The sequence below is a fragment of the Papaver somniferum genome, chromosome 11, assembly GCF_003573695.1.
Source record: "Papaver somniferum cultivar HN1 chromosome 11, ASM357369v1, whole genome shotgun sequence".
Classification (NCBI taxonomy): Eukaryota; Viridiplantae; Streptophyta; class Magnoliopsida; order Ranunculales; family Papaveraceae; genus Papaver; species Papaver somniferum.
In genome coordinates, this window is record NC_039368.1 from 9,512,874 (window position 1) to 9,584,962 (window position 72,089).

General features: G+C 36.0%; 3 protein-coding genes and 1 pseudogene across 3 annotated transcripts; 1 reads left to right on the plus strand and 3 right to left on the minus strand.

Moving 5' to 3' along the window:
• Positions 1 to 7,421: 7,421 nt before the first annotated feature.
• LOC113323364 lies at positions 7,422 to 10,343 on the plus strand (annotated as a pseudogene).
• A 757-nt stretch (positions 10,344 to 11,100) lies between these two features.
• LOC113323208 (elongation factor 1-alpha) lies at positions 11,101 to 13,926 on the minus strand. The gene is made up of 3 exons (XM_026571485.1): positions 13,784 to 13,926; positions 12,400 to 12,881; positions 11,101 to 12,297 (listed from the first exon to the last, which is right to left on the minus strand). Exons 2-3 carry the CDS (start codon positions 12,859 to 12,861, stop codon positions 11,416 to 11,418), a joined length of 1,344 nt encoding a protein of 447 aa, XP_026427270.1. The 5' UTR covers positions 12,862 to 12,881; positions 13,784 to 13,926; the 3' UTR covers positions 11,101 to 11,415.
• Positions 13,927 to 20,479: 6,553 nt separating this feature from the next.
• Positions 20,480 to 22,465, minus strand: LOC113323210. Its single transcript, XM_026571487.1, has 10 exons — positions 22,335 to 22,465; positions 22,177 to 22,239; positions 22,030 to 22,092; positions 21,738 to 21,921; positions 21,591 to 21,643; positions 21,463 to 21,502; positions 21,214 to 21,372; positions 20,970 to 21,126; positions 20,775 to 20,854; positions 20,480 to 20,673 (listed from the first exon to the last, which is right to left on the minus strand). The coding sequence occupies exons 1-10, from the start codon at positions 22,451 to 22,453 to the stop codon at positions 20,608 to 20,610; spliced, it is 984 nt and encodes a 327-aa protein (XP_026427272.1). The 5' UTR covers positions 22,454 to 22,465; the 3' UTR covers positions 20,480 to 20,607.
• A 33,855-nt stretch (positions 22,466 to 56,320) lies between these two features.
• LOC113323209 (elongation factor 1-alpha) lies at positions 56,321 to 58,990 on the minus strand. The gene is made up of 3 exons (XM_026571486.1): positions 58,901 to 58,990; positions 57,586 to 58,067; positions 56,321 to 57,483 (listed from the first exon to the last, which is right to left on the minus strand). Exons 2-3 carry the CDS (start codon positions 58,045 to 58,047, stop codon positions 56,602 to 56,604), a joined length of 1,344 nt encoding a protein of 447 aa, XP_026427271.1. The 5' UTR covers positions 58,048 to 58,067; positions 58,901 to 58,990; the 3' UTR covers positions 56,321 to 56,601.
• Between the last annotated feature and the right edge of the window lie 13,099 nt (positions 58,991 to 72,089).

Genomic DNA, 72,089 nt, shown 5'->3' on the forward strand with positions numbered 1-72,089 from the left:
TAGACTAGAAATCAAGACTTATAGTTTTGGAAACTAAATTTGACAACAATCTTGAAATAGCAACGCTTGCGAGTTTGACCGAGCAGTGCTCTAACATCATCAATAAGTCTCATGTCGTACTTTCCTTAGGATTATGCAAGCTCCAGTAACTTGCATATCGATGTAGCTTACTTTCAAGGCCATGTCCAATGCGCATTGTTACATTCCTAAGTCGAACGCCTTGATAGGAAGTATGAGCATCCAGGGAATGAAATGAAACTTGCCTCATCAAATTTGGCCACAATTATCTCTTGCGTCGAACTTCCGAGCCAGATGATATGAGAGTCCAGAATGCCGAAATCACATCTAAATTAGATGATATGAAAGACAAAGTGTTGGACCGGAAATCCTGCAACTCATTGAAGCTTCCTACGTATCATTCCCTACTCTGAAGGGATCAAGCACATACCTTAGTTCATCCTCGAAGGGACAGAAGCTTAATCCAACTTGTTTGCAAGGCCGTGGCCAAGCAATAATGGTAATAGCCTAGTCTGTGTAAGCCGTTCCATCAAAATGAATCCAAGTGATGCACATTTGTCCCATGGCATGGAATAATGATTCCCATTATTAATATACTCCATTGGTAAGGCTACGCAGCTATAGATGAGGCATAAGCATTATTCATACTCTTTCGGCTAAGTTGTAAAGCTTACTTGGTGCATGGTCCACATATGCACCTTCGACCAACTACCCCTCCTTATATATGTTTTAAAGACATTTTTACAACTTATATTAGGGGAGAAAAATGAATTCACCAAGTCCCAAGGCCGTGATGGATACACATTACTACCTTGTCCAACTGCAATGTACGACCGTGATGGATGTACATTCAGTTCTGACTCACAAGCCAGTTCCAGTGTCCGGCCATGATAGCTGAACATTTTCTGATCCAGGTTCACTGAAGAGTCGTGATGGATGTATTTCTGGTTTTGACCCATAGGCCACTCCAATGTCCAGCCGTGACGGCTGCACTGGCAAGGCCAGCCTGCTCTGGCCTGATGCAACATAGTGATGTGATATTTTCCCTAGGCCAATAACATGTAGTGTGTTATGTTAGCACTAACTTTTCTCAAGACCATCTACCCAACTGGACAAATGCATCCTTTGATGCGAGATTGGCCTTTGACCAATATAGCTTACAGCTTACACTCTCGTGGTGCCATATTGTCCTTGACCAATATTCCCACGTAATATGCCATTTTTGACAGCTTATTGGCCTAGGCCAATGTTCCTTTTACTATGCAACAGAAGATTTGGATGAAGCTTCATCTCAGGTCATTGCGCATCTTTAAGCATGTGCCATGATAGAAACACGGGGTGTTACAATATTCACCCCTTTAAAGAATTTCTTCCCCGAAATTCAAAACAAAAACTATTGTGGACAAGCCTTTCAGTTTGGATTCTTGAGAAAAAGTCTCATACCAGATGCTCAGAAATCACGCAACATTTCTTCAGTTCGTTATGGAACGTCAATTAGGACCTTTTGAGCAGACGTCCCATGCCGCATACTCAGGAATTCAAAAAGAGTTCATAACGTTACCAAGAATCTCAATTGGCCAGTTGCAAAAAGGATATCTCAAGAAGGTATCTTAAGTGGGCGTCCCATACCACACACTCATGAGTCCCTAAAGTTCACAAGGTTGGTGCCAACAACATGTAGTATTGTGTGGAACAGGATCCAATTACCCACCATCCCTAACGATCATCCAGGTTTCCACTCGTAAGTGGGATGCTAGCCGGCCCGACAATGCACATAGTTGGCCAGTTTCCAACGTGTAGGATGATCAGTCCAATTGTCTACCTACCGTTCTGAACGGTCTTCCGTATATCCACTCGTAAGTGGGGTACCACTTAGGCCAGGCAAACTCACAGTACTTAAACAAGCTCAACTCGATTCGCAAAGTAACTAGCATAGCAGTTACAACTCTTTCCGCGCAAAAGTTGCCTTACTCTCCAACTTTAAGTTTTTCATTCAAGTAAAATACTCCCTAATGAGTCCACTCCGCACAGTCCCTAGAGTTATCTCGAAACTTGCTCTAATACCAAATGTGACGGACCGTAAAAATACGCCTAGCGCACCCAGACCATAACTTCCAAGATGCGCCATGATGATGATGCTTATCGGACATTAAAGCTACGAAAATGCACGTACATTTTCCCTTGCAAGCATGCTCGTGGAGCATGATGCAACTAAGGGTTTAAATCCTTGAAGGCTATGGTCGATGCACCTTAGATGATCACTGGATTCCGAGTCTTGTCCAGGCATAAGGAATTCCTTGGACTTACGCATAGGCCAATACCCCATTTTCACTTAGCTTAGGTATTGCTGAAAGCATGCACTTGTCTCGCTCGTGCCAAGGTGATAGACACATTTTTGTGTCTGAATTGTCCTCAGTGTCTCTATTGCTAGTGCTTGATTTTGTACTTATTATGGTGTTTTATGTTTGTGTAGGTGTTTTTGGAGAAATACACTTGTGTGGAAAAAGTTGCTCAAAAGGTGCTATTTGGACCCCCGCAGGACATTTGCTATACGGACCCCAGATTTGGCTAAGGGGCACCCAAGGTTATGCATATCCCAAATTCATCCTCAGCACCCAATTTCATTCTCAGCACCCACCTTCTAAGGGCACTCCTACTCTGGATAAGGGGCACCCATCTTCATCGTTTAAACTTTGCAAAATGGAGGGAACATATTTTCGTTTGCTGTGTATTTTCTGTTGGATTTTCGGAGGGATTACAGTGAGATTCAATCACTGATTTTAATTGGGATGATCTTGATAGGCCCAAACAATGTTGGTATGGGTGTTCGAATGAATTTATTTGGGTTGGATAATCCATTGGAATGCAAACAGTTAAAGCTAGTTTTCTCGGGTTTTTTGGGAAAGATTGGGCAGAGATTTACTTGGATATTTTCACGGATTCGGATTTGTATGGACCAGTTGAGTCACAACAGGATTGGTATGTGTTTTTGAATCGTAAAACTTGGGTTGTATGCGTGTCAAGTTGGATAACAGAAAGAGGAGATATTCACGGGATTACTTGGGAAGTTACGTGCAGAATTGTTCCCTGCAGTGAGTTTAAATCTGTCCGAGATGAGCAGCAGAGTGTTGGAGTGTGCCAGTTGCAAGATAACACAGGAGAACGCCGGAAGAAAATAAAAAGGGAAAGAAGTATTAAGTATCTGCACAGAATTGAAGAGAGGATTATATGGAGTTAACACGGAAGTTTTGATGATGGTGAGGTATAAAAAGGTCTCTGGGATGTCGGAGAGTTTTAGAGATTATAGAGCATCACAGAGTCGAAAAAAATCAAGTTCCAGAAATATTTTTCTGCTGCTGTTCATCTGAAGAACGCGAAGAACAGACTTTCCAAGACAGTCGTTTTTCAAACAGTGGAAACGACACACGAGCGTGGGTCGAGAATCAGCGACAGTACTGTTCTATCGTTCTTTTCAGTTTGTAACACTTATAACTGTTGCAAACCCGACTATCATTGTTTCTCCCATTTCATCATTTGTACACCACCTTTGAGCAATAAAAAATGATTTTTGAGCGTGTTTTCCTAATGATGAGCTAAACCCAATCCTTGGGGCGACAGAGGAAGCCATTCTCTCAAGAGTTATGTGGTAATATTTATTTTATAAATTTATGCAATATTTTTATATGATTATTTTCATTGATAAAAAAATAAATTAAATGATTCTTATTAATCAAATATGTTTTCTCTTGATGATGCATGCTTAGTTTTAGACTCTTGATGCGTTATACTTGCGACTAGCATATTTTGGGAATCTGATTTTGGAAATATTTTAGAATCGAATCAATTGTTTAAATTGAATGATATAAATTAATTTAGAACCACATAAGTATTGATGAATGGTGAAATCCTAGATCCAACTTCTCCATAATTTTCACAACATATCAACATTTATTTGCTTTATTTTCTTTGCTTTAAAATTAAGTCTAAAATCTATTTCTTTCACAAGTCTCAACGAACTTTTTACTATAACTCAATTTGAAATCAAATCACAAGGGTTCATCAATCAGGCTCATGATGTATTTTCCTTAGTCTTATACAAGCTCCGTCAACTTGCATATCGATGTAGCTTACTTTCGAGGCCATGCCAAATGCGCCATTGATACATGCCTAAGTCGAACGCCTTGATAGGAAGAATGATCATCTAAGGAATGGAATGAAACTTGCCTCATCAAGTTTGGTCACAATCATCTTTTGCATCGAACTGTCGAGCCAGATGATATAAAAGGCCAGTATGCCGTAATCATCTCTAAATTAGATGATATGAGCGACAAAGTGTTGGGTAGGAAATGCTGCAACTCATTGCGGTTTCCTATGTACCCTTCCCTACTATAAAAGGATCAAGAACAGACCGTAATTCATCCTCGAAGGGACAGAAACTTAAGCAAACTCGTCTGCAACATCGTGGCCAAGCAATAATGGTAATAGCCTAGTCTGTGTAAGCCGTTTCATCAAAATGCATCCAAATGATGCATATTTGTCCTACGACATGGAATAATGATTCCCATGCTTGATATGCTCCATTGGCAAGGCTTTGCAGATACAAATGAGGCCTAAGCATCATTCATACTCTTTCGGCTAAGCTATAAAGCTTACTTGGTGCATAGTCTACATATGCACCTTCAACCAACTACCCCTCCCTATATATGTTTTATAGATATTTTAACAACTTAGATTAGGGGAGCAAAATGACTTCACCAAGGCTGTGATAGCTGCACATTACTACCCTGACCAACTGTAATATATGGTCGTGATGGTTATACGTTCATTTCTGTCACACAGGCCAATTCCAATGTCCGGACATGATGGATGAACATTTCCTGAGCCAGGTCCACTAAAGAGCGGTGATGGCTGTATTTCCGGGTTTGGCCCATATGCCACTCCAATGTCCATCCATGATGGCTGCACATTGACAAGGCCCGCCTGCTCTGGCCTGATGCGACATAGTGATGTGATATTGGCCCTAGGACAATGACATGGTAGTGTGCTATATTAGCATTAACTTTTCTCAAGTCCATCTACCTAATTGGCTTAATGCATCCTTTGATGCGAGATTGGCCTTTGGTCTATACAGCTTATACTTTCTTGGTGCCATACTGGCCTTGACCAATATGCCTATGTGATATGCCATTTTTGGCAGCGTATTGGCCTAGGAAAATGTTTCTTTTACTACGCAACGAAAACTTTGGATAAAGCTTCATCTCAGGCCATGGCGCATCTTTGATCATGCACCATGCTAAAAACACGGGGTTCTATATTAACGCTTTTAACATTTGTTTATCCCACCATCAAAAACAAACGAATAGATGGTAAAGATTATTACCATATCAAAACTATATTTTGAAAAATAAAATGATCCTGTTACATCTGATAATAGACAAATTAAGACTTGTAAAACTTAAATAATAAGATCCTCCATTTAATCTTTAGTATTTAAAAAATACTAAAGATTTTTACATAACCAACCTGTTTAGTTTCAACTCACCATCACCGTACGAGTTGTTAAAGTGAGGTTGTGGGCAAATATCATTTCCGAAGTGATTTTTCGACTTAATTAAAGTGTAAAGTCCGAAATTTTTTTTTTTTTGAAAAATAAGACTTATATTACTAAGCCACCATTAATCTGCTAATTCAGGCTCTTCAGAGAATAATTCTTGACGAGTTGCTCGTCCAATGACTGAATTTGTTGGATTAACCATGGCCGAACAAGATACAGAGACAGTGTCATTTGAGTTACATACTTCATATGCTTTGAAAGTGTTGAAATCAATTGCAGGAAATAAAAAACTAGGAGCTTTATCAGTCTAAAAAGTTGTGTTACTTGATCGTCGCCCTTCTTTTGCCAACAAGTCTGCCACCTTGTTTGCTTTTTTATCTACATATTGAAAACCTTTAAAATAAACTAATTGACCTGCTACAAGTTTAACTTCTTCCAAGATTGCTATGCATTGCCAGTTGACAACATTTGTCCTTCCTCGTAAATACTCTATTGTTGCCTGATTATCCCCTTCTATCGCCAAATTTTGAACATTGTGTTTGTTGGCCAATTGTACTGCCTTGAGCAGAGCTACAACTTCTGTCTCTTGAGCTGAGAAGGTCCTGCACCATCCACATTTTGTTGCCTCAAAGGTGCTTGTTGAGTTTCGAATAACAAAACCAAAACTAGCATTAGTGATCTCAGATACCCAAGAGGCATCAAAGTTTAATTTCAAAGTATTCACAACTGGTAATTTCCAATAAATATTCCTAGTCTGAACAGAACTGTGCATTCTACAATTGGTTTCCCTTTTTTCAGGATGCCAATAAGCAAAATGTCTGGCTATAGCTATGGCTAATTGTTCAGGTGTTCTTGTTTTATTTTAAAAAACCCTTAGACAACGTTCTTTCCATATGAACCAGCACTTGGTTGTTGCTAAATCCATAGATACAGAATTTAAGTTTCATGTCTGCCATTCATTATAGTGTTCTAAAAAGGATTTAGCATGAAGTTGGTTTAGAGATACTCCCTCTGAAGCCATTGGTTGCAAGCTCCAAACTGTCTTTGCATGTGCACATTCAAAAAAAAGATGATAAGTAGATTATTCTATATGCTAGCAGAAAACACATTTTTTGTCTTCATCTTTGGCCGCTTTTAATTTTTGTTTTGTTGGTAAAGCATCTTGCAAACATTTCCGTATGAAAAGTTTTATCCGTTGAGACGTATCCATGCTCCATAACCCTTTCCACAATTTTTTCGATGACTAAAATACTAGATGGCTAGGATTTATTAGTTTTGCATATAAGGACTTGACAGAGAATTCACCATTCTTTGTTAAGGTCCATCTTAGTTTTTCCTTTTTGAGTTGACCATTCCTGATAGTGTACAGGTTTATGTTAACTATTTCCTGAACTAAGGCATTATCAAAAGTAGATTGTAATAATTGCAAGTTTCAATTTTTAGTGTCTACAAGTGTTATGTTGATTAATCAATTCAGACACAAGTGTAAAGCCCGAAGATAGAATACAATTTTAGGCCGATTTTTAGAGGCAACAAAATCAATTTTAATAAATGTTTGGCTATTTTAAAAAAAAGTGTTTCTGCTTCTCTAGAAGTAGAAATCGATCCCCAAAGACAAATAAAGAAAAAATATTGTTTCATAAAGAGTAGACTTTTTCGTTTCTAGAAGTTATTCTGATATTTGGTTCCCTACCTAATTTTTAGTTTTTTGCTTTTAAAAATCGAAAACTGACTTCCCAAAATATATCCAAACACCGTTTAGCAAATTGTTTTTACTTCGGACGGGACAAAATTGTTTTGCTTGTAATATCCAAACTAAAATGGACATACGAGCACCTTCATTTATAAATCCAGCACCCCAAACACCATTTGGACCAGTAAGTCCGGCTAAAATCTCCTAGGAGTCACTTTTTTGTCATACTTCTTCGCCTTGTCTTCCTCTGCTGGTTTCTTCACTAAGAGACTCATTTTTCCCTTTTACAATAACAAAAATCATCGCTATTTGAAACTGGGTTTAGCTCAATTGGTTTGAAACTAGGGTTTTAACATTTCGAGTTACAAAATGGTTGGAACATCAATAGGAATAGATTTGGGTACAACATATTCATGTGTAGCGATGTGGCAACATGATCATGTTGAGATTATTGCTAATGATCAAGGAAATCGTACCACTCCTTCATATGTTGCTTTCAAGGCTGAGGAACGGATGATTGGTGAAGCTGCTAAGAATCAAGTTGCTGCTAATCCATCCAACACAGTCTTCGGTAAAACCCTTTTCAAAAATTTTAATTCTGAAGCCTTGTTGTTGGACAGTTTTTGGTAAACCCTTTTCAACATTATGTCTAATTTCATGTCTTAGTCGTAGCTTATTGTACATCATTACTTGTCTAGTATCCTGCAATGCTATTGTTCTTTGATTTTGGTTATACGCCTCACTTGTTATATATTGTGGTTAGCTGCAAAATTTCCGTAATATTTGATATCTAAAATTCATGGTCGCATTTGGTAAAGTAGGCAAGAGAATGAAGAGATACTTGTTTGTTTCTTTGATATTGGAGTCCAATATGATTGCTAGATTTTGACTTGCCCATGCTCCAAGGATAGTCTTCAGCCGTTGTGTAACGCTGGCCTTAGATCACAATGGTTGCACTCTAGACATAGCATTACCAGATTATCATTATCTGCAAACATTCTTCCAGATTGCCATTGTGTGGTTTTTAGGATATCTTGTACTGATATCTCATTATCTGATGAAGTCCTTTTGTTTTATGCAAATGACAATTACTAAGTTATCGCCCTAATAATGAGCATCTCTTAATCATTTATGAGTCTGTCTTCTGTATTGCAGATGCGAAACGTTTGATTGGTAGGAAAATGAGTGATCGCTTCGTTCAGAGTGATATCAAGCTATGGCCGTTCAAAGTTGTTGCTGGCAAAAACGAGAAACCTATGGTTCAAGTCAGTTACAAGGGCAAGGATTTACAATTCTCAGCTGAGGAAATTTCATCCATGGTTCTCATTAAGATGCGAGAAACTGCCGAAGCTTATATTGGTTCAAGTGTTAAGGATGCTGTTATCACCGTCCCTGCTTACTTAATAATTCTCAGCGTCATGCTACTAGGGATGCTGGTACCATTGCGGGACTTAATGTATTGCGAATCATCGGTGAACCAACGGCAGCTGCGATTGCTTATGGTCTTCATACGAAAGCGACTAGTAATGGTTTGAAGAATGTTCTTATCTTTGATCTTGGTGGTGGTACTTTTGATGTTTCGTTACTCACCATTAACAAGGGTAACTTTGAAGTGAAGGCCACAGCTGGAAATACCCATCTTGGAGGAGAGGATTTTGATAACAGGATGCTGAGTCACTTTGTTCAAGAGTTCAAGAAGAAGCACAAGAAGGACATTACTGGAAACCGAAGAGCTCTAAGGAAACTCAGAACAGCATGTGAGAGGGCAAAGAGGAACCTCTCGTTTTCTACCCAAACAGACATTGAGATCGATGCTTTGTATAGAGGAGTCGATTTTCATGTATCCATCACTCGTGCTAAATTCGAGGAGTTGAACATGGATTTGTTCACAAAGTGTATGGAACCTGTAGAGAAGTGTTTGAAGGATGCTAAGATGGATAAGACCAGCATTCACGAAGTTGTCCTGGTTGGTGGATCCACTAGAATTCCGAAGGTTCAGTCTCTATTGCAGGATTTCTTTGATGGGAAGGAACTCTGCAAGAGCATTAACCCTGATGAGGCCGTGGCTTATGGTGCTGCAGTGCAAGCTGCTATTTTGAGTGGTGAGGGTAATGAGAAGGTGCAGGACTTGGTGTTTTTGGATGTAACCCCTCTTTCTCTTGGTACTGATAACCTTGGAGATGTTGTAGAAATATTGATCCCCAGGAACACAACCATTCCCACCAAAAGGGAAAAGGAATTTACTACTTGCGACAATGGACAAACTAGAGTGTCGGTTCAGGTGTATGAGGGTGAGAGAACTCGATGCAGTGACAATAACTTGCTAGGTGAATTCGAGTTGGAAGGTATTCCTCCAGCACCTCGTGGTGTTCCTATGCTGAGTGTATGCTTTGATTTGGATGCAGATGGTATATTGAATGTGTCTGCCGTGGATAAGTCAACAGGGAACAAAAATATGATCACTATCACCAATAACATGGGGAGTTTATCGAAGGCTGAGATTGACAGGTTGGTCCGAGAGGCTCTAAAATACAAGTCAGAAGATGCAGAACACAAAAAGAAGGTGGAGTCAAGGAACTCCCTTGAGAATTACGCATACGACACGAGGAACACCATTAATAAGATCAGTGGAGAGCTAGCTTCACATGATAAGCAGAAGATTTCAGATGCAGTCAACAATGTCATTCGGTGGTTAGATAGCCATGAACTAACTGACGCTGACGATACCACAAAAAAGATGAAGGAGTTAAAGCTTGTATGCGATCCTATCATGTACGAGAAAAGTGGTGAAAATTGAAGAAATTCTCTAAAGTGGGATTGCAGCAGTACTTTTAGTTCAACCAAGTTCTTGCCTTGGCAATCTCAAAGTCAGCTCATTTGGTGTGATCAGGTTGTTAGCTTTATGTCTGACATATACTTATATAAGTAGGCTATAAGTTTTTCTATTTTAATATACTTTTTGAGTACGATCAAACCTTTTGCCTGTCCACCAGGTGGTGCTTAATGCCAAGTCTAGCGCATATCATATCATATGCACATGCTACGTGCACTTTTGTCAATCTTAATGTAAAAACTGCAATGGGGAAGTCTGTAATTTTAAGTTTCTCAGCTTCCATTTGTCTGACAAAAAGGAAGATTATCTTTTTTTTACTCGTCTCTCTGTTGTTTTCTGGCTATTTTGTTGAAGTATTTGAAATTTCATTGATGTTGTGAAAACGTTCATGAATCTAAAGAGGAATCCATTCTGAGCAAGCAAAAAAAAGAAGCAAGGATTGGATCCTGTTAATGCGTATAACCAGTGGCATGTGCGTGAAGGATTGGATCCTGTTAAGGCTACAATTTTGATGTTCGAAATGGAAACGCATGGAGTATAGTTACGTAGCAATCGCTGCCATTGTTCGAAATGGATAAGGATTTTTCTGAAAGCTAAGATGTTTGGAGCTGTTTTCAACATTCTCATAGATTTGGAATTATTACTAGCCAGATAACTTTTCCTGGTCCTGAAGCCTTCCATATCACAGATCTGTGATATGTGATCACAAATAGCTTTCAAGAGGTAGATATAACATAACAACTCGCATATTACAGTTCTACTTCCTCGATTTTTTAGCAAGGGACAACACAATATGCAGTGCAAACTTTCATGGGAATCCATACATGGATAGAAGACTCCAATCCGACCTACCACAAGTTCTTCCAGCAATGAGACTAATATCCCAATGAGACTAGTCATCACCACAAAAAGCTAAACTAAAAAGAGCTCGGGTACAGAGCTTCAGAAAAGAGGCAGTAACAAAAGATACGAGTAAAAGACATTTAATAAAGAAAAAAACAAGACATTAACTAGAACACTGTTTTCATTTAACTGGGAAAGAGAGATGCAAATAAAAAGTTGTTAACAGCAACTTACAAACCAAAATCCATAACAAGTTTTCAATTAACTGAACAGCCCAAACTCATGTTGCCACCGCCTATCAAGCACCCAGGTTTGCATCTGGATGCTCAACAAAACAAAGGCAACAAAAGATATAAAACTGCAATGATAGCTAACCAAAGCAAACCAGAAACAAAAATGACTACTACTGAAGTAAACAAGACAAAACCATTCTGCAGACCCTCTTAGCACCATCCCTGTACTCACTGGAGTACTTTACTTCTTCTTGACAGCAGACTTGGTAACCTTGGCTCCGGTTGGGTCCTTCTTCTCAACCCCCTTGATGACACCAACAGCAACTGTCTGCCTCATGTCCCTAACAGCAAAACGTCCAAGAGGTGGATACTGAGCGAAGGTCTCTACAACCATGGGCTTGGTTGGAATCATCTTAATAATACCAGCATCACCATTCTTCAAGAACTTGGGCTCCTTCTCAAGCTCCTTTCCAGATCGCCTATCGATCTTGGTTTGGATCTCAGCAAACTTAACAGCAATGTGAGATGTGTGACAGTCAAGAACTGGAGCATAACCATTACCAATCTGACCAGGATGGTTCATGATGATGACCTGGGAGGTGAAGTTGGCAGCTTCCCTGGCTGGGTCATCCTTGGAGTTGGAGGCGACGAAACCACGCTTGAGATCCTTCACTGCAACATTCTTGACATTGAACCCAACATTGTCTCCTGGAAGAGCTTCTAGAAGGGCTTCGTGGTGCATCTCCACAGACTTAACTTCAGTGGTCAAACCGGTGGGTCCAAAGGTAACAACCATACCAGGCTTGATGACTCCAGTTTCAACACGTCCAACTGGCACAGTTCCAATACCTCCAATCTTGTAAACATCTTGAAGGGGAAGACGAAGGGGCTTGTCTGAGGGTCTCTTTGGCTCAGAGATGTTGTCAAGAGCCTCAAGGAGAGTTGGTCCCTTGTACCAGTCAAGGTTGGTGGACCTTTCAATCATGTTGTCTCCCTCGAATCCAGAGATAGGAACAAAGGCAATTTTTTCTGGGTTGTATCCAACCTTCTTCAAGTAAGATGAGACCTCCTTGACAATTTCATCGTACCTAGCCTTTGAGTACTTGGGGGTGGTGGCATCCATCTACAAACACGAAACACAAATTATAGTTAGCCACAGGAAAGATACACAGCATTAGAATGTTTAAATTTCATAGTCAGGAAATGAACTGTGAGAAAGGCATACCTTGTTACAACAACAGATCATCTGCTTGACACCAAGGGTGAAAGCAAGAAGAGCATGCTCACGAGTCTGACCATCCTTTGAGATACCAGCCTCAAAACCTCCAGTGGTGGAATCGATAATGAGGACAGCACAATCAGCCTGAGAAGTACCAGTAATCATGTTTTTGATAAAGTCACGATGTCCAGGAGCATCAATAACTGTGCAGTAGTACTTGGTGGTCTCAAACTTCCACAGTGCAATATCAATGGTAATACCACGCTCACGTTCAGCCTTAAGCTTGTCAAGAACCCATGCGTACTTGAATGACCTCTTGTTCATCTCAGCAGCCTCCTTCTCGAATCTTTCAATAACACGCTTGTCAATACCTCCAAGCTTGTAGATCAAGTGACCAGTGGTGGTCGATTTACCAGAGTCGACATGTCCAATGACGACAATGTTGATGTGAACCTTCTCTTTACCCATATTGAATTCTTAGAAAATAACTGCATATCAACAAACCAAACAAATTAAGTAAACAATTTGACTTGGATGAATATAGAAAATCATATTCACTAAAAAATCCACTGTAGAAAAACACAAATTAAACAAACATTTGAATTCAACCAGAACAACACAGCTTCTAACTCAGATTTGCAGAACATCATTCAAATACTACAACCTAAACGTATTACTAAGCTCAGATTAGTCACTGTTAATATGAACCTTTCAACAACATATGAGATCACACAAAAGTAAAATCAATCCGAATCTCTTTATACAAAAGCAAAAGCAATCCGCATCAGGGTATACAAAAGCAAAGCAAAAGCAATTCGAATCACGCTATAAGAAAAGCATACTAGATCATGTGATCAACCTTATCCAATCTGCATATCATAAGTGATGGCCTAAAAAAATTACACGGCAAGAGAAGAAGAGAAAAACTACAGATCTGAAATTACACGAAAAAAAAATTCAATAAAATCGAAATAAGTTACCTAAACATGATACTAATTATACAAAACGAAAATAAAATCATACAAAACAAATAGAAAATATTCCAAACATGATATTGAACAGATCTACGACTATTTGTAACAGAATCTAACCTAGTAAGACTAAGATCATCATACAAAACAATCAATGGATTCACCTATTCAAGTAATAGATCAACTAAACATGATATCATACAAAACAATCAATGGATTCACCTATTCAAGTAATAGATCAACTAAACATGATATCATACAAAACAATCGGTGAAGAATTCCTAAACATGAAGATGATCTACAAGCATAGAAGAAAAGATGATGAAACGATGAGATACTACAAACATGAAGATGATCTACAAGCATAGAAGAACAGATGATGATAATCGAAAGAAGAGAAAGGGAAGAAAAAAATTTACCAGAACGGCGATAAGAAAAGCTCCGCAGCACAGAGCTTCTTCAGAAAAGTAGTAGAGACTGCAAATTGTGAGGCCTCTTTCTTTATAAACCCTATAACGCGATTAGGGTTTCATTCTCTATCGTTGGATGATGTTCCGAAAATTAATGTTCCACCGTTGATTTTATTCGCTTATGTGGACCGCCACCTACTACTGACGAAATGACATTATTAACCTCTTAAAATAATGAAATTGCCGACATTGTTTGTTTCATTTGATTCTGGAATGTTCTATCGTGTGCGGACGTGGTTTATTATTGTTTTGGATATTTTCACCCACTTGAATGACCGTTTGTTTTACACCCACTTAATTCTGACTCGCGATCTGAGTTGTCCGAGCCATCTGAATTGTCCTAGGCATATGATGGTAAATGATGTTTTCTGGATGGAGAAGTGCCATCTGAGCTGCATCCCCAACTTGCACAACTATCAACTATTGAAAATGCACCATGCATGCATGTAAATGTAATTTCCAATGTTGGTAGTATGTTTATTTTGTTGGTCCTATGATGAGGGATTCTTGAAGGAAACTTCTAAAATGGTAATTATGCTGCATTATTGATCAATAAGTTAATAAATTCAACACTACTGAGTTTTAGTGAGACATCCATCAGATGATTACAGAGATGGAAAATGTTGTGATAAGAGAGGAAGTAGTGATAGTTGGAGGTGGTGTTGCAGGTTTAGCAACAGCCTCGGTTGGAGTTGGAAGTTTATGCTGGGTGCAATAATCAAAAACAAAAAAAAATCAAATAAGCAAAAAGTTATTGATACTTAGCTCCTTTATTGTGGAAATGATTGCTTTGACGAAATGAACAAGCTCCCCATATCTCCGCAACAGTAACAGGGCAAAATTTTGGAAAAACAGAGTGAGTCGTGTGTTCAACACGCTGTCCTTAAGACATTAGTGCCCGGCTACACTCAAGAGTGATGCTATAGCCCTCACAGGACGGATATCTTCAGGATAAAACACCTTAATACACCTACTACTAGCATATGTAGTAGATGCTCAACTTGAGCTTGGCAACTCCGAAAAAAACATTAAGGAAAATCGCGAATGCTAAAGAAAGCAATACAAAATATTTCCTTTGGGGGTCTCTCTAAAATATAGAGAAACCCCTTTCCCATGTTTTCCCTTAGGGGTCCCTCTAAAATATAGAGCAACCCCTTTACCATATAGGGGTCCCTCTAGAATATAGAGCAACCCCTTTTTTTTCATGTTTTTACAAAAGAAGTGAATTTGTTTATATAATTGACAAACTCAAGTTAAGAAGAGCTCCTCCCCTATGTGGGACTAAAAATCTTATATAATCTCTTAAAAACAACTAAAAAGTGGAAACTCCACTATGTGGGACTAATAAGTTTTCATTCACAAAAGAAACACTAAATTAAAATCTTTAAAAAGTATTTTTATTAATTGTTTTTCCAACAATCCCCCATATGAATGAAAACTCAATAAAACGTGAAAAACACAGATAGATCTTGGTAAATCAACAACTCAATCTCACGACCCGAACTGACTGAACAGACAGACAGATCGTGCATGTTGAATTCATACTAGCCATTTCAACGTCCTCTCCTTCACACAGTAGTGTGTTGATCCCAGGGTCATACTATGGATTGCATAAATCATAATAGTATAGAGAGCTTTCATCTTTAGTTTCTCACAAGTGAGACTAAAGGTTTCTTTCACCAAAGTGAAAAATCATGAACTAGTGAACCCTTAGTGACCCTTAGGTCCTAAGAACTAGTAATACCAAGACCATAAAAACAACATAAAACTCATTTTCTCAAAATGAATTAAAAATAGATAACAACGAAAAACAGGAAATACCACTATAGGCAGAGGTGTCCATGAGGTCTTGAACCTTTGCTTAGTGAGAGATTACCGGAACTACTTGCTAGACAGTGAACGCGATGTCTTGAACTGCTAGCGTTTGGTGTAATCCGCGATAATGACCACGCATGATATCTCCAAGGTTGCTGTCAAGCTCGTGTCGTTGTGTCCGTTTTGGCCCTGGACTTATCCTGTTTCTCAGAATGCTCTAGAGAATCAACTCATATTCTCATAGGAAGCGACCCACTTCCCCATTCAGATAGGTGAATTCCATCAAGAGTGTTTACTTCTACACCCCACTTCAATCTTAAATTGAAACTATAGAACTCATTAAGACTTATTAAAAAGTCATCCTCCACATGTAGTCACACTATCACGTCTACACCATATGGAAGGGACATAGAATGAAAATCTCTGATAGTGTTTACCTTTACCCACCACAAATTAGTTTCTCATTCGAAACCTTGATCATGGGATCTCCAGTCAGCAAGGTTGAGTATCCTTCATGGTAAGTTTAATATATGAGCTTAAGCCCCAACCCCCTCGATGCATTTTTGACTATCTCCTTGTACAAACCTTTCGTCAAAGGTTGCGCGAAATTCTCCTTGGACTTTAGCCAATCAATGGAAATAACGCCGATTGAGATTAGTTATTACTTAGCTTTAACTATTATAGCTTGGCTAACACAATGTATAGATATAGCTGGCACAGTCCTATGCCAGAGAGGAGTGTCTTCTAAAAAGCATCTTAGGCACTCGGCCCTCTCTCGTGCTTTATCTAACGCAATACTCTCAGATTCCATAATGAATTGAGCAATATATGTTTGTCTGAAAAACTTCCAGAAACAAACCCTCTTGCTAGAGTGAAAACATATCCATTGGTAGACTTAGACTCCTCTGAGTAAACTATCCAATTTTCATCACAAAGTCCCTCAAGGACAACAAGATACCTTTCATAAATAAAACAAAAGGTAATAGAGTATTTTAGGTACCATAATACTCTATTAAGCGCATTACAATGCTCTTGTTCTGGACTACAAGTATATATACTTACTCACAATATAGGCAATGTCTAGACTCTTACAGTTCATTAAATTCATCAGACATCCTATAACTCTTGAGTATCCAAGTTAATATATTCCATTACTCTTATTTTTCTCGAATCTACAAGAAGAATCGTACGGAGTAAGGCATGCTTACAATCAGACTGATTGTATCTCATAAGCACAAATTCAACACAATGAGAATGACTAAGACTATAAATGTTAGATTATCTTCTAATCCTCATCCTTATGATTACATCAATAAGGTCTAAGTCTTTCAAGTCAACGTTATCATTGAGCGTATGTTTTAGTGGAATTAATTATATCTACGTTTATATCAAGTATAAGCATATCATCAATATACAAGCATACAATCACATAGGAATCCTTAACAAGTTACTTGCAAATATACTTGTCAGATTCATTACCTTAAATGCACTACTCATTATCACATGATCAAATTATCATGTCACTGTTTACGTGCTTATTTGAAAACAATACAAAGATTTGTTCAACTTGCAATCTTTGTCTTCACAACCTTTCACTACAAAGTCCTCAGGTTGGTCTATGTAAATTTCTTTATCTAATTCACGGCTTTATAAAATTTGTATTAACATCCATCTGATGTATCTCTAAGTTGTTTATGACAGTAATAAAAATTAGCATCTCAACGGAAGTAATTCTTGTCACATGCGAATTAGAATCAAGGAAATGTACACCTATTTTTAGTTTATATCCTTTAGATATCAACCTAGCCTCATAATTTTTCCACAGTTCCATCTATCTTACGTTTCCTCTTAAAGACTCATTTACATCTTATGGTTTTACTTCCCGGAGGTAAACTAGCATGATCCCAAGTCTGCTTCAGACGAACTTTGTCCATTTCACTAAATGAAGCTTCTTAGCAGAGTGGGGTTTCGGTAAATGTTATGGACAAAGCTATATTTTTGGGTCCTCTATTTTAGGTTTAGGGATGGCAACCTTAGCCAAACACCCCACACTTTGAAGTATGCATAATAAGGTTGTCTACCTTTCCACAATTCATATGGAGTTTTATCTGATCCTTTAAAAGGTACTCTGTTCAGGATATAGCAGGCTGAGAGGACAGCTTCCCCCCACAAATTCGAAGGTAATCCTGAACTAATTAACATGGCATTCATCATCTCCTTAAGGGTACGGTTCTTACGTTCAACTACACCACTCGATTGAGGTGAATAAGGAGGGGTAACTTCGTGTATTATGTCATGTTTTACACAGAAATCTCCTTTCGGAATTTTATACTCACCACCACGGTCAGACCTAATGATTTTAATGGTAGTATTCATTTGGTTTTCAACTTCAATTTTATACATCTTAAAGGTTCTAAGGCATCATCCTTACCTCTAAGCAAATATATATGACAATACCTAGTACAGTCGTCTATAAAAGTAATAAACCATTTCTTACCACCTCTAGTTTGAACCAGATTCATGTCAACTAGGTCGGAGTGAATTAATTCTAAGGGTTTAAAATTTCTATGAACATTTTGCTAAAAGGTTTTTTATCATATTTTGATTATACGCGAATTTAACTTTTGTGTTCAATATCCAAATTAAATTTGGGTACGTAGCCTATGCTATCCAGTTTATGCATTGACTTATAATTTACATGTCAAAGTCACACAAAAGAAAGCACAAGAATCAACTATGTTCATTTTATCAGATTTTCCTTTAAGTTTATAAAGACCCTAAGTCTTATAACCGTCGCCTAAAAAATCATTGCCCTTAGTTACAACAAGTTTTTTAAATTCACTTAAGGTCTTCAATCTTTTACCATCTACAACATAAAAAGATACAAGATTCTTGCATATGCCCGGAACATGAAAACTTCATTCAATGTGAGAATATTACAGATATGAGCTTCTGCTCGATCTTTTCCTTTTATGCAACCTCTGTTGCAGATGAGTTACTCATATAGAGTTTCTCGACATCCCCTATCCTCTAATAGGAGGTGAACAGGTCTCTGTTTCAGCAAACATGCTTAGTGGCTCCAAAGTCCACCCATCAATATCTCTCACATTGGTTATTAAAATAACTTCCGACATCAAGCCACTGAACTCGTTCTAGTTTGTTTCAACTAAATTAGCATTAATTTACTACTTATTAAGGTTTTTACGTTGTCTACAATTTATTGCCATATGGCTAGGAATTTACAAACATAAAAATCACCTTTAATTAAAGCAATGCTAGATTCAGGTTTACGAAACATACCTTTATTATGAAGACCACGCTTAGTGTTGCGTTCGATGTTCTCACCTTTGCCATCTTTGGAAGATTTGTTTCCAACCACATGCGGCTGTTAGCCATATCCCTCGGAGATGACACCTTTATTCACAAATCACAATTCCAAATCAGAAAGTAAAATATGAGTTTTGAAGATAACATCTAGAGATACAAACTTCGTTTGAATCAGCGTTTCAAAAAACTCATGGTTACCCCACAAAAATTAATTTAGTTAACAACAAATTTCTGCTTGTCAGAATTTTTCAAAAACGTTTTTCTGTTTTGTAAAATATCAAAAAAATATTTTTACAACTCCAAAAATTCTGAAATTTTACGCGGGTAATTATTAGGATGTCTACTACGTTGTGTCAAAAGGGGTCATCGAAATTCATTCTATGTTGAGAGATAAATTTGAAACTCTACAACTAACCAAAAATTCGTTTTTTGTTTTTCACTCCACAATTAACATTCATGATTCACAAGACCAACCATTTTCGATTATTACAAATAACTAATGTCTTAAGATTGTTGGGTGCAATAATCAAAAACAAAGAAAAAACAAATAAGCAAAAAGTTATTGATACTTAGCTCCTTTATTGTGGAAGTGGTTGCTTTGACGAAATGAACAAGCTCCCCATATCTCCGCAACAGCAACAAGGCAAAACTTTGGAAAACAGAGTGAGTCGCGTGTTCAACACGCTGTCCTTAAGACATTAGCGCCCAGGATAAAACACCTTAATACACCTACTACTAGCATATGTAGTAGATGCTCAACTTGAGCTTGGCAACTCCGAAAAAAACATTAAGGAAAATCGCGAATGCTAAAGAAAGCAATACAAAATATTTTCCTTGGGGGTCTCTCTAAAATATAGAGAATCCCCTTTGGAAATCTCTCTAAAATATAGAGAAACCCTTTTCCCATGTTTTCCCTTAGGGGTCCCTCTAAAATATAGAGCAACCCCTTTACCATATAGGGGTCCCTCTAGAATATAGAGCAACCCCTTTTTTTTCCATGCTTTTACAAAAGAAGTGAATTTGTTTATATAATTGACAAAGTCAAGTTAAGAAGAGTTCCTCCCCTATGTGGGACTAAAAATCGTATATAGTCTCTTAAAAACAACTAAAGAGTGGAAACTCCACTATGTGGGACTAATAAGTTTTCATTCACAAAAGAAACACTAAATTAAAATCTTTAAAAAGTAAATTTTTATTAATCGTTTTTCCAACAATATCCCATATGAATGAAAACTCAATAAAACGTGAAAAACACAGATAGATCTTGGTAAATCAACAACACATGCAGTACAAGCAGTCGAGCACAAGCGAAGAGAGCTGCAAACTCTGACATTTGCTTGGTTAACTTATCTAAAACTCAAACAGCTCATTCTCCGGATCAGTTTAGTTTGTGTTAAAAATTTAATTACCATGTCTATGTCTCAAACAACAGATAAGAATCAATGTTGAGTAACAACTAAAACAATCTCAAAAGCTTTCCTTTATTTGAATCTTAGTCACACTTGTTTATACGAATTTTACAATGAATGGTACTGTGCGGACGTAATTTTTTCTTATGCTAGCTCTCATTGAATACTATTGTCAGAGCTTTACATTTAGGACAGAACCTTTGTAAGTTTTAAAGAATGAGACTAGAGATTTAAGCTGCACAAGTATAGGTTCTGTTCTTCCAGCTGAGGAGTCACCTCTGCAAGTATCTGAAAGGGGACAATTTTTCATGTCAGGACCAGATTGTTATTGATCAAAAGTAACTATCAGAGACTGAATGAAAAAGAGATTTGAGACAAAGTATTATTACCTCAAATCCTATCTTTCTGTATAGTGCCAATGCTGGTTCGTTATCCCGAACGACTTGTAAGAATATCTTCTTTACACCTCCTGACACACACCAAATCCAAGATTATTGGTTGCATACTTGCAGTAGTTTTCCTCCTTGCAATTTGGATGCCTGGAAGAGAACTTAAGCAGTCAAAGGGGGGAGGGATAGTTTTACCTTTTTCTTTTGCAGCTTCAATTGCAAACTTCAGCATGCTGCTTCCAACGCCTTGCTGACGTGCACTTTCAGCAACAGTTACGTTCGTTATTATGCCACATTTCTCTGATCCTCCTTTTTTGAAGTTGCTATACAAATTCCCGAGCTTCACAAGTTCCTGGAAAATCAAGGGATTCAAATCTTAGGTGATTCTCAACATCAAATTGCAAACTTAAATTAGACAAATTATCCAATTATAATGCACCTCAGGATAAGTCTCCCCCTCTAACAGATACTTGACACGAAGATCCAGAGTTCCAATAACGCTTTGAAGCATATTCTCGCCTTCCTTTCTTACAGCAATAACGCACATGAACGGTTCTAAATAACTCCTCGCATATCGCCCCATCATCACATTAAACTCCTGCATAGACAGACAGTAAGCAAATAAGCAGCACCATTCTCATGTGATGCATGTACTAATTTTCAGTCAGTAGTGTAAGTTCAGTTTTACCAAATCCGCGTTTTGCTCCTTTTCGTAGCTACGAACAGCACTGTTAACGACAGAAAGTATCAAGAAAACAATCTAAAATTTACTGTTCGGATGAAATGAAATTTAGTTGTCAGATACGGAATACAAACTCGTTAAGCGATCGATATTCGTAAAGTCCTTCTGCTTTCAACTCTGCTGATGCCTAGTCAAAAAAACAACCCAAATTAAACCCACCTTCAAAATCTAATTAGAAAAAACAAATTAAAGCAGAATTTCAAAATTACTTAAAAATTTACCTTAAACTCTTCTTCAAGTTCGGCTTCTCTAACCACATACTCTCCATTATGTGACAAAATCGTCGATGCACCACATACTCTAATTCTGACAAACTCTTCTTGAATTATTGGTTCTTCTTCTTCATTGTCAGATGAAAATTCTTCATTGTCTCTTGGCAATGCAAACAGCATTGGACGAAATTTCCTATATCATATAAACAATTAAACAACTAAGAGCACAGAACAATCTAAAACAAGATTCATCAAGAACCCTAAGAATGAATTCTGAATAGAATTATGATAATGAACTCACATTGTTGCAGGAGAAACAAGAACTGATTTACTAGCAGAATGCAAGAACTTGGGATTGAATTCCCTGTATGAAATGAACAAAACCCAACTAAGAATTCATGAAAAAAGAAGAACCCAGAGATTAAGAATAGAAGATGATGAAACTCACATTGTTGCAGGAGAAACAAAAACAGATTTTGTAGAACAATGCAAGAACTTGGGATTGAATTCCCTGTATGTATCAAATTAACAAAACCCAACTAAGAATTCATGAAAAAAGAAGAACCTTGAGAGATTAAGAAAAGATGAAGATGACGGAGTACTTACGTTTTTGCAGGAAAAGAAACAAGAAGAGGTGGCTTGTGTGGAATTCTTCTTCCATGGCAAGAAGAATGGAAATGCAAGAAATTGGGTCGTGTTGTTTGATGATTCATTGACAGCAACATTTTGTTTTCTTATTCTTCAATGGAGTGATTGTTTTTGTTTTGGGTCTGTGAAACTGAATGAATGGATTTTTGATTCGTTCATCTGGCTTTTATAGGCGCAGAAAGAAGAAGATCAAGGAAAAACAAGAAACAAGAATCAAGAAAAGCTGTAAATTTTCGGCAAATCTACCGCCTCTATTATGACCATTGGATCATTCTATAATCTGTTATGATCAAGAACTTTGTACTTTTGACACGTGTGTTCTCATTTTATTCCTCGCGCTGGGGAGAACCAAATTGACTTCCAGACACGAATTGGGTGGTTCGGCTAATGACTTGCCAAACCAAAAGAAAATTGACTCGTCTAAGGGAGTGTTTGGCTAGTACAAGATTGGTTTCCTTGACCCCTAAGAGCAACGGCTATGGAGTGAGTGTTCTCATTCAATATGAATGAGTATCACTGGATTTGCTCAAATTAGGTGTTATTATGGAGTGAGAATGGTCACTCATTCATCAATAATCACTCATACACTCATTGGGGCGAAAGAGTGTGCGAAAGTGGAGACTAGGCGGCTGATTGTCAGCCATTTGGAAAAAAATTACATTGAGCGGCTAAACATATGCCTCTCAACCCTATTTTTAGAGTATTATTTTTTTTAAACTCTTGGATGTGGGACCCACATCAGGTTTTATTATTAAAAAAAGAAAAAAAACTACGGAAGGCATAAGTTCAGCCGTTTTGGAGAAAAAATTTCTCTTCAAGCAGATAAACATCAGCCCCTTAGTCTGTTAATTTTGAGTCCCACGATCACAAAACACTCTTTCACTCAGTCACTCGCTCAATTTGAAAGGGAATGAATGTTAAAAACATTCATTCTGCAGCCCCTGCTCCAAGGAGCAAAGATGTCCTACAATCATGTTGCCAAACTAGGCATTGGCATGTTATTGGGAAAACCAAATTCTTTGCGGGGAGAAGTATTAGCTAACTTTTGTTCCTACTTGGCATTTTGTTCATTTGTCTAGTGGTAACGTAGTCGAATAGGGATTTGCTAAGACTGGTTCCTATGCACCGTAGCATTTGTACCAACTAGCTACGTCAGAGCCATTACCGGAAAAGAAATCATAGAAATAATTTTTTGTCGCAGGCAATAGAGATTTTGTCGGCTTTATATCGACAACGATTCTTTCTCTTTCTCTCATAAAAGTACATGATTTTAAAACATATTTTTCACACCAAAACCATCAAAAATTTGAGTAAAAAATTTCACAATTCTTTTAGATACCAAATCTCATGTCCCTAACAGAATGAAGACATCATCCTTCCACTTGAGGTATGCTGATACTGACTTGACTTGTTTCCATTCCCATCGTTGCTTTCTAGTCGTTTAAGATTGAAAACATAACATGCGAGGTTATATTTATAAGTGTTATTGGTCATTTTATTATGATCAAAGTGTCAAGGAATAATATTTGATTATGGAGTATAACATTTTTTTTTGAACTTCGTAAATGTGACACCAACATAATCTATGTAACTCGTTACTTGATTGTATATCGGATATAGGTGTAGTTTCATCCTAGGAAACTATATGTTTAAAGGAAGTATATATACGAAATTTTTTTCGTAATCGAAAGGAAATCAATAGGCGTTTTGGTCCGATTTTCATAGAAGATCTATTGGATGACCAATTCGAACCTAGGTAATAACTTTGGTAGAAATAATTTTGACTTATATTGAGAGCTATGGTAGAACCGATCTTTACCTATTTTGGAATATGCGGCAGAACCGATCTTGACTTATGTTGACAGTCTTGGTAGAACCGATCATTACTTATTTTGGGATATGCGGTAGAACCAATCCTAGCTATACTTGGGAGTCATGGTAGAACCGATCCTTACCTATATTTGGATACTTGGTATAACCGATCCTATTTATTGTTGGGAGTCATGGTAGAACCGATCCCTACCTATATTTGGAGACTTGGTAAAACCGATCTTAACCTATGACATGTGACATGGTAGAACCGGTCCCAAGAGAAAACCGATTCTTCATATTCACATATTACTTTACGGTTTTGTGGGAGTTTAGAATTAGGGTTTACTAAATATGAAAATCTAGATGTCGACATAGTTTGGACATGAACACAAATCTTATCTTTTATTGTTCAAAGATATTCCTTGATACTCAAGGTGATACCAATCCAAAATATTGAGAATGTTTTAATTAAGATTTTCAATTATATGCTTTTGATTTTCCAGCAAACCAAAACATATCTTTTGGAAAGTTATATTAGTTAAGTGATAAACTAATATTAGATATTTTCTAATGAGAAATTTCGGAATTACACGTTGGATATTAGTTGGAAATAAAAAAACCGAAATTAGGTAGTTATTGCATATGTTGAGGATATTTTTGGTTCTAGAATTTCCTTGTTGTCCAAACAACTTTGGTCTATAAATAGTTGAGTTTGCATTTCTTTCAGAATATCCTAAGAGCCAGACGAACTTCATTCGTGTTGTTTCTGGTGGAGCCGTCTATCCGGAGAGGAAAGTACCCTAATTAGGCGAAATCTCTTACGAACGCTAGTTTAAAGATTTATGGTGGGAAACTAGATAATTGAATTGTTATTTTAGTTTTCGATTATTTATTTGATTGAATAATGATTGTTGAAAATTTGATTGCTCCTAGTTTGGTTATTTTTGAGAGCTTTCTCTTCTGACATAAGGGTCACTCAAACTAGATCAAAGTTTTAACAGGATCTTTAGAAATATTTTTAGATCTGAAGACATCTTGTGATCATCCATTGTTAACAAACTATGTTATGTGCGTAATCGATCACTAGTGGATTCAGTTTTGTGTTGTGCAAGTACATAAGAAGGAAATTGAAGATTTGAAGAACAAGAAAAAAATTCTAATCGGTTTTCGTATCTCGTGATTTATGCACACATCTTGACCGTACGGGATCAGACTTAGATTATATTTATCTGATCATATAATCGTTTAGATCGGCAACTATCATTTGGTGGTGTTCTTCACTATCCATATCTGATAGTTGTGAATTCGAAGCTAAGTTGTTGATTTGGATTGATCTTACCAGACAAAGGAGTTTACTTGTTTAAACAGAAGAGCCTTTGTCATAACTCAATGAATCTTTTTCTAAAAGATTGCTGGAGTAGTTATCAAACAAATTAATTTGTTCCTTTACTGTTTGGAAGACGATCAAAAGGAGTTGATTGCTTAAGACTTTACATCGGTAAACAACTCAAGATAGTGATTTTCTGTCTTGGGATTCATTTGCATGATCGATAAGTCGTAGACGCATGGATACCGAGGGAACTAAGTAACTAAGGGAGGATTAATTGGTCTCAACTATATGAAGTCGACTTTGTACTTTGTGTAGCATATTATTCTGAGACTATTCAAAGCTGGACTAGGTCCCAGGATTTTTCTGCATTTGCGGTTTCCTCATTAACAAAATATTGTTGTGTCATTTATTTTTACTTTCCAAAATTATAATTGTTTTATTATACTAATTAATAGTGAATTACACTTGTACGTTAATCCTAATCACTAGTATCGATCCTATAGTGAATCGATTTTAAATGGTAACTATTATCAAGTGGATACATAGTTGTTGTATCGTCTCGACTGTTGTCCATAGACGATCACACTTAGTATCAGACTTATAGGCTAAAAATAAATCGTGGTGTATTTGGATACCCTCATCATTTCACCCCAATAATTTAACGTATTAGTCAATCGTTATATTGTATCGGATATTTTTGGACTTCATGATATTGGTGGTCACTTTAATATGAATTAAAATAAAAATAACCTTATTATTTTCTACAGGTTAGTTATGTGGTAAGGAAACACTACATACGTGTTTTTTGCTTGCATAGAATCAAAAACTAATAAAAAGAAAGAAAAAACAATTGTAGATGTGACATTATACTCTAAAAGAAAAGGTTTTAAGAATATTCATCCAGAGAGATACAAAAAATGAAGCCATGTTGTTAGAAGGGAAAGAATGGATATGCATAGGAAAAGCTTTTTACCAAATTTTATTGAATATGTAGTCAAAGTTAAATACAATGATAATAAGTATATAACTTTTCAATACCGACCCTACATGTTACCAACGGCTTAATAACCTTACGTTTCTCAATCCGTGCCTTACAAGAATACTTCATGCTAGTGTTTATCTTACTCGGACGGTAATCTTTCGTACTAATTTTTATCATTAATGATACTACATGCAAAGATGCACAATCTTTGGAATTACCAGACTCATAAATTTTTTGACACTCATCTAAAAATTCCACCCTAATACTACCAGAAAATTAATCTTGCTTTTTGGCCCTTCTTTATGGGTGTTTCACGATCGACGAAGAGCCAACTTTGCTAAGAGGTGGAATCTAAGAAAGTTAAAGTCGCGAAGCCAACTGTCATGTACCTAACTACTACCACCAACTACTTATACTAAATGCTGACACTAACAGGATATGGAGCACTTCCCTCTCATACATGGTACATGACATCACCGACCCCTCAATGAACATCCTTGTCCTCAAGGATGGGATTGGGTCTGAAGTGGTTGTCCTTATCGACCTTGTTATGTGCCTGCAACTCGAAGATGGAATCCTCATAAAATTCCAGAATGTAGTGATGTGTCAGTATTATGTACTTTTTTCTAACACGCCAAAGAAGACTAGCCGCCACTCTTCCACCAAGTACCCATGTCAGACCTTTACAAGGATCGATGTTAGGCCCATGAATCAACTTTAGCTGCTCGAAAATACCATCCTGGATACTCATCACACCCAATAATATTTTAGTATAGTTTTGACTGTCCACAAGCACTGTAACAAGCTCAACAACCAGTATCTGAAGGAGTGGTACACAACTGACATTTAAAACTATTTCAGTTAAGGCATGAGTGTGTACGTTTGCCATTGTTGGGTTAGAATGCTGAGCTGCCACAATCAACTGGCCATGCGATCCCTCCAATTCAATCTGCAAGGTTAAGTCTCTAGGGTACACATTATCTTCACCACTCGCAGCTTGGTAAGCACTACCGAAAATACCGCTTGAAGCATTAGTTGTTGTTGCTGAGACAGGAACATGAATCTCTATGATGTCACCTGTATAGAGAACCCCATGAACAAGAATGTTGATCCCAAGTTCTGTCCAGTTAGCAAACAATAATATCCATGCCTTCACTATTGTCCTGGTAATGTTAGTCTCAACTTGATATTGACTAAAATGACGAAGCTTCAGGAATTGACAAGAAACAGAACACTTGAATGCAAGCCATTCTAGTTTTTCAGAAACTGTAGTGTAGACCCTCGCCTCATATGTGAACATTATGATAAAAGTTACAGCATAAACCTCAGTGAAAAATGGCCTTGGTGTAAACCCATAAACCTCACCAGTTGCTGTAAATTTCCACATCATGGAGACTACCAACTGTAATGCAGTAGGGAACTTGGTTTCAACAGCAGTGATATAAATTCTCACCATTCCCACAAGAATTTTTGTCCAGCTCTGACCACTTGATGATTCATCCAAGGACAGAAGCACATGATAAGGAGAAGCTCGAAGTTGCACTTTATGGACCCCATGATCGAATGTAGCTTCAGTATTGATTGAAAAAAATGTGATTTTACCCTCTAAAATATTCACAAGAATCCTCAATATGGCATATTTTTGTCTTGCATTAAGATGAATCTCCATCGATTGAACACGGAGACATTTCACATTCATAGGTAACCCATCTGTGAGCTGCAAAAATAAGAAATTTGCACCTACATAACAGCTCCACCACCCAGTTGGAACCAATTTGAACTTCCACCTCAAGAACTCGAACCACAACAGCACGTCTAGAATCTGAATTACGTTGAGCAAGACTTTAGTGTCAATCGTCCACATGAGAACTGAAATGATCCAACTCACATTTGTAGCATCCCCTAGACTTGTAGAATACAATTTGTATGTCCATCTCAAAAAGTCCACCAATATCAGCAAATAGGTAACTTGGACCTGAGAATGCCCAACACGACAAGACGTGTGTAGATAACTGAAACTTGCATGCGTAACAATTATTGTAACTCCCTCTCGAATCAGAAACCTCCAAAGTATTTCAGAAGTAAGAAATGGAGAGTGCTGGCAAGTATCAATTTGTGCAAGAAACAAACTAGTGCGAACATTTGTGTGAACATAAAATATAAGCACTGAAATTTTTCGAAACTTTTTCAAAAGAATCTGGTGCACATCACCCTCTTGTCTGGGAACTATAATCGTTAATAATTTCACATAAACAACCATCGCAGGAGAAGTTTCAAACTGGTTAAGCCTTCCAGCTGCACAGGAAATTTTACTCAACCAACCATTTGAAAAGAACTTGAATTTCCACCTCAAGTACTCAATCCATGACAACATATTTAGAATTTGAATCATCTCAAGCAACGCACATGCGAGTTGTAAGAAAAAAAATTATGCTACCTTCATACCAAGCACTAGAGCATACCATTTATGTGCCTTGCCAATGCTCACCATTCTAGCTAACAAGAGAATCAAAATTCTATTTGTCGTTGACAAATCAGCAACCAATTTCCATCCACCACCAATTTCAACAACATAGACAAACCGAAGACTCAACGAATTCAGACAGTGAAGTTCATGTCTTGGAAACATCTCAAAAACTAAACCTCCATTGTATATTTCAAGCAATACAGACCCAAGAACAAAAATCAGAGGAGGAGTAAATGGAACAAACCACATTCATATTCACCAACATGATTTAAAAACCCTTGAATACCATCTGATTCTTTGCCTCAAAATAAACTCTACCCATTTTAAGATGCAAGAGAAAGTCAACTCCAACACCATCGAAATGCACAACGTCACGCTCAGACATTTCAACAAACAACTTCCTCTCATCATTCACACATAAAAGATGAATCGATTGCAAAGATGAACAATCTGGTTTATACCCAAAGTAACTAATCAACCGAAGCAAATTATCATTAGAAATTGAGGAGAAAACAACAGACTTACCCGATCGAATAACAAGCGAGAAGCATCAAGTTGAAAGTGAAAACAAGCCATTCCTAGAAATTTGCTGTAGAGAAAGAGTAACTTGGTCAAACATTGAACTTTTTCATAGGCCTCTGGAAAAATTTGGACCCAATTTCTCACTCGGAGATCATTCACGTCATTGTTTGTGACCTGCTGCACTTCCCAGATTTGGAATTCACTTGAATTACTGACTTCAATAACATCAGTTTTCATCACTTTCTCATACGGAAAACTCTGATCCACTGACAAATCATTCTTCTCATGAAAGAAAAATCAGGGAATTAACCCTAAATTGAGAGAATTATTTTCTTCATCGACAGCTGAATGAATTGAGTTAACCACAGTTGAAACTTCTTCAAAGAAAAAAGAGGGAATCAACTCCAATTCTGAAAATTCATCAACAGTTGTGGAAGGAACTTTCACTCTGCAAGGATATGGAAGAGATGGAGCAGAATCCCTAAGGAACAAGATATGTTCCAACTTCTTCTCTGCCATGTCTAACCATTTTATCCTCCTTGAAAGCCAATAAGCTCGAGTCGGACAATCACTACTCGATTTCAAGCAAATCTTGTACCACGTCCTACAAGTATCTAATTACTCCCTGGCTATGGATTCCAACTTCATTATAGGAACAATTTTCCCTTTCATTTCTACCCATTTTTCGTTCTGAAAATCCATTTCATAAACCATGATTAGGGTATGGATCGAAACGGCTCTAGATACCAATTGTCATGTACCTAAGTACAATGACAAGGTTGGGTGGATAGATTGAGGATAAACCTCTCTTGATTCGTGAGAATCAAGCCTCTGAGTTCAAAGAACACAGTCTAAGAAGAACAAAGTTCTAATTCGATTAATAATTGCTTAACCCAACTATTACAGTACTAGAGCTTATAAAGCTCGACTCTTACTCAAAGATCCAACGGCTACGATGCCAACAAATGTTTATATCTAACCCACTCAATACAATTGATAAACACACCCACTCTTAAGTTAACTACTACCACCAACTACTTATACTAAATACTGACACTAACAGGATATGGGGCAGTCCCCTCTCATACACGGTACACGACACCAACCTTGCTAAGAGGTTGTATCTAAGGATGTTAAAGTCAATTTGTAGCTTGATTTTGTCATACTGCTTTCTTGATTACGAACATGAAATAGTGAGTCGTTGGAGGAAGACAAAGTGCTTTCTACGATTTTTATTTTTGGTTGGGATTTGTTTGGCTTGCAAACCTAACTATAAATTATAATTAGTTAAGAATTATAAAGCCCCAACCTAATCACCTTTTTAGCTAATAATATTACAACCTAATTGATTCATCAAACCTATATTTTCGATTTTAAGAATCATAATTACATAAAGTGCTGATAACAAAATCTAAACTCTTTGATATATATAAATAAAAGCATCTCGAACAAAAGACTATTATGATTTGAATAAAAGCATCTCGAACAAAAGACTTTTAAGATTTGAATAAAAGCATCTCGAGATGCAAACATCATATTAGCACCATTAGCTCAGCCATTATTAACCCAAACAGTTTAGATTATTTTGTTCAATTGGATTGACGTGCGATCCATTAGCTCAACTGATTTTGTTAGCATCATATTAGCACCATTAGCTCAACCATTATCAACCCAAACATCTCAATTTCCTTGTCTTCTTAATATGATCATCACTGATTGTACAAGTTAACCAATTACCCTCAATTGGATCAATCATGCCGAGGATCATCATAATTAATTAATGTGGTTGTAAATGTTAGAGCACTGCTCGGTCTAACTCGCAAGTGTTGTTATCTCAAGCTTGTTTGTCAAGTTTAGTTTCCAAAACTATAAGTCTTGATTTCCAGTCTACTTATAGCTAAGTCTAGGATTAGGATAGAAAGCATAGTTGAGCTTTAGACTTCACGACGTTCATCGATTGAAAACGAAGAACTACTAAGGGGATCTTGTGGAACTTCATCAAAAAAAGGTATGTGGAGACTTGAACTCATCTATCACTCAAAAGTCTATATACTATATCTCCTATTTTGAGACAGAAAAAAGTCGTATAGATATATAGACTTCAATTATGCACATTTAATATTTCGAGCTGAGTTTAACTCGCTTACATATTTCTCGAAATATGTGTTGGTACGATTTCGCTTTAACCAAGTTCATCTTATATTCTTGACGAAAGTCAAAAGATGATCACATGAAAATCGCCTGGTAACATCTTACATGATTTGTGTGAGACTTCATTTGACATAGACTCGGAATATTTCGTATTGATCATTCTATCACTTAAAAATTGCTTTGAAGCTAATAGTTTATGTGAGACAGCTATTGTCGTCTTGCGATAATGTTTCAGTGGTCGAAATGAGAGTTTTGAACAATTGGATATAAGCATATTATGCGTACTTGCATATGTGTAATCCAAGTCCGGGAACCATGGTATGCATACCCATATGCGTACTGATTGGTTTAGTTGAGGTCCGGGAACTAAGTATGCATACCGGTACGCGTACTGGCGTGAGGTTCAAGTTCCGGGACTTTACTGAGTTTGGTGGTATGCATACCCGTTCGTATACTGGTGAACCCAAACTTAGTCCGACCACTAATGTATGCGTACCCATTTGCATACTTGAGTGGATTATGTTCTAAAATAGGTTTGTTCAAGAACTAATACATTCATATAATAAGGAATACAATCTTTTGCAAACCGTGGCTATAATGTTCATGACTTGATTCGAGTGAATCAAAATCGATTTTGCTTCAATTGTGTCTTTATACTTCTATGAGAATATAAACAATTGAACAACTCTAAAACTAGTTTCATTTGAGTCATTTGAACTAGTTATGGTTTAGATGAATGAGGTTGATATGAAAGTGTTCATATGGCTAACTTCGCTTAAGTATTGTTGAGCCAATAAAGGTATATGCGTTTAGGTATGGTTACTCATATCTAAATAAAGTCACTTTTCATTTGTGTGTAACAAGATAAGTTCGATCTAATGTTTGAAAGATATTAGCTTGAGTCTAATCAGGTTTTCATCTAATGGTGAATATCTAATGCTTTGTTACCAAGGTAGCATTGATTGCAAACCCTGATTTGAAGACTATATAAGGGAGAACTCTAGCAAATGGGAAACCTAATACCCACACCTCATGTGTGATAGTATTTGCGACTAGAGTCGATTCTCCTTTAACCTTAGGTTTTTCCAAAACCCTATAGGTTAACAACTTGAAGACTTCATTGAGATTGTGAAGTCAGACCCAACTATTTTCTCTGTAGTTGCATATTCTGATCTTGTTGTTTTCTATCGTGATTGAGTACTATCTTCTCTAAGGTTTGCTCGAGATTTAATCTTCGATAGGCAAGATAAAAAGTAATGACAAACATCTTTGTCTCATCGTTTGTGATTCCACAATATCTTGTTTCACTATCATACGATTAAGATTATAGTGAGTTATTTTGATATTTTTAGGTTGTTCTTTGTGAATATAAGTTCGGTATATCAATTGGTTCCTGTTCACCTTGATTTATCAAAAGACGGAACAAAACTCGTAGGTTTATCTGTAGGAGACAGATTTATATATTCAATAAACTTTAACTTTTCTGTGTGAGACAAATTGGTTTATCAAGCCTTCGACTTTGGGTCGTAGCAACTCTTAGTTGTGGGTGAGATCAGCTAAAGGAATCAAGTGCGTATAGTCCTGCTGGGATTCAGAGACGTAAGGAACACAACTGTACCTTGATCAGTGTGAGATTGGTTAGGGCTCAACCACATTTCAGTCCGAAGTTAACCTGGAGTAGGCTAGAGTCTGTAGCGGCTGAATACAGTGTGGTGTTCAAATTTGGACTAGGTCCCGGGGTTTTTCTTCATTTGCGGTTTCCTCGTTAACAAAACTTCTGGTGTCTATGTTATTTCTTTTCCGCATTATATTTGTTTACATAATTGAAATATCACAGGTTGTGCGTAAGTTCAATCAATTGTGAATCCAACCTTTGGTTGTTGATTAAATTGATTGACACTTGGATATTGGTTTTTGATACCATCTAAGTTATTTATTATACTCAATCGGGCTCGCGAATTCCTATCTTTTTGATTGCGGATTTAATTGAGAAATTGAGATACAACTCTTTGATATACTTTTCTTAAAATTGAATCTGACTGTCTAGTTGATTCTCTTGAAAGTATATTTGGAGTTAGTCCATAAAGATTGCTAAGTGAAATTTTGGGTGTGGTTGTTAGACCCCCGCTTTTTCAATCGGTATTAGAGCAGGCAAACACGTTTAAGACCTTACAAGTCTGTGTTTGTAGCGACCTGACTCTTTGGACATAGGTGTTATCTCTATAAGCGCACCACCAGTCTTCGATGACTCAAATTACTCATGGTGAAAAATTGTTATGTGTTCCTTTCTTCAAGCGCGTGATTTTCAAACATTGTTTTATGTTGTTAATGGCTATGATCCTCCAATGGTTACAGTAGACGGTGTGTCTCTATTGCGAAGGATATTGGTAGATATGAACCTAACGAAGTTCTCGATGTAAAGAAAAATTCTGACGATTTAAATGCTATCTTACATGCCATTATCCCAAATCTTCAGCACCATGTGACTATGTGCGCTCGGTCTAAAGATGCGTGGGATACCTTAGAAATTGTATTCGAAGGGAATACCTCGGAAAAGGAAGCTAGGCTTCAAAACCTAAATTCTTATTGGGAAAACCTTTGTATGGATGATGAAGATTCATTTGATGAATTTAATCACAAAGCGTCTGAAACTGTAAATGCGTCTTATTCATTGGGTAAGACTATTCATGAAAAGGACATTGTGATGAAAGTTCTCAGATCGTTTCCAGCCAAATACGATTCTAAGAAATATGTCATCGTTGAAGGAAATAACCTTTGTACTCTGTCCAGAAATTCTCTGGTAGGATAGCTAAATATTTTTGATCTTGAACTTAGTAAAGAGAAAAACTTCAAATGAGTTGCAACTACGTTGCTACTTCTGATGTAAGTTCTCTGTGTCCAAAACTGATTGATCTAAATGATGAGAATTGCTTTAATTATACTCTTTCATTGTGTGTACAACTGTTAAAGAAAACTCTTAGGAGAAGTCTCGAAAAAATCTTCCTCAATCAATGAAATGGATAAGAAAGTTCACAAAAACTATGATAATGGAACTTTTTCCATGTGCTACAAATGTGATCATCACATCTCTGGTATTCCTGATAAGGATACGAGTGAGATAACCAAAGCATGGATGTCAACTCTTGACTACTGTCCGGAGGAAGAAGTTTGTGAAAGTTCTCTCACTTATTTTGCTGATAATCACTCTTGTTCTTCCAACAGCTCTGATTATTCCATGATAAACAATCAAACTTTTCCAGAAGAAAAATTCGGTCTCTTCATCGAACATCTCTACTTGATTAAGAGAAAATTTCAACTGGAAAAGAAGTATGTATTAAAAAGATTGAAAAACTGGAATATCAACTGAAAACATTAAGATAAGAAAATGCGACTTTTCGCAATTGTGATGTTAAAGAGAAAGATCGATACTCTTCAATAAGTTCTAGCAAACTAAATCAGCATATTACTCTTTTATTCTTGTCATGTTCCAATCTCTCTCATGATAACAAAGACATGGTTAACTTCACAGAAAATCGTGAGTATACCTTGACTAAAAATCATGATTACCCAGAAACGGATTTCACAAAGGTTCTTAAAAAAAAATTCTTCTAAATCACGTTTTCATAAGAGAAAAAGAAATCTCATAAGAAATCCATGTTATTTTCTAAAGACATTTTCAGAACCATTCATAGTATGCAAAAATCAATGAACATTTTGTTCAGAAAAATAAAGGGAAGAAAAATATCATCTTCGGATTCTTACTCAACAAAGAGGAATATAAAACAAGGTTTAACAAAATCATTCTCATCTCTTGTGAAACCTCCCGATCCTTCTTTAGGTAGGAGAAATAACTCTTTGTAAGCTTTGAAGGTTGTTCTTGTCTATTTTCCCTTGGACAAGAACAATAATCTCCAAGAGGGATGTGAAAATATTTATGTTGACTTGTTCGTGTGTCTCCCTAAATTGCTCTAACTTTGGTTATTAAGCTAAACCGTTTTTGAACACTTTGAGGTTTTTCCTATCTCTTTTAAGCTTCTGTTAGGGTTTTTGTCAAAGGTCTTTTTGGGAATTTATCTCATCTCTTCTTCTTTTTTATAGAGATTTATTTCCCTTAAGCAAGCATTTCATTTACCATTCTCTATCATGTCCTCTTCAAGTCTTTCAAGTAAAGAGGATGATCTATGGACTGTTCTCTTACCCTCTAAGAAAGTTCATTTTGGTTCTACTGATAATGAGATGTCTCAAGATAAACGTGATTCATCCTCTGATGGAAATCCTTCTGGTTCTCATTTTGATAAACTCTCATTAACCATGAATCTTGTCTTGGAGCAAGTACGGGCGTTGAAAAGTGAACTAGAATCCTCCATCAAATGACTTGAAGACAAGATTGATAATCTTGAATCCATTATTGATTTAATCGAAGATGAACTTGATGACCATAGGGAATATGAGAAGAGTCTTCAAAGTAAGTGAAATGTTTTTCGGTTTTTGCTTAAATTTATTTTATCTAGGAAACTTCTTATGAGAATTTATTCTTGCGTTTTAAGAAGGATAACTAGGGTTTGGAATATCAATTATTGTGAGTACACATAGATATTTCCAACAAATTTCATCTTGCAATGTTTTTTTTAGATTTATTCATATAAATTCTAAAGTTTATTTGGAATATGATTTTGCAGTATTAATCTTTATCGTTTTATATATTGCAACTTGTTATGGGATATGTGTGTTTGCGTCCGTGAACTATGATTGTCCCATATTTACACAAAATTAAACCCAATTATATCATTATGCAAATATTGATGGAAGATAGGATGAACTTTTGTCCACAAAGATTAAGTCTATTACATGTCTCTATGAAAATATTGATAAAAAATAGAATTATTCTTTGAATATTCCGCAGTATCGGTCTTTCTTGTCTATTACATGTCTTTCTTTTATCCACATCTTTGTGTAAGTACTGCGCGGCTCCGTAAGTTCTCTTATGTGAGCATTTCCGATTAAATTAATTATGGATTCTCTTGTGGTTAATTTAATTGAGTATCTTGGATAAAAATTCATGTTTCACGTGATTTGTTAATGTCTAAATAAATCTTTTTTTTCTTGTGAAAGTAGGTCGCTCTTGTTGTTCTTTCGGGAGTGATATTTTATGGGGGAGAGTTCTTATTTGAACTTGTGATTAATTGCCAAATCTTTGTGGGGAGTGCGGCTGTGGAATATTGTAGGAGTTTTCTTGTATCTTTATAAACTCCTTGATGAATACACTAGTTTCGTCTATGTGAAATCATCGAAACAAAATTGATATGTTCTCTTTTGGTCATGAAGTATCTCTATGGAAATTTCATTATGATCCCACTAGTTTTCGTACCTTTGACAATTTATATTGACAAAAAGGGGAGAATTATGTGTAGTTCACACTACAAATACATATTGTCTACGGATCATTATGTAAGAGGAGTGATTTTCATGTGAGATGAAGTATTTACTAAGGGGGAGTGATACATATCACCATAGTATTGTTGTCAAAGTTGTGGACTATGATGATGTGCAATAATACTACGACACTGTATAACAATAATTGAAAGCTATTGTTTTCTCATTGTTATTGCTACGGATCTGCAACAACTATGATGCTGAGTTGAACACTTTCAGAATCACTGGAGTACTTGGAAGTGACAAAGATTTCGAGTAATGTTGAAGAACCAAGGAAATCAAGCATTTGGAGCGAGAGATACAAAGTTTATTTATTTTGTATTCCATATGTATTCATAGTTTTGTCGGGGGAGATTGTTAGAGCACTGCTCGGTCGAACTCGCAAGCGTTGCTATCTCAAGCTTGTTTGTCAAGTTTAGTAGCAAAAACTATAAGTCTTGATTTCTATTCTACTAATAGCTAAGAATAAAATTAGGATAGAAACTGTAGTTGAGCTTTAGACTTCACGACGTTAATCGATTGAAGATGAACAACTACTAAGAGGAGCTTATGGAACTTCATCAACAAAAGGTATGTGGAGACTTGAACTCATATATCACTCAAAAGTCTATCTACTTTATCTACTATTTTGAGACAAAAGTCGTATATCTATATAGACTTCATTTATGCACATTTGATATTTCGAGTTGACTTTAACTCGCTTACATATTTCTCGAAATATATGTTGGTAAGCTTTCGCTTTAACCAAGTTCATCTTATATTCTTGACGAAAGTCAAAAGATGATCATGTGAAAATTGCCTGGTAACATATTACATGATTTGTGTGAGACAGTCATTTGATGTAGACTCGGAATGTTTCATATTGATCATTCGATCACTTGAAAATTGCTTTGAAGCTAATAGTTTGTGTGAGACAGCTATTGTCGTCTTCCGAGAATGTTTCAATTAGGGCTGTCAATGGGTACCCATTACCCGGATCCGGAACCGGACCCGGTATATTAGGGTCCGGTTCCGGGTCCTAAAGTTGGACCCATTAGCTACTTAGGACCCGGCGGGTAATTACCCGATTGGACCCGAATTTAAACGGGTCCAAACGGGTAATACCCATTGGGTACCCGCGGGTATCCGTTTATTCATTCTTTTATTCATGTTTTTAGCAAAATTATAAGTATTTTTTCTAGTTTTAGCTTTGATATTTTACTCATTTAAATTTTTTCTCTTACATTTAATCTTTATTTAGTACATTCATAAGAAATAATAATAATTTTTTATAAAAATTACTTAAATCCAAGCTAAAAAGAGAAATATATTAAGTTTTTGAGATTTTTTAAATAGTTTTCTTTAGACCCAATGGGTACCCGGAACCGACGGGTACCCGGGTATTTAAACGGGTCCGGTTCTTGGTCCACAAATTTAGGAGCCGGACCCGGAACCGTTAGGAACCGGACCCGACCTTTATAAGTAGTGTCCGGGTCTAGTGATACCCGGGAGGACCCGGACCCGTTGACACCCCTAGTTTCAATGGTTGAAATGAGAGTTTAGAACAATTGGATATAACCACAGTATGCGTACTTGCATATGTGTAATCCAAGTCTGGGAACCATGGTATGCATACCCGTATGCGTACTGATTGGTTTAGTTGAGGTCCGGAAACTCAGTACGCATATCGGTACGCGTACTGGTGTGAGGTTCAAGTTCCGGGACTTTACTGAGTTTGGTGGTATGCGTACCTGTTCGCATACTGGCGAACCCAAACTTGGTCCGGCCACTAAGGTATGCGTACCCATTTGCATACTTGAGTGGATTATCTTCTAAAATCGGTTTGTGCATGAACTAATACATTTATATAATAAGGAATGCAATATTTTGCAACCCGTGGATATAATGTTCATGACTTGATTCGAGTAAATCAAAATCAATTTTGATTCTAATGTGTCTTGTATACTTCTATGATAATATAAACAATTGAACAACTCTAAAACTAGTTTCATTCGACTTATTTGAACTAGTTATGGTTAAGATAAATGAGGTTGATATGAAAGTGTTCATATGGCTAACTTCGGTTAACTATTGTTGAGCCAACAAAGGTGTACACGTTTAGGTACGGTTACTCATATCTAAATAAAGTCACTTTTCATTTTGTGTGTAACAAGCTAAGTTCGATCTAACGGTTGAAAGATATTAGCTTGAGTCTAATCAGGTTTTCATCTAACGATAAATATTGAATGCTATTTTACCAAGGTAGCATTGATTGCAAACCCTGATTTGAATACTATATAAGGGATAAATCTAGCAACTGGGAAACCTAATCCCCACACCTCTTGTGTGATACTAGTTGCTGCTAGAGTTGATTCTCCTTTAACCTTAGGTTTTTCCAAAACCATGTAGGTTAACGATTTGAAGACTTCATTTGGATTGTGGAGCCAGACCCAACTATTTTCTCTGTAGTTGCATGTTCTGATCTTGTTGTTTTCTATCGTGATTGAGTACTATCTTTTCTAAGATTTAATCGATATTTAATCTCCGATAGGCAAGATAAAAAGTAGTGACAAACATCTTTGTCTCATCATTTGTGATTCCATAATATCTTGTTTCGCTACCATACGATTAAGATTATCGTGAGGTGATTGATATTTCTAGGTTGTTCTCCGGGAATATAAGTCTGGTATATCAATTGGTTCCTGTTCACCTTGATTTATCAAAAGACGGAACAAAATTCATAGGTTTATCCGTCGGAGACAGATTTGTCTATTCAATATAGTTTTCTATATGAGACAGATTGGTTTATCAAATCTTCGACTTTGGGTCGTGGAAACTCTTAGTTGTGGGTGAGATCAGCTAAGGGAATCAAGTGCGTAGAGTCCCGTTAGGATACAGAGACGTAAAGAACGCAATTGTACCTTGATCAGTGTAAGATTGGTTAGGGATCAACTACATTCCAATCCGAAGTTAACTTGGTGTAGGCTAGTGTCTATAGCGGCTTAATACAACGTGGTTTTCAAATCCGGACTAGGTCCCGGGGTTTTTTAGCATTTGCGGTTTCCTCGTTAACAAAACTTCTGGTGTCATGTTATTTATTTTCCGCATTATATTTGTTTATATAATTGAAATATCACAGGTTGTGCGTAAGTTCAATCAATTGTGAATCCAACCTTTGGTTGTTGATTAAATTGATTGACACTTGGATATTGGTTTTTGATACCATCCAAGTTATTTTTTATATTCAATCGGGCTAGTAAATTCCTATTTGTTTGATTGTAGATTGAATTGAAAAATTGAGATACAACTCTTTGATATAATTTTTTTAAGATTGAGTCTGACTGTCTAGTTGATTCTCTTGAAAGTATATTGGAGTTAATCCATACAGATTTCTAAGCGAAATATTGGGTGTGATTATTAGACTCCCGCTTTTTCAGTAAAATTATAACTGAAATACCAAGAGCTTGTCATATGAATTAGTCGATGCCACTACTTCATTTCCCAATCGAAACCAAATTTCACTATATAAATCATCCATACCGAAGCTAACTCGTCGATCGGGTCTTTTGTTCCTCAAGCACAGTTCCTATTAGAATTGATTTATTTAGAGATAAAGCACCTAAGTCAATAGAAAGTGCAGCATACCATCAGCATATTCATCTCTTGTAAGAAAGTTTATTGCCATCTCTATTCACTCTAAGATCTTCCTATTCGACCAGACATCCCATGCAAAACATTCCCCAAACTCCATTTACCGTCATCTAGAGTCATCTTGCTTCCATCATTCGCAGCTAACATCAATCGGCAGTAAACCCTTCGATCCTTTCTTTTCAAAGTTTTCATCCACCAATTGACATAAAACTCACCCCAAAACACCATTGTTAAACCTCATTTTATGTGTCAGCAAATACCACCACAACCTCTCAAATCTTCTTCTCCCATTCAAATCTAATTAGGGTTATTAAGAAGAAAAACTTATTATTGTTTTAATAGTCCGTTGAAGTATATGGAGAGAAATTAGTTCATGTTCCAGAGATGGTGATTTACAATTTTATATGCTAGTAATCGCTATGATGATTCAAAGATGAAGACTAGGTGAAAGGAATGAGATCGGAGCAAATATGGGGAATATTTTCTCCAAGGATTTCGTAGTTGATATATGTTGATATAAAGTATTACAATTTTTTTTTAAAAGTGGTTATAAAACTTGATATTATATTCATATTCTGTAAAAATGTATTCATATGTTAAAAACATAGTGTCTTATGATATGTCTTTTCTTTTTTCTTTCATGATACATAATACTTTTATTTGTACATATGATTTTTTTCATGAGTTGGATTACTTTTGGTATACTTTTTTAATCAACCTAAACACAAGTTAAATTTAGCATCAGTAAGGTAGAGCACCAACATACATGAATCAACTCATATGACCAAAAGATTAAGCACCATGGACCCTTAAACTCATGAAAAACAAATAAAACGAGAAAAAATAGCAAAATAAAATAAAATAGAATAAGCAATACTTCACAAGTTTACAAACAACCAAAGCTCAAAACAAGGACATAAATGAAACATGACTATTTACCACTATCGAATTACAAAACAATATTATCTATTGAAATGAAGAAAGTTAGAAAACAAGGTTACAAAGAAACAAAAAAATTACAGAAAGTTAAGGGAAGATTGCATCCCAACCAAAAAAATTTCAAAATAACTCTGTGCATCACTAAAAAATGAGACCTATTAAGTTGATCTATCCATGACATCACTAAAAAATCTACCAATTACAGTAATGGTTCGAAGCTAGCTTATAGATGGAATCATCCGGTCACAAGAAAAATAAAAGCCTCATATTCTCAGAGACATTTTGACAAACGCCTAACTGTATTACTTATATCCCTAAAAGGGAAAGATAAAAATTGTACATGAAAACCATTTTAGGCTATTGAATTATAAATTTAATTCGGAAAACAAAAATAACTCTTTGACCCTAAATCCTTGTTGTCTTCCTTAGGCAGTCGGTATTTCATAAAAGAAACATAAGAAAAAAAGTTGAAAAAAAAAACCTAAAAACACTAACAAGACAAAATCATTGCACAAAACAACAATTAACAAAAAACTAATTCTTAAAAATCTATCAGAAATGAAAAATAGATAAGGAACTTCCATAAATAAATAAGATTTAAACCAAAAAATGACTATGAGAACTTCACCAAAATTAAGACAAAAAAAAAATTGCAACTCAAGAATCACCATCACAGTTGAAGAGCCCAAAATCAACTTACTAATTCTCAGACCCTAATTTGAAATACCAAAACAAACCCCCAATTCCAAACTATTAAAAACTTTAAAAGAAAAATGAAAACCCTAAATTTGACACAACAAATTAATAAGAAATGAGGAATAAATGTTAATTATTGTCAATGTAAAACAAGGAAAAGAAAATCTATAAACATAAAAAATTATTATGATATAACAAGTGAAGTTTTATAGTTTCTTTTCTATTTTTGATATTTGCGTACTTTCAAAATTGTTTTGCAATCTGGAAAAATATACGATTGCAATCAAAGTAGATGCAGGAATTTGATAAAAATAGTTTTTCGAATTCAGTTTCATTTATTTTAGTAAGTGGTTGTCAAGATATGGATATTGGATGAAAGACGTGATGATTTTAAAATTGTATATGCTGCAAGTGTGCACGATTTAGTCGGGTGAAAAGTGCAAGAACAGGTCGAAACTCGAAGTTAAAAATAATAATTAATTTTTAACTTTCAAACGTAACATAATGATGATTTTCTTTCTTTTTGAAAACTTAATTTTAAATTATATTTAGATAAAAAAAAAAGAGATTTTAAATTACACTGGTATTATGCACATAAGATATTTTATAGTTTTCAATAAGTTTCTCACCATTGCTTCAAGATGATTTGTGACATTTTTATTTCTTGGAATTAACCCCAAAAAAATTCTCAAATTATCATTTTTTCCTCTTTATTTGGTTCTAAAAATATATTTTATATCGTATTATTGATTTAGGGATTTTAGCTATTTTTATAGAGAGGGAAGAATAAAAGGTTTGGGGAGGAAAAAGTGAAAAGCTAGGGTTAATAGATTTTAATAACAAAAATGAGTGATTCTAGTTCCAAAATTTAAATGGTCAAAGCTCCGCATTGTAAAGATGATTGTGTTTATGCTAATATCACAAAAGAATGTAAAGTGAAATGGATACATGATCTTCGAACTTTATATGATGAAGCAGAAAATACATATTAAGATCCTTTTGAGGCAAATGAAGAACAAAACCTCCTAAATAAAGAACCCATAAATGCTCAAAATAATCAAATGTGTTCCTATGAATGTGTAATTTGTTGGTTAAATTCGTCGAATCATTGTAAAAATGTCTTCCTCGAGGCATAAGTCGTCACGTTAGATATCTTAAGACCATGATTTTCTTAATAATCATCAAGATAATTAAACTAAACCAAGCATGTACATGCTAAAGGCGGTCAAAAGTCGTTATTTATTTTTAATATTCACCTTTGTTTTTATTAATTAACAACTTTGTTTTTATTAATTTAAGACCTTCGTCATGATTTACGATAGAATCCACGCTTTAACAATGGACACATCTTTTTCTAAAGTATAGGAAATAATATCTTTTTATTAGATGAGGAAGAACGAGAAACAACTTGAATAGTGGATGAAATCGAAGTCAGTAAAAATCGAAAATTTAGGGAAAATTATGTTTAAGAGAGGTGTTTTCTTATACATATGAAATACCCAACAAACAATTCTTATAAAAAAGAAAAAAAACTAGATGTTGAGACTCATGCATTGATATCAATTCTATCATAATATAGATATTAAAAACCCACATTTGGCGGATACACAAAAAGACAGAAAAACATTAGAAAGTAATAGCTAAACTATTCTTGATTAAATAGTTTGTCAAGATTAATTAGTAATAGATCAGTTTGTTAAGACTAAATCAAAGATTCTTGAGTTATCTTGATTAATTTTCTTTGAAAATTGTAAGATATATGGAGAAAGTAAAAACATAGAAGGATTTTGTGAGATTTGAGGGAAGAACCCGTTATCCTAATGATGAATGTTATTTTTTGTGTTTGATTCACATGGTAAATGAAATAACAGACCAAGTGTTAGAGCATTGCTCGGTCGAACTCGCAAGCATTATATATCAAGCTTGTTTGTCATGTTTAGTTACCAAAACTATAAATATTGATTTCTAGACTACTTATAGCTAAGTCTTGGATTAGGATAGTATGTGTAGTTGAGCATTAGACTTCACGGCGTTCATCGATTGAAGACGAAGAACTACTAAGGGGAGCTTGTGGAACTTCATCAACAAAAGGTATGTGGATACTTGAACTCATCTATCACTCAAAAGTCTATCTACTCTATCTCCTATTTGAGACAAAAGTCGTATATCTATGTAAACTTCGATTATACACGTTTGATATTTCGAGATGAGTTTAAATCGCTTACATATTTCTCGAAATATGTGTTGGTAAGCTTTCGCTTTAACCAAGTTTATCTTATATTCTTGACGAAAGTCAAAAGATGATCATATGAATCTCCTTGCAACATCTTGCATGATTTGTGTAAGACAATCGTTTGATGTAGACTCGGAATGTTTCGTATTGATCATTCGATCACTTGAAAATTGCCTTGAAGCTAATAATTAGTGTGAGACAGCTATTTTCATCTTCCAAGAATGTTTCAATGATTGAAATGGGAGTTTAGAAAAATTAACCATGATTGGATATAACACAGTATGCGTACTTGTATGCTAACTGTTGCAAGTTATTCTAAGTCCGGGGTATGCGTATTGGTTGGTTAATGAAAGTCCGGAAACTCAGTATGCATACCGGTATGCGTACTGGCGTGAGTTTCAAGTTCCGGAAATTCAAATCTGGACTAGGTCCTAGGGTTTTTATGCATTTGCGGTTTCCTCGTTAACAAAATTTTTGGTGTCTGTGTTATTTCTTTTCCGCATTATATTTGTTTATATAATTGAAATATCACAGGTTGTACGTAAGTTCGATAAATTGTGAATCCAACCTTTAGTTGTTGATTATATTGATTGACACTTGGATATTGGTTTTTGATACCATCCAAGTTATTTCTTATATTCAATCGGACTCGCAAATTTCTATTTGTTTGATTGCAGGTTGGATTGAGAAATCTATAATACAAAAAAGGTCGAGGCTAAGTTATCCAATACAACTAGCGGCCTGGATTTAACCTATCTCAATATAATCCTACGTCTCACAGTGATAGACGGATGTGCTCTTAAAGACCCCCAGCACATGCGGGATTAAATCATCCAAGGAGTGGTGAAACTATTGTTATTTCTCGTGTGAAAGATGAAAACTTTTATGCGTCCCAGATCCATGAAAACCTACCGCAGAACCTATAGTAAATAAAGCTACATGAATATTTGAGTTTTGCGATCCTTAGCAAATAGAGGAAGTGATTCTGTAACAAGATTTGTCCCTTAACCACTGTTGGGTGCCGATAATAATTAGGGTTCCCCTTATCCAAAATGGAGGTGTGAATAGCAGTTGTCCTCCTGGTGCCTTTAACAACTTTTCGAGCCGATTTTTCAAAAAAAATGTTTATTGCCCAAAACATCCACAAAGACATAAAATACCACAATTAGTACAAAAATCAAGCACTAACAATACAAACATTGAGGACAATTCAGACACAAAAATGTGTCTATCAATTACAAGGATCGACCATACCAACACATGGTGATTACTTAGGATCGGTTACACTAATTAATAAAAAACAGTCATACAAATCATAAGTCACGCATTGTGATTAGTTATACCAAGATACATAACATAGTTACGTTCCGTTATACCAACTCACACATATTGGTCATCCAAAGATTCACAATGAATAGCCGGACCAATAAGTCTAATGATTTCCCTTTCGATTCACGAAACAAGTTCATGAATGTACTTCCTTTAGACGAATGTCAAACATTGTTTCCTAGGATGAAATCTTCACCATAACCCATTCACATAATCATAACAATATATACAAAATTATGTCGATGTCATATCTACAAAGTTCAAAAGATAAGCGTTATACTTCGTAGTCTAATTCCCTAATACTATGATCATACTATTATCATCATGTCACATCACTAGAGTATTATACGATATGTACAGTATATACAGCTTCGCAGTTATGTTTTCAATATAGCACGACTTGAAAGATACGTTAGGAGCAAGGTAGTTAATATCGCGTATCGGTCTCGTATCGGCCGGGTCCGATACACCTATATAAAAGATAATATCATTTTTTATCGGTGATACATCATTTAATGTAGAATTTCAAATAATTATAAAATCATAATAAAAAATAATAAGAATCATACACATATATCAGATTTCCAAAATACAAGGTGGTTTATTAGTCAACGTTGTGATTGTTGTCTCATTATGCCGGTAAATCTTTTTTATTATCTTTCATATCTATCTTTTATATTTCTCTGCCTTGCAATCGAAATATGGTTTCCATCTTACATCCTACCATATAGTCATTGATTTTATATTATAATAAATATATTAGGGCTTTTTACCTTCTCAAATTGACGTTGTACTTGTCTGTAAAGATTAGATGCATGTTGATGAAAATTTTATTCACGAAACCGATATTATCGGTGTACAAGTAAAACCGATATATCGGTTTGTACCGGCCTGGACAATCGATAATATCATTCCGTCTTTGTATCACCGATATTTAATATATCATATAGGTATTTTCCGATATCTGATAAAAACTTGTAATATCGGCTTGTACAACCGATATTGACTACCTTGGTTAGGAGTGAAACAGTTCAAGTCAATATTAAAAACCTCAAGTGGAAGGATGATGTCATCGTTGTAGTTCGCTACTTATTCACATTTTTCAGGTCTTCGGAGTAATACTTGTATGTCTCAACATTCCTGGACTTTCTACTCTAACCTAAACGAAGTTGACTTTAGTTTTTAATCAAGTGACTTTAGATGAGTTTTGACACACCAAAATATGACAACCAAACTTGACATACCAATGCTTGGTGAGTTCAATCGAGATATGCTCTAACATGCTGAATAAAGTTGGAGCTCACACGGGCACCGGAAACGTCGGGGAAGATAACAGATCCCAAGACGTAGAGGACATATGCATTTTCCGTAGCGAAGATACGTTCCTTGGTCACCTCTTTTCCATGTGCACAAAACTTCTTTGTTCCAATGAAGTTTTGCCTCAACATCGCGACATGGAATATCCTATGCTTTGCTTTACCTACTGGCATCTCTGAATTGGTCTTCTCCTCATCCCATTGAAACACATTCTTGGTGAACTCGTAAATCTTCTCTCACTAAAGATCTTGCACGTATTATTCGTGCTTCACAGTTTACCTTATGTGTTTAGCCCGCTAATCAACTACGCATTATTTGGAGTTATAATCATTTCGCCAACCGGAAGATGAAAAGTATCTGTTTCCCCGTAATATCTCTCATCAAAGGCTAGGTTTGTCATAACCAAGAACCAAATTGTCGACTGCAAGTAACAACCCCGTAGATTTGACTAGATCGATTACATCCTCAACTTCTCCCATGGTTGATTCAGGTGCTTCCAGTGGCCAATTAGTCATCATACTAACATACATTCCTAGCTTCATACGACGAGCTGCATCCTTGTGAGCCTATAAAACAAAACAAATTTGATAGAAAATAATCAAAACACTAAACGGATAATAGGTTTCATCCAAGATAGTTAATATCACGTATCGGTCTCGTATCGGCCGGGTCCGATACACCTATACAAAAGATAATATCGGCTTTTATCGGTGATACATCATTTAATATATAATTTCAAATAATTATAAAACCATAATAAAAAATAATAAGAATCTTGCACATATATCAGATTTCCAAAATACAAGGTGCTTTATTAGTCAACGTTGTGATTGTTGTCTCACTATACCGGTAAATCTTTTTTATTATCCTTCATATCTATCTTTTATATTTATCTGCATTGCAATCAAAATATGGTTTCCATCTTATATCCTACCATATAGTCATTGATTTTATATTATAATAACTATATTGGCTTTTTACCTTCTCAAATTGATATTGTACTTGTCTGTAAAGATTAGATGCATATTGATGAAAAATTTATTCACGAAACCAATATTATCGGTGTACAAGTAAAACCGATAATATCATTCCGTCTTTGTATCACCGATATTTAAGATATCATATAGGTATTTTCCGATATCCGATAAAAAACTATAATATCGTCTTGTACAATCGATATTGACTACCTTGTTTTTTTTTTACATAGCATAAGGTTTAGGTAGTTACTATGGTATGGCAGACGACAGCGACCCAACTCTCTTTATACCCCCATATATAAAAAAAATTCTCCATCACCGGGTAACCCGAAAACGGGATCATCAGGGCCGCGAGGAAACATTTTCAACGGGTCGGGCATGTGGTCCCTTTTCTTCTTCTTTGGACCATCAATCTTACCTTGTTCTTGAGCGTATCCTTGGACTTGTTCTTGAACTTCTCCCATCTCTTCATCACATTCATTCTCACTTTTTTTCATTACCTTCACTCTCAATTTCTTCTTCATCACCTTCATTCTCACATTCTTCTTCATTAACTTCCTTGCCACCACTTTCTTCTTCATCAACTTCCTCCTCACTTTGTTCTTCAACAACTTATTTATTACCACCTCCTTCTTCAACAGGTGTAACAAAATCAGATTCTTCTTGTGTTGGTTGCTCCGCTTGATGTAGTGGATCATTGGTGCGAATCCCTTTGGCTTTACTCCCCGATCCCATTCGGTGGGAATCATTCAAATTTATATCGCCCTCTAGACGAGGTCCCAAACTCTTAGGAGAACCAAAGTCATTTTTCCTCTTACATTTCTTATCGGCTTGCCTTTGTTGCTTTCCCTTGTTTTCCTTGGAGAATACGAGGATAAGCGACAAACAACAATAGGATTCAATGCATATTTTCGAATTTTAGGTATACAATCGGTTTACTCGATACACATATAAAGTCTGACTCCTAACATTACACATCAATAATTGTTTTATTTAAGTGCTCATGTAATACTTTTCTAAGAAGAATAAAAAGATACAGAAAAAAATGGGGATTTTTTCTTACAAGAATCGGTTTACTCGATACACATATAAAGTCTGATTCTAACGTAACAAATCAACAATCGGTTTTTATAAGTTCTCATGTAATTTGTTTATGGGCTTAACATTTAACATATGAAAGGCTGCACAATCGGTTTTTGTTGACATACATGTAATCTGTTCTAAAAAAAATAATACAAAAAAACGGTTATCCCCGCCGTAAATGGATCTGGGCATGTGGGCATTAAGATTGACCGATTCTGGTTCAAATTTCTCGAACCAGAAAACACATGCAGGATAATTGGTCTTTGTGAACATGAACACAAAACGTTTCTATACGCAATCGGTTCACAAATACATTAACATAATCCGATTCTGGTAAACCCTGAAAAATTTGATTTCAAAATTTCCAATTTTTGAGCGATTGCATGTTATTCAAACCTAGTTTAGAGGATTGGATTGATAGAAAAGAACATGATTCAAGCCATTTCCTCATCTTGTGCGATCTAAGATGGTTCATCTACCTCAACAGGTTTCTTCTTCGGTTTGTTTCCAATCATTTGAATAATTCTGGGATTATTCGCACTAGAATAATTACTGTTAGTAGCATGCTTAACTCGTGGATGATTCAACATGTTATAGAAGAAAAAAACTGATTAATCGTTTTTGGATCATCGATAATCCACGATGTTTTGGTTTCAAGAAAAAAAAAAAAAAAAGAATCGGTTTACAGGGGGATGGAAATGAATCTGATTTTAGTTTTAGGTTTTATTATGAGTTAATGGGGGAAAATTGGTAGTATTAATATTTAATAGAGGATTGGTAGTTTCAGCCAATCTGGACACCCCTTATCATTTCCTATTAGATGGATGAAGAAATCTATAAGCCCCAAATAATGTGCCTAGGGACCAAACTAGCTAGGTAAATGAAACCATAATATCATATAGTGAAAACTACAGTCACACCCATTTTTCAGATTTCTCCCACTGTCAAAACCACCGACAAAAAACTGAAAGCGCGCACCCATTCCTCGGTGAAAATTTCTCCCACACCCAGAATTTCTAAAATTGTTTCTTCCCTTATTCTTCCTCGTTTTTCTTTCATTACTTCTTTTATTCTTCTTTCCTAATATTATTTTTTGTTGATTCGAATCAAAACGACACAACAATTCCATTCATTCCTCACTAATTTCTCGTTATCAAAACCAAATCCAGCCAAAACCCTTATGTACCGTCTCGTTCTTCAACTCAACAACAAATATCAAATCCCATGAATTCTTGTCAAAAAACCTAGTGTCAATCATTCTCAATCTGAATCTGACCCATCACTCAAATCTACTAACCTGTTAATTCTTCTCAAACATCGATCCATCTTACTGGAATTTCATACTTGAGTTAAACCCTAGTTTCTCCATTATTCATCACCGATTCTTCCATTAGCAACAAACAATCATCAATCACCCAACACAGAGCTTAAATTTCTTCTTTAAACTCCCCCAATTCCTTAATCTTCAGATTCCCATCGGAACCCACTCAACCTCTTCTCGATCTCACCATTACATCGCCTACATTTATCCATCTGAAAGCTACAGATGATTGTAGATCTGCATCTCATATACTGAATCTCCAGACCTAATTAACAAAACCCACACTCTGATTAATCCTTCTGTAATCGTAGAATCTCTTGCTTGCAAGATTTCATATCTCTGGGTGAATCAGAAAAATGAGAACTTTGTTCAAATTTCTTCTCTGAAAGAAATTCTTCTAAAACTTTCTTATATATCACCTGAATCTATACGTAGGTTTTGGAGGATTTGGAGTTTGAAACCTCATGATGTTCATCAAATTTTATTGGGTTTCAATTTTGCTTCTGGGAATTTTGCAAATGAAAAGAAAAAGGTGGGATCTTTATGGGAATTGTTTAATCTTGCTTCTCAGGATTTTGAGCATTTACCAGAATCCTGTAATATCATGGCTTCATTGCTTATCAGGGTTGGGTCGCTTAAAGAAGGTGAGTCTGTTCTTAAGATTATGGAGCCCTTAGGATCTTTATCAGGTTGTCATGGCATCTCCAGTGAGTTGATTGAAGGGTATGTTAGAACTAGAGACTTAGAACATTCAGTTTCGACATATAATTGGTTGAGCAGTAAAGGTGTAATCCTGTCTAATTTGTGTTTTAAAGGTTTTATTGAGCTTTTGATTGAAAACAATAAGATACTAAGAGCGTATAAGGTGTTTCTTGATATGGTTATGTTATGCATTTATAAAAATAGCTATATAATATGTTATGCATTTATAAAAAATGGATGCATAACCTATTATGCATCTACAAAATTTGTTGCATAACTTGTTATGCAGTCCAGAAAACGGTTGCGTAACACGTTATGCAGCAACATTTTTGTCACTATTAAAACCAACAAAAAGAAAGACTGCATAACTTGTCATGCACCTACAATAATATCTGCATAATATGTTATGCAGTCGCGAAAATAGATGCATAACCTCCGAAAATACGGCTGCATAATGCACTATGCATCGAGAAAATTATTGCACAATCTTTTATGCATTGAGAAAATAGATGCATAACGCATTATGCATCTGTTTTTTTATGTATGCACTAATACAATGGCTGCATAATGCATTATGCATCGAGAAAATTGTTGCATAATGCATTATGCATCGAGAAAATCAAGAAACCCCAAGATTTAACTACTAGGACTATTATAATCTGTCCCGTCCGTTTGGTAGTCCTTGAATATCCCCCAAGTCTTAGCTATATAAACACACAACATTTTCTCATAATCTCTCATTCATTCATACATACACCAATCTCACTTTCTCTCTACAGATTTCATCATCTCCTTTAGAAAATCAAGAAACCCCAAGATTTCATCTTCAAGCAAGCAAGAATGGTGATGTCTGGGTCATCAATGGCAACTTACTTCATGGTCTCATTAATCCTCCTCATTTCTGCTTTCACTATCGGAGTTACAGTTTCTGATCAACAACAACAGCAACAATTGAAGCTTCCTGGTTCTTCTTCTTCTTCTTCTTCTTCTTCTTCAACATTCAATATATTCAAGAAAGAAGAAGCATCATCAGAACAACAATTTCAGAACATAATTGAAGCTTTAATGGCTACTCAAGATTACAGCAATTGGGCTGAGGTACTCTCTATAACTGATCCTTTCACCTTTCCAATTACTGCAACTTTCCTAATTCCAGGTGATAATCCGTTAATCAATACCACCACTTCCATTTCATCATCATCTTCATCTTCATCTTCATCTTTACCATCAACTATTGGTTATCACATAATCCCACAACAACTCCCTTTCTCTGTTCTTCAAACATTTGCAATAGGTTCAAGAATTCCAACTCTATTACCAGAAAAAACAATTCTTGTAACCAATAATTCCCAATCGAATTACACAATTGATGAAATTCAAATCACATATCCTGATTTGTACATCAACGGAGCTGTTGTTGTGCACGGTATTAAATCTACTTTGGATTACACTGCTTTTGGTGCTGCTAATGCTAAAGATGACCCTTTTTCTGATAATGATGATGATGATGATGATAACAAGAAGAAAAAGAATGAAACTAGTAGTACAGTAGAACAAGGAAAAGGAGGAGAAGGGGGTTCTTCAGATGGAACCAAATTGACATTCAAGAAAAGGGCTTTCCTGGGTATCTCTTGGATTATGATCTACACTTGTGTTTCGAGTTAGATCCTTCGGAACTGCATTGCCTTCAAATATTTCTGTTTCTGAAATTGGTTGCATATCTTTAGAATAAGGGAGTGTTTCTTTGAAGCTTTCAGTGTAATTCTACTTCAGTAAGGTTTTCAGAGGTGTTGTACTTTCCTGGGGTCTCTGTAACTTCTGAGTCCTGTAATGGGGTTTTTACTTTCTTGTGGTTTTACTTTCATGGAGTTTTACTTTCTTGAGCTCACTGTAACTTTTTGGTCACTGTAATTTTTGAAACTCAAAAGGGTTTTACTTTCTCGAGCAGTCTCTGTAACTCCTTTTTACAAGTACCAGTACATTTGGGAATAATGGAATTTTGGTTCTTATCTTCTAAATATTTTTATCTACTTTTTACTTTTCATATGATGTTCAATTTTGATTTAGCACAAATGATTATGATTCTGCTAGTGGTTCTGGTGGTGGTGGTGGATCTTCTGGCGGTTATGAACCAGTGCTAGAAATCTGCAGTCTTACAAAAAAGGAAAAATGAAAACGAGAAGGCACCTTAAGGTACACAGCTCTGAAGACAATAACTAGGAAATACGCATAGAAGAGGAGTTAAGCAAGTAAAAAGTTGTGAACAGAAACTTGAAAACCGAAAATCAAACTTATGTTTTTAAAGGAACTTCAACTGAACTGCTCACCGTCTGTCAAGCACCCAGTTTTGCATCTGGATGCGCAACAAAACGAAGGGGAAACAAAACAAAAGACTGCAATTATACTTAATCAACAAAAACCAAAACCAAACTAACTCCTAGTGAAGAAATGAAGACAAGTCTCTTCTTTAGACCCTCTTAGCACCATTCTCCTCTACTTTAAAGCTCACTTCATTTCTTCTTGACAGCAGACTTGGCAACCATCTGAACATGATGTAAGGAATGTGATCATCTTCAAGAAACTCCAAAGAAAACAATAATATTAGTCCCCAGTAGAGAAAAATCATTACAGACAATTATTCATCTAATGATGTTACATATTTTACTTTTCATGACAAAAGAACTTTCCTTCTGCTTATGGGATATCATCAGATGTTCTCAAGTCTCTGCCCCAATGGTCTAAAACGGACAAAAGAGGCAGAAATAGCTTATAGCCAGCAGTATCATCGTAATCTTCTTTAACACCTGGTGAGAAAGTAGAACTATTGTTCGTTAAGAAAGAAGTAGTCAATGCTGTAATGCAGCTGTTTAAGTTGTTTGGTAAATATTCACCTGATTCAGCTAAAAAGATTAATCAAAGCTAAAAGTAGAAGATACTACAGGACAAACATTGAAGTATTCCACAATAACAAGAAGCAAACACCAATATTCTCTTCTTCCGATACATTCAGATGTGATATTTATGAGAAATCCTTCTCTTGTTACCAAGCTATGGGTGGTCACAAATCAAGTTGCAAGAGCAATTGCTTGAAACTCGATATACCCTAATGCACTGCCTAAACATAGCATATTCTCAGTTAAATTTTTTCTTACTCATTGAGTACAATGCAATTTCTGTTATCCCTTGATGTAATTGTTGCGGCTTACAGAGTACCATACAATTAGGCTGAAGTTTTTGGAATTAAACACTAAATAACCATGATGCCAAGTACAACTGAATTTTACACTTACATCCCTATTATTGCCTGCAAATAATATTCATTCCAGACTCGGAACTAATTTATTTTTCTCTTCACAGCCAAAACATAATGCAAAGTGCTAAGTGAAATTGCAAGACTTGGCTAAAACAAAAAGAACATGCAAGGGAACAATTATTCAAGTGAACTCTTTTTTTTCTGACAACCAAAACGTAACCATAGTGACTGCTAAGTGAACTTTCAAGGTAAAAGTTATTCCACTACTTAACATGTTAAATCCTCATTTTGCTGCTCATTGTGTTGGTTCAAATTTTTGGTAGGCATGGAAACCCAAAAGACAAGGCCATTCAACTTCGTGATCCAGTACTACCAAATGTGAACACAAAATTTGGCTTACTTATGACTTTCAACAACTGTATTTTAATGATCAAACCCTATTAGTAACAAAATAAGTGATATAAGACTAAACAATTTTCAAAGGAACTAAGCAAATTAAGCAAATGAAACTCAGTTATGAAAACTCTGATAAACTAGAAAGAATGTTGAAATACCTTGACCAGCTTGCACTGGCTTTTAGCTACTCTCCAAGTTCTTTTATCAGTTTTCGATGAAACTCCAGCAAAATTAACCCTACATTTGTCAAATTTACTCGAATCAGTTGTCTCTTATACAGGCATACAGGGAGTGAAAAGGAAAACAGTAACACATCCACATGAGAACAATATTGTGTCCGATACTTAACATATCACATATCCTTCCCTAGATACAAATTTGCAAAAGTGGGTGAACATCCAATTGAATGGCGAATAACTGGAAATAAAAAGAACACCTAGTAGCTTGAATTTGAGACGTGAAGATCATACGGATATAAACTACTCATGCTAAACTTGAGTTATTAAACACTTATTCAACTACTTGATCTTGCAAGGTAACAATTATTCAACTACTTGAGTTGTTGTGCACGGTATTAAATCTACTTTGGATTACACTGCTTTTGGTGCTGCTAATGCTAAAGATGACCCTTTTTCTGATAATGATGATGATGATGATGATAACAAGAAGAAAAATAATGAAACTAGTAGTACAGTAGAACAAGGAAAAGGAGGAGAAGGGGGTTCTTCAGATGGAACCAAATTGACATTCAAGAAAAGGGCTTTCCTGGGTATCTCTTGGATTATGATCTACACTTGTTTCTCGAGTTAGATCCTTCGGAACTGCATTGCCTTCAAATATTTCTGCTTCTGAAATTGGCCATAGCATATGGGTTTTACATAGTGATTCGGAGCAGGATGTTAGCCCTTGTTTCATATCTTTAGAATAAGGGAGTGTTTCTTTGAAGCTTTCAGTGTAATTCTACTTCAGTAAGGTTTTCCAGAGGTAGTCTTAAGATTGTACAATTGTGAAACACTCACAAGGGTTTTACTTTCTTGAGCTCACTGTAACTTCTTTCCCATTCCTTGGATTTAAGTTTTAATTTTCTTCCAAGTTGGAACCGAATCTGACCGACTCTGCATTCAGGCAGAGTATAAAGCTATGAACCTGACTTCTGCATTTCAGGCAGAGTATAGTTCAAGGATTATAAAACGCACAATAGCATAGTAATCCATGTACTCAAAACTGGTACAGCGAGTGTTCACCAAAGTTAACCACCTAAAAATCTGCAGTCTTCTGAAAAATGAGACGCAAAGCAAAACAAGAAGGCACTTAAGGTACAACTCTGAAGACAATAAATACCAAATACGATATTCAATCCAATTAACAGGGTTAAGCAAGTAAAAAGTCTTGAATTGAAAACCCAAAATCAAACATATGTTTTTAAAGGAACTTCAACTGAACAACCTAACATTTTGTTGCCACCGCCTGTCAAGCACCCAGGTTTGCATCCGGACGCGCAACAAAACAAAAGCGTTACAGAACAAGAGACTGCACAGATACCTAACCAACAAAAAGCAAAAATGAAACTGACTAATAGTAAAGCAATAGAGACAAGTCCTTCCTGTAGATCCTCCTAGCACCATCCCTCTAGTTAACCTTGGCAGCACATTTCATTTCTTCTTGACAGCAGACTTGGTAACCTTGGCTCCTGTTGGGTCCTTCTTCTCAACTCCCTTGATGACACCAACAGCAACTGTCTGCCTCATGTCCCTAACAGCAAAACGTCCAAGAGGTGGGTACTGAGCAAAGGTCTCTACAACCATGGGCTTGGTTGGAATCATCTTAATAATACCCGCATCACCGTTCTTCAAGAACTTGGGCTCCTTCTCAAGCTCCTTTCCAGATCGCCTATCAATCTTGGTTTGGATCTCAGCGAACTTCACAGCAATGTGAGATGTGTGACAGTCAAGAACTGGAGCATAACCATTACCGATCTGACCAGGATGGTTCATGATGATGACCTGGGAGGTGAAGTTGGCAGCTTCCCTGGCAGGGTCATCCTTTGAGTTGGAGGCGACGAAACCACGCTTGAGATCCTTCACTGCAACATTCTTGACATTGAACCCAACATTGTCTCCTGGAAGAGCTTCTAGAAGGGCTTCGTGGTGCATCTCCACAGACTTAACTTCAGTGGTCAAACCGGTGGGTCCAAAGGTAACAACCATACCAGGCTTGATGACTCCGGTTTCAACACGTCCAACTGGCACAGTTCCGATACCTCCAATCTTGTAAACATCCTGAAGGGGAAGACGAAGGGGCTTGTCTGAGGGTCTCTTTGGCTCAGAGATGTTGTCAAGAGCCTCAAGGAGAGTTGGTCCCTTGTACCAGTCAAGGTTGGTGGACCTTTCAATCATGTTGTCTCCCTCGAATCCGGAGATAGGAACAAATGCAATTTTTTCTGGGTTGTATCCAACCTTCTTCAAGTAAGATGAGACCTCCTTGACAATTTCATCGTACCTAGCCTTTGAGTACTTGGGGGTGGTGGCATCCATCTACAAACACGAAACACAAATTATAGTTAGCCACAGGAAAGATACACAGCATTAGAATGTTTAAATTTCATAGTCAGGAAAAGAACTGTGAGAAAGGCATACCTTGTTACAACAACAGATCATCTGCTTGACACCAAGGGTGAAAGCAAGAAGAGCATGCTCACGAGTCTGACCATCCTTTGAGATACCAGCCTCAAAACCTCCAGTGGTGGAATCAATAATGAGGACGGCACAATCAGCCTGAGAAGTACCAGTAATCATGTTTTTGATAAAGTCACGATGTCCAGGAGCATCAATAACTGTGCAGTAGTACTTGGTGGTCTCAAACTTCCACAAGGCAATATCAATGGTAATACCACGCTCACGTTCAGCCTTAAGCTTGTCAAGAACCCATGCGTACTTGAATGACCTCTTGTTCATCTCAGCAGCCTCCTTCTCGAATCTTTCAATAACACGCTTGTCAATACCTCCAAGCTTGTAGATCAAGTGACCAGTGGTGGTCGATTTACCAGAGTCGACATGTCCAATGACGACAATGTTGATGTGAACCTTCTCTTTACCCATATTGAAATCTTAGAAATTAACTGCACAACATACCAACAAACGAAAAAAAAATTTAAACAAACAATTTTGGATAGGATTATACAGATAAACTAATAACAGCTAATAAACCAATAGACTAAACAGATAAACAAGCAGTTTAACGAAATTCCCTGGCACAAGATTCTAACATCACCTCAATAGCTATTAATCCAAAGAACACTAAGTTTCAAATACAGATATAAAAGAAAATCTGAAATCATGTTATCAAAAAACAAACATCATGTTATCCAAAAACGCATGAAATTATCAAGTTACAAACGAACATAAAAACAACACACTAAATCATATTATCAAAAAACAAACATCATGTTATCCAAAAAATCATCAAGTTATAAACGAAAACTAAATCATGTAATCGAACTAATATAATCTACTTCTCATATGCAAACATCAAACAAACAATACAATAAATCATGTAGATCGTCCGACAGTTACCAGATCTAAGCTCACTAAAACCACAAAATTGAATTCAATCATATCGACAGAAGATAAGCTGCTAACGCTTAGGTTTTCAAAGCACCACATCGATTTACAATTTCAAAAAAAAAAAAAAAACTATTCACTAAACCACAAAAAACCATCAGAGAAATCCTAAACATGATATTCTGCAGATCTAACATAACTAGTAACAGAGATCGAAATTCAACTGAATCAACAAAGAAATAACATCATGTTATCACTCAGATACCTAAACATACAATCGCTTTTACTATTTCAAAACGAATCATACAAAACAATCAGAGAATTACAAAACGATTACAAGCTACAAACATGATGACAATCGAAGAAGAACTGAAGGAATATAAACCCTAACCTGAATCGCCGAAAAGTTAAGCTCCGCAGCACAGAGCGTTTTCACAAAACCTAGAAAAACTGAAATAATGTGCGAGGCCTCTCTTCTTATAAACCCTTAGGGTGTCTTTTTCTGCCTTTAGATGCATCTACGAAGATTTAGTTTCCACCGTCGATTTGATGTGGGCCACCGCCAGGGAATATGATGATACACACATTCATGTACGACGCTGTCATACATGCACTGCGGCTGAGAGGTACGACTGGCCGGTGAGTCTTAGGCTCAGCTAGTGATAAGGAAGCTCGATATCAAGTATCAGAGACACTTGACTTGAAAATGGCCGCATATTTGAGGTTTGCTCAGAAGGATACAGCATATTAAAGTGGTAAAACATCAGATAATCATCAGAGTATGACTTTTACAACACCGTTGTTGTCGGTATAATAGGTGCAATTGTTCAACTTCAGTTTAGATAATGTGTTCCAGGTTAATGGTGATGCCTGGTGTCACACCCGTAAATGCCCCAGATAAATTTTCTACGCAAGTGTATCCCGGAAACACAGAGGTTCAGTGAATCAAACTTCACCCGCCTGCATTTCAGCCTTATAAGTTTGCATCAATACAAACAGCCAAGTCTTCAATTCTACAACGGGAGTCTTTAGCCTTCTTTCACTTCTGTTAACTTCTCAAATGTATCCCATAATACATTCAAACATTGCCATACCTTGCCAACAACAATCAACCAACGAAGAACACTTAGAACATGACACATTGCATCAAAGGGAAGATATACAAAACTTGCCCACTTAGGGACCTACACAGACTTGTTCCTCTTGAACCAAGCCTTAGACTTACAAAAACTCTCTCAATTAGAGTCTCACAATCTCCCACGTAAGCCTTCCCATTTTCCAATGCCTTAGCACTATTTATACAACAACTTTCTTGGCCAAAAACCGTGCGCAACTGTTGCACAAGCAGGAGATAGCCATCTGTCTCATGGAGCAGTTCCATAACCGCCTATAAAGTGCCAACTTGGCCAGTTTCTCTTTAAACTCGGGCCAACACTCAACGCCTGTTCCAAAGCAGTTATAAACACTCTCCCACGCTTATAAACTTCTTTTATAACCGTCTTATCTTGTCTCACACCTTTGGCACGCTTGGAAGCCATTAACCACCTCATAACCGTCACTTGAGCCATATTGCGCAACTGTTGCGCTTTACTTAACTTGGCCTTGATCCAATGCAGGACCATCTTTGCCCTGCAGCCTTATTTCTCTAAGCTAATGCACGGTCAATCCTTGTGAAAAGACGAGGGTACCCAGATACACCACAATCTTTTTTGTTTCAATCTATAAGTCCTCTATCGAATGTGATCGTCTATGGACAGAGTCGAGACAATATTACAATTTGGTTCACACTTCGTGTGATCGTCTATGGATACGAGATCGAGACAATACAAGAACAAGATAACTTGTGTGATTGACTATGGATATAAGATCGAGACAATACAACAACAAAGTGTGTTACTTGATAATAGGTTGGAAATCACCAAACTCTATAGGATCACTATCAAGTAATGCGGAGTAAGCGTACAAGTGTAGTTTACTTTTACTTTTAATTATAATAAAAATAATTATAATTACGGAATAGAAAAGTAAATGACACAGCAAGATTTTGTCAACGAGGAAACCGCAAATGCAGAAAAACGCCGGGACCTAGTCCATTTTGTATACTCTCAAAATTAAGCCGATATTCAAAATCTAATACCAATTTCGTATAGTTGAGACCAAGCGGACTACCCCTAGTTACTTAGTTTCCTCAGTATCCCTGCGCCTTCGACTTCTAGAGTCACGCACGTGAATAGCAAGTCCTTTGGATCGTATTCCAAACAGCAAAGGAAGAATCTATTTGGTAACCACTCTAATCAATCTTGCTATAAGATTTAGATGAGTTATTGACAAAGGCTCTTCCGTTTAATCTAATAAACTCCTTTGTATGGTTAGATCGATCTGTAAAATAACTACCAAAGTAATCAAGTTTAGATTCACATTCAATCAAAATAAATCTCAAAAGAGATATATAGAGAATGTCGATCTCACACAACTAATCAATCAGATAAACTGATTCTAGTTGGATCCCAGCAGATCAAGGTTTGTGCACACAATTCACAAGATAAGAAAACTAATAAGAAATCTTCTTCGTCTTTAAATCTTCTTTTATCTTCAAAACCTACACAACACCACTTGAATCTCTTGTGATCAATCATACACAGAACAAAGTCTGTTAATAGTGGATTATCACAAGATGTCTTTAGATCTAACAACAGTTCTAAAGATCATGTTGATACTTCGATCTAGTTTGAGTGAATCTTATATTAGAATAGAAGATTCTCAAGCATAAACAAACTAGGTGCAATCAAAGTTCCAACAACCCTTAGTCAATCAAATAAAATCGAAAACTAATAACACTGCAATTATCTAGTTTCCCACCAACGGTACTCGTAGAGTTTCTTGATCCAACAAAAGTCTTTTAACGAGCGGTCGTAAGATATTTCACCTAATTTGGATACTTTCCTCTCTGAATAGACGGCTCCACCAGAAACAACAAGAAATAAAGTTTTCCTTGGTCTTACGATAGTTTGCTAGAAATGCAAACTTAGGTATTTATAGACCAATGATGTTTAAACACCAAGGAATTTCCAAAACCGAAAATATTCTCAAGATATGCAATGAATGGAAAAATTCAGTTTTCCTAATTGCAATAAGTTCTTGTTTTATATTTCCGAAATCTCTCGATAGAAAATTTCCAATTAGTAAATGCATATTACTATTTTTTATTTTCTAGAGCTATGAATTAATTGCTGGTAATTAATGCATATAAAATCAAAAACCTGTTGTAGGGCTTTAGTCCATTGATATGCGTCCCAATATACTAGCTAGGGTCTTATTCCTATTGTATATAAAGGACTATATCTATGTAACACATACTAACTCTGATGAATGAAATCTTCTTCTTTCTGTGTCTCTTTATCTTTCACATCCACTGCAATACGTTATCATACACGAAGCTGTACCACAGAGCTATATGGGGTCGATTGATTTTTTTTATTTTTCTACATGGATAATTTCCATCAACGCCGAAATCAAATAAGCTAAGTTGGATTTTTTTTTCTTTTTTCTTTTTCTTTTCCCATTTTTTGATTTTGGCACAAACGTTGGGATAAGTGAAAATTGATTTGATTATGGATTAGGGATTATTTTGATGTAATTAATCCGTTTGTAGGCGAAAATTTATTTGATTATGAATTAAGGATTATTTTGATTGATTAATCCTTTGTTGTAATTATTTTCATACTGTGTATGTAATCGTTTGTATTTTTTGGGATTTGCTTGCGGATCAATAACTAAATCGGTGGAAAACGTGAGGAAGAAAACCTATCTGTTTGTTCCCATGAGATGAAAAGTTTTGCAAGTAAAATACCCGACCCGATTAGGGATTTATCGATCTACTACATTTTGTTCTTATTAATCGCAAATGGAAGCTTAGGTTGTCCGTGATTAGGGATTTATCTTTTTTTTTTTTGGTAATAGATTAGGAATTTATCGATCTACTAGATTTTGTTCTCGTCAATCGATTGTATCCAATTAGAAAAGAGGAGAAAGAGAATATTGTTCTAATCAATTGGTTGTAGTCCAATTAGAAAAGAGGACAAAAGGATTTTGTCTGTGTCTCAGCTGGGAACGAAGACGGATCCTGTCTGCTTACGTTACGTTGAGAAAATTGTGTGAAAAACATCATATGTTCATGGAGAAAGAGAAATGTCTGGTTCGGTCCAGTCCAGTCCATCCGGTCTGGGCCATCTGGTTCGGTCCAGTTCTGCACGGTTCGGTTCAGCTCTGTACGTTTCGGTCTAATCAACCAGGTTCGGTCCAGCTCTGCCCGGTTCAATGCGACCCGTGCTCTGCCCGGGCCCGTTCCAGCTGTGTCCTGTTCCGGCTGTGCGCGGCCAACTCTGTTCCGGTTCTGTATATGCAAAGGTGGAACCAAAATATGAGGTATGTAACTATAACATGGGTTTTTACATCTCATACTTGCTAGGCTTATTTATTTGTCTATAGAATTAGGATATGACCCGTGCCGTAAAGGCCCGGGCTTTTGTTTATTGTGGTAACGGTGATCTCCATATTTTCCTCTTGTGCATAGATAACACCTACATTTTTTCTGGTTGTTGGTATATTATCATGAATTTATAAGTTATAACTACGTATGTAAAATTGCATATCGTTTTTAACTGTAGGAGTCATTACTTCAAAACTTCAAAAATTCATAACGATATCTGTAACAATAATATTCTGAAGAAAAATCTAAGGACAACAAAGAAATATAAAAAGATAGTTACTGAAGGCTAAAAAGAAAACACTGTCACAGTCACCGCTCAAAGCTCCGCAGGTAATCTATTTCATTTTTAAAGTCTTTTCAAAGCTTATGGTAGCTTCCATGTCAACCATCCAGCCAGTTAATGAATCATTTACTCATCTAAAGTCCCTACCGATTAACTTCTTAGTATGATCGCACAAATTGAATACGCCAATATTTCTCAAAAGTAGGAACACCGTTCATTTTATACCACCGAAAAAAATTGGATGAAATTTTTTACCAGCTTGTATAGGAACCGACCTAACTCATGGTGTTTTTTTTTTATTGGTGTTTGTAGTAAATGAGTCATTGTTTTCAAAAATAGTAAACGAAAGTTGTGGCAAGGGGTTTTAACTGGAGCCGAATGAACATGCTTAACTTTGGCATTCCCACTCAAGGAAATCGTGGAAGTCATTTCCTGGTATAATGAAAACAATGTTCACCTTGGATGGACATTAAATTTGGAGAGTGTACATGTCCCACCCGCCCAAGTGGGATTCCAGTCTCCCTGTGAAAGATCAGATAATATTTCCGGACACTTCAGTTGTTATGCTATGATGTATAGTAAAGTCGGGACACATTAAATCATGTTATACATATTTTGTTGTCTTAGTTTGTTAAGTTGGGATTCAGAACCTTCTGTACGAAAATAGTAGTTCAATTGGCAAGGTGATGTAAAATGTGCCAAATGTCATTCTTATGATTCAGTTCACATTACACTTAAAAGTAAAAATCAATAAGTGTCTAAAGAAGTAAAAAAAAGAGACTACAAAAAACTTGAACTTGGAAATGTGGATCCGGTGGTAAGACTATTCTGTGTATCACACCTCATCCTTATTTTTCACCACTTTCTTTGTGCAATGGTTATAAGTTGAGTAATTGGATACACCGAGTTATAGATTATAAGGTTGTTTAGTCCCTGAAAATCGTTTTATTTAGTTACTGAAAACATAAGTACGTTGTATTAGAATAAAATTCGAAACTCTTGAATTCGTAAAATACCAAAATAAAATAATTAAAAAAATGTTTACTTGGAGGAGACCCTCCCTCTACCAGAAATGAACCTCGTTTCTGTACAAAAATTGACTTGGAGGAGACTCACCACTAATAAAGCTACTTGCAGCACCTATTTGTCTAAAACCACTACCATTACCAACCCTACAACAACCACCATAGAAGCGACTCGAAGAGGCAGATTATAAAACTCATTACTCCGATAATCATTGCCGCCACTAAAACAATCACCTTGGATATAATCTGCATAATTCCAGACTATGAAAATAGTATAGTACGTCATTTACCTTGAGCCTAATCTTAGTTCCTCATTTCTTGACAGCATATTTTCCTCGTAACCGCAAAAAACAAAATAGACCACATGAAGTTATCCAAAAACAAATTAAAAAATAAAGGGATTATGCAAATCCTAACGTTTTGTCCTTTTCCTGATTAACCAAAACAAACTACTGTTCTTGTCGTTTAATTCACAACAACAACATGAGGAAACATTCAAAGTAAAAGAAGCTAGCCAATAACAAATAAAAAAATGGCAGGTACACCTGGTTAATAATGGTGGGCGTAGGTGACGTAATATACGCCCAAAAATGAAATTAATCGTACATGAATTTTTTTAAGTTTGATATAATAATCAATCTCAGAGCCATTGAGCTTCTCCCAACACTCACAAATTGTTCTGATTCTTATTTTCAACTTAACGTCTATATGGTTGGTCGCGAATAACGTCTTGATATGGTTCCCCAGATAACCTTAAATGTCATCAAAAAGAGTATCTTGAGCACATAAATCAGCTCCACGGTCCTGCAAGACCAAAAGTACTGAAACTGAAACCATTAGAGGCCAAAATTCACAAAAAGAAAAAACCAACACTGCCTATAGCTCCAAGCCTCCAACATGCATATGCATTGGTTTATTATGCAAAATCACAAATAGTTTTAATATACAAAGGTACTATGATAGTCATTAACCTTAGATAATACTTCTGGACCCAAAGAAAATACGCATACTCTAAATGCACACTACATATATCAAATAAACTTCATCTCTACTGCCTTCTCTGTCACAGTAAGAGATTTCCCAATAAATGTTGACTACATCAAATATCAATTATACGTAGAAGAATTAAAATATAGGAATAAAAATAGTTATTATTCCTTGAAATGGAAAGCTACGGGGGCGTTTTCTAACCAAATCAGTAATGTTTACATGATATTTTTTGATGGGCTGCCTTCTAGAAGGTATGTATCGGCTGGAAAAATGTCTCCAAGCTTAGTACAAATTATATCTCTTGGTTACAAAATTGCAGCATGTGGCTAAACATATAAGTGCATGAAATTGTTTTAGTGGCATTCCATAACCAAATATAATTATACACAAATCACTACTGGAGATACTTTTCTTCTGAAGAACCTCCTTCTAATGTGATAATTACTTAAAAACTTGAACTTGGAGATGAATAACTACGGACGTAGCATTGAAACTGTAACTCTAAACTATTGATCTTTAGTCGCAGCACCTTGGATATAATAATATAGTGTATCTATCCAATTAATTCATGTTGTTGTTGTATTCAATTAACAATCCTCTTAGGATACCTGAAACCATATTTTCTGAATCTGAATTTAAGAATGTAGCTTCGACTGTCCGCTACCATTTTCATTACAACCGTCTATGATACCGCGTGTGGCAATAGTTTGAAATATTTCCTTCTGGTACTTAAAAATGCTACCTATTTCTAATGCAATCATGTCTATTTTGCTCATTTCTTTGGTGCTATCTCGACCGCCTCACTAAACAATGAAATCTATTTTATGCAAAGAGTTTGCATAGAAGATAACAGAAACTCAGTTTCATAATAGAATTTAAAGCACCATGTACTAAACCAACCAAAAAAGTTTTATTAGAAAGGAAAAAGTTAAGAAGACAAATATATGATTCAAAACTCAAACTTGTCTATGAAATCATTGATTTTTCCCGTTTCTACTACACTGGTATTTTTCCCTGTCAACCAAAAAGAACATCAAAGTTTATTCACTAAATCTCATCCCATAAGAAAATAAGTAAAATAATAATGATCGAAGATGAGCGCGAATTCTGCAACCTAAATATAAATCAATGAGATGATGGTCATACGACCCCATCAATATATTTTTAAAACAGTATACATTTCTTTGAGTCATCTCATCGAACACATTACAACAAAACTCAAGTAAAACCAACTGGTGCATTAAGTTTAAACGATCTTTACTTGATAGGAAAACACATATTATTCATCTTTGAGCGGGGAAACTTGGAACAACGTATTTGTTGGAGTTGGAGGATTACTTCAGACCAAAGACCTCAGTTAGATGTTAACAACAACTCATGAAATGGTGAAACCAAAGGTATAAAAAAAAATACAGCGGTAATGAGTTAGAAGAACCCGACACATACCTTCAAGAGAAAGAAAAACGACAACACCACCACCAATAACCCTTTTTCGCGGAGATGTTACGCTTTCCGGTGAAATGTTGGGCTACACAGGCAGAGTTTATATCCTTGAACATTTGATCGAGCGTTTCAGAAACCTTAGGATTGATATAATGAGGCGTAACAGGGTGGTTAATGTGCCTTTCAATGGTGATTTTGATTAGTAACAGACTGTAGATGAATTAATGGTTGCAAAAATAAGCTTTTGAACTGGAGGAATTTATGCCCGAATAACTGACATACGTCGGATTAGGGAGTAGAAAGTGGGTTCATTCTCAGCCGAGATTTGTCTCTTGCACTTCTCCACGTTTCAAAATGAATGGGAGCCGTCAATCGCTGTGGAAGGCTCATGCATAGCCATCGGATTTGACAAAAACCATTTTTTTTGTAAGATAGATATTTATAGTTTTATTTATTTTTGTCTTAAGATAAGTCCACATCATATAAATGATCAATTCAAAATATGATTGTTGGTATCGATCATTAAGATTTTGTTTTTAATACTATTTTGTTCTCTTAAATATGATATTGGCTTTAGTTTACTGGTGTCTTTTGTTCAATTGGTTTTACCAACTCAATTACAATGTATTTATTTGGGGTTTAAAAGTACTTGAGCACCATTATTGTGTATTTGATATTTTTTGCCCAAATTTGAAATGTTCTGTGCGATGTAATCCACCGGCCCGACTATTAAAGAGTCGGTATTTTCAAAAGATATGTTGCAAATAAAATCACATATATTCCAATTTTTTGTGGAATAACTCACAAAAGGCGATACGAATCAGAAATTTTCCATTTCTCTACTTCATCCATGATACTAACGAACCAGTATATGTTGAAGTATGAAAACTATCTTTAGTAATATATTCAACCTAAAGTAAGTGGTTGACATGTGTTGTAAGATTCTCTTGGCCTGTTGAGATAAAGAAATTTCTCAAATCAAGCTAAATGTAGCAAAATTGAAAATGGAAAGAACCCCGAAGTAATGAGGTTTAGACGTACCGACTCATATAAAGCATAAGAAAAGGGATATATGCATCATGAGACAAAGATGTACATTTTTCTTCGGTAGATTTAACACTAGTACACAAGTATCAACCAAGTATGGGATCAGCTAAAATATAATTGTACCTCCCATCATAAATGAAAGAGTTGGAAATGCACCTGGTCATAGGTATTGGTATATACAATGTAATGTGTGTATCATAGTAGAAACCAATTTTCATATCAACTTTAATGGCAACAAGAACTTTGTCGGGCCAATTGACTATCTTATTGAGTTGCACTAGATCCAATGTTTGCACTTATGGAATAAAAACACGAGACACAATTCTCTAAAGCACTTGAGATAAATTGGGTGACACGTAATATATATTCACTCTAAAGTACTTGAGTTGAATCCCACTTTTATTATGTAATAAGGCCACACCACTTATTAAAACTCTCAAGACCCAAGTGTCTAACTCATAGTTGTTTTTTTTCTTCCACTAGCTTAAGGAATTTAAACTAGTTGTTGAACTATTTTCTTATAATGTGACTACGAGGATTGGATCATCGAGCGAAGCACTACTCAAAATTTGTTTTCAAGATAGAACAAAGACGTCACAAAATCTCTACATGTACGAAGAGATAATTACACCTTGTTAAATTCTACAGAAACCCATGCAAGTGGATATCATGTGGAAACTCACAGTGAAGAGAATGTAATTGAATGCATCTTTTATAGTCTCTAATGTATTAGAGAAACTAGTGAGTCAATCTAGTGAAATGTAAATCACTATACTATTTGTATTATTGAATCCATATTGACTCCGACGATGAAATGTTGGGAATTGACTCATGCATGCTTTGGGCATAACCATAAATCCACTTTGGTTGTGACATGATGATTGTTTTGAAAAGACTCATACGAACATCAATTTATTTGAGTGAACAAAAACGTGAAAAAGATTGACAAAATGCAAAATGACGGCATATCTATTAATAAGTGTTTTCTAAAGTACTAGATGCACAACCTCCCCCCCCCCCCCCCCCCCTATTGCTTTTAAGTAAGAAAACATATCACTCATTTTACAAAGTCTTCAACAAAACAGGATCAAGGCCATCCTAAGATGCAAATGGTAAACAATCCATATTACAAAGAAAACAAGGTGAAATTTAGAAAAATATTCATGCAGAATGCGGACCATTAAAGTGACTTATGGCTCTGGTGAATGTTTTGACATTTTGGACTAGTTATAGTTCCCAAGAAATTTTGCGTTTGGAAAACAACTAGCACATATTATACATGTAAGGGCTCACCACCCCTTATAAATGCTAGCTAGTGTACATCAAAAGGACTTAATGGTTATTGTGTATTTAATAGGGTCAATGCAGAGCATCCTATACCTAATGGTCTCGCAAAGGCTATAATCAAAAGGTTACAGATGGTGTCTAATGCATGGCTATGCGTACAAACATACCTTTAACTGCATGGGGAATTTGCAATATTACACGCATTTTCACTTATTCGTTTTAGACCCACAATTGGTCAATCATTCTTTGCGTACCAGTTGGTAACTGGATATAAGCCTGGCATTTTGTATTCTTGCACATTTTTGGTTGCACTATATATGTGCCCTTACGAATCCACATCGTACTATGATGGGTCATCAAAATGATTAAGTGACTCACGAATTTCCAATCATTATCCACATTTTAAAACCTTTGGCAGGAGATTTCTTACCGTTAGATTTACGGGTTTCCATTTTAATGAGACAGTCTTCCCGTCGTTAGGGGGAGATAAGAAAAAGTAGTTTCTAAGGGAACGACAAGAATTGTCGTGGTGTATTCCCACTGTCTCACATTAATTATTGTACTCCACAAATGTAAATGTGAAGGGACAAAGAATAATTGATTTCATAAAGTGCACTGATATCGGCAACGTGACAAGATCACACATACCAGCTGCAAATAATTCTGCAAGGTTATAAATCCTCAGTATGGGGTACACCATAGACTAAGGTGTTGCAACTACACTTGGTGGAAGTGTAGTTAAGGCCGTGGATCCACAAAGGAAGATGGATAGACCACCAGTTTCGATCAACACTCACCTAGAAAGGAAGTAGATGAGTAAGGCACAACCTAATTTGTATCATTAATGAAATCATCTCATTTTATTGACTCTGACTATGTCTATGAATCAATACTGGAGGACGCTCCGAAGTTTAATGATTCCAGAAAACAAGGACATCTCAAGTGGATTATGAGAATGCGCACGAATCAATATATGGAAATATCACGCAAGCATATTAATGATTAATTTCTTATACACTTACTTAAGGAAATAGAGCAAGATAATATCGAACAAGGATCCTTGTTGCTTAATGTCAACAAAGAGCATATTTGGCCTATACAATCCAGGTAGAATTCTTTGACAAATATAAAGGTATTTGATGTGGTAGTGATAACCAACCAAGTATAAATCCTACTGGACATATATGATTATTTGTCACAGAACAAAGTAGGAAGAGTGAAGTCTCAAAGTATCAAGACTCGCCATGTGGCGCGAGGTTTCTCACAAAGCCTTGGAATTTTCCTCTTGTAATGAATGTTATAGCGTTCCGCTACTTAATTAGCTTGGTAATTTCAAAAGGACTTAAAATGCAGCATATGTATGCGGTTATTATGTATCTCTGAAAGAATCAAGAGATAAAAGATATTTACAAAAGTACTTGATAGACTTTTGTTTCCCAAATCAAGTGACTCTAAACCACATAGTGCGTTTACAATTAGATAGAACACTCACTTATAGATTGAAGCAATCAGGCGGAAGTGGTATACCCTTCTAAATGAATATTTGATTTGGAGGGGATAGACAAGTAAGTTATTTTTTCTTGCGTATTCGCAAGAAAGTTCATAATTTGGAATTTTAGCTATTTATGTCGACGGTACAGACATGATGGGTACTCTTTATGTAATAAGAGACCTTAAAAGCTATTTAAAATCTGAATTTGAGATGAAAATCTAAGGAAAGCTCGAGCAAGTACTGATCTTGTGGTATATTATTCCACCAGTTTACATATGTTTAAAGTTGTCAGGAAATTTAACAAATACATGCATCCTGATAGCACTCCCATGATTAGTCGAGGTTCAAATGTAAGTAAGTGACCATTTCTTCTAAAGGAAGATGCCGAATATGTGTTGGGAGATTAAATTCCCATATCTAAGTACAATAGACCAATTGTTGTACTTAGTATAATAATGTAATCGATTAAATTTTATATCCTCAGGGAACTTGTTAGCTAGATATAGCTCAGCGGCAACGTAACGTCGTTGGAATGGTACAATGAATGTAATCATGTACTTAAAAGTAACCATTGACATGAGTTTGTTTTATCCCTGCAAAGACATAAAAAGGAATGCTAAGGAACTGCAATCCAAAGGTTGTTGATTAGAGCTGGCAAACGGGCGGGCCGGGGCTGGCTTGTTACGGGTTACACGGGTTCGGGTTAACACGGGCCCAAGCTTACAGGTTTTTATTCTTCACGGGTCGTCATTTCATCAACCCGCGCCCGTAGCGGGTAAAGCCAGTGGGTTTACGGGTTAGCACGACTTGTTTAATTAATGTTAAAATCAAAATTAGTTAAGCTTTGAGCACCTTCCATATATATTCAACATAAAAATCAAACAAGGATCCATTCAATTTCAACATAAAAATTAAACACAGATCCATTCAACACAAAAATCAAGAGCTGCATATGCATCTTCATCTTCACAACCCTGTTCTAACATACATCTAAGTCATCACTTTCTCAAACAACATTAAGAAACCACTGTTTCCACCATTCAATCCCCCAAATCATTACCAATATCTTCTCCAACTATCGAACAAAATCAACATCAATTTAGCCCAAGACCCACCTGCTGTACCAATGAAATACCACAATGGTCTGCTTCTTTCAGGTCAAATCTCAGTTAATGGAAATTTCCAAAAAGTTATAATCTCTGATTTCACCCACACCTGAAATCCTTTCACCTTTGGTTTCTACATTCTGGGAAAAAGTTGAAATGTACTACCAGGTTATGCTGGAAATCTGTTGGTTGATTAGTAGCGGTGCTAGTGGAAGGAAATACATGTTGCCAACTTTGATTGATGCTTTCATTTTTCCATTCGATTCAACCATTGAACTAGAAAAACCCCTTCTTTCTCAATCTTCATATGATTCCAGAAACTAAATCCACCCTAGACTTCTTCTCGATCTGCTCTCATCCACCAACAACAATCCCTAACCTAACTCAGAAGCAAACCCATCGAGTAATTCGTCATAAA

Coding starts and splice junctions, on each gene's coding strand:
- LOC113323208 (XM_026571485.1), bottom strand. CDS start 12,861: ATGGGTAAAGAGAAGGTTCACATCAACATTGTCGTCATTGGACATGTC. Junction 12,298..12,399: donor TGATCTGTTGTTGTAACAAG/GTATGCCTTTCT, acceptor TCGTGTTTGTAG/ATGGATGCCACCACCCCCAA.
- LOC113323210 (XM_026571487.1), bottom strand. CDS start 22,453: ATGTTGCTGTCAATGAATCATCAAACAACACGACCCAATTTCTTGCAT. Junction 22,240..22,334: donor GTTTCTTTTCCTGCAAAAAC/GTAAGTACTCCG, acceptor TGATACATACAG/GGAATTCAATCCCAAGTTCT. Junction 21,644..21,737: donor AACTTGAAGAAGAGTTTAAG/GTAAATTTTTAA, acceptor TTTTTTGACTAG/GCATCAGCAGAGTTGAAAGC.
- LOC113323209 (XM_026571486.1), bottom strand. CDS start 58,047: ATGGGTAAAGAGAAGGTTCACATCAACATTGTCGTCATTGGACATGTC. Junction 57,484..57,585: donor TGATCTGTTGTTGTAACAAG/GTATGCCTTTCT, acceptor TCGTGTTTGTAG/ATGGATGCCACCACCCCCAA.